Here is a 72089-nt window from a genome sequence, read left to right as displayed (position 1 = left end):
TGTCCTTTACTGTTTTACTTTTATTGATTGAATATACCGAGAACCATTTTCCCCATCGGTTCTATAATTTTCAAATTTAGTAGCACGTGTATACCACAAAATACGTATATCCATTTACCCCCTTAATTTGAAGGGATTTTTACGTAGAAAAATGTCCGATAAAGCTAGCGTCAATTTATACCGCGTTGGTACCGCGTCATCTATTTAATCCCAGGGTTTAAATATTACCAGGATATTTGGAAGGAAACGGAAAACAAGAAAGACGGAAATACGAACAGACAGACAGACAGACAGACATATAGAAATAAAGGTAGAAAGAGATAGAGATAAACTGAAAGAAGAAGAGAAAGCATCCCCTTTAAGAGATAGACCTTAAAGTTCGAACGCGTGCACGTTTCCGGTTTTCGTGAGAGATTCGCCATCCGTGTGTCGGTGTAGGTTTCCGATCTACGCGAAAAACTTGGCGTAACGAGCGTGACGCGCGTGTGCAAGCGAGCAAACGAACGAACGAACGAACGAACGAACCAACCAACCCAACCAACGAATGAACGAATAAGAAAGAGCAAGAAAGCAAGCAAGCAAGCAAGCAAGAAGTGTGTACCGTCTCACAAATATATATACCTATCTCTTTCTATCCACTTATCTATCTCTCCCCCTTCTACTTTTCTTCTTTCCCACCCCCACCCAACCCAACCCAACCCCCCACTGATACTTTGTGCAATACGCACGTATAGGTAGTTCCTACGCATCGTCGTCAAATGCAACGCGCGAAACAAACTGTCCTGTCCTGTCCTGTCCTGTCCTGTCCTGTCCTATTCTTATTTTATGTCCTGTCATCTAATCCAATCCTGTTCCTTCATTTTCGTTATCCCTTCTCTTCAATTATCTTCCGTTAATTAAATTCCTATTGTCCTCTGATAAATATCGTCAAAATGTCTCTATTAATAAATATTTGATTGGTTGATAATACTTTTACGAAATGTACCAACAACCAACGACAACAACGACGACTACGACGACGACGACGACGACGACGACGGGGTTATCGAACTTGACCTCTTTTCCGCTTTCGCGAAAACGGTGTCGTGCCACGTGCAATGTGGAAAATTGCAGAGAAAGAGAAAGAGAGAGAGAGAGAGAGACATAAACTTGGTACGAAAAGTAATGCCGGAAGTTTATGCTTATCGTATTATAGTTCATTTCTATACATGTAATATATAGATATATTTATATGTGTGTGTGTGTGTGAATGTGTGCATATATCTATAGTCGATAGTCCAGCTTTTAAAAGTTCTATTAGCAAGTTGGAATATACATGTTAGCAATATGTGTGTGTATGTGTGTGTGTGTGTTTACAAGCGCACACGTCCACATTTTGCTGGAGGAAAACTATTGGATAGCTATGCACCGGCCGAGTTAAAATTACTGCTCATGTGTATACGTGTATATATGTATACATATATATATATATGTATATATGTGTATATGTGTATATGTCGTTTACTCGGACGGTGGCGTTGAATCGCGAAATCGATGCCAACGCGTCTCGTTGCATTAGAATTTCCCTGGTTTTCCTATATACGCGCACGAACTTTTCGTACACGCATTTTATTTTTTTTTCCTTTTTTCTATTCTTTTTTTTTTCCAGCGACATATGTTAAATTGTATAGGTATTCTGATGTAAAAAAAAAAAACAAATGAAAATAGTCGTACGTAACGTATCGATAGATTCGCAGAAATTTATTCGAGAATGAAATTATTCGTTGAGTTGCAGTAATCGTTGGAACGAATGTTGTTACACTGATAAAGAATGATATGTAACCGTAATAGTGTGTGTGTGTGTGTTGAATATTTCAATGTAATTTATTAGACTGATGTTAAAATGATCGATAGAAATCCTTGGACACCCCCTTCTCAACAATAAGGGATAACAGTATTAACGAATTAACGATCAATTGATACACCTGTTTCAGGATTAAGTGAAGTCAACATGGAGGCCTGTGAGAAGAAACCACTGGTGAAAGATTTGAACGAACATATCGTCTGTCCACTCTGCAGGGGTTACCTCGTTGATGCTACCACCCTCACGGAGTGTTTACATTCCTGTTAGTATATTATACATACACACACACACACACACAGAGACATACACGTATATAAAATATGAACAACTATATTCTCGCTAATCCCGCGAACGTGGAACGTTTCATTATCGAACGTTAATTAGTTATTCGAAAATCCATGCTTCCAAAGTTTTTTTTTATTCGACGCATCATCCTCCTCCTTTTCCAAGATTTTGTCGCGTTCTCGATCAATATTTCCCGTCTGCTCGACCTTTCAATTATTTAAACCGTCGAACTCGTCTCTCTTTCTTTCTTTCTTTCTTTCTTTATCTTTCTTTCTAAAAACATTTTTCTAGACGTATCTCGAATTAGAGGTTATTTCGTATATTCATTTCTGAATACTATAAGCTTTAGTATGTTTGTTCACAAGCACGCACGCACGCACGCACGTGTGGGCAGAGATTCGACTGGCCTATAGAAAATCGTATTTGCGGTTGGCTTTTGTGGGCGTTAACTGCTGTTCATCCTAAATACTTTCGTTTCGTTTATCGATTTGAAATCGTTTCTTATAGTATATAATATTTGCATTAGAAAACGTTTCCCCAAAAAATTCGTTTTATATTTTTAATACACTTTTTATTTGTGCATCTCGTTAGATAAATATATTTCGAAACGGTGTGTATATGAAAAATTATAGAATTAAAAAAAAATATATATATATAATATATAATATATCATTGATTTTGAGAAAAAAAAAAAACGAAGAAAAATGGTACCTAGAAATGGTACCTAGGAATATGAAATTTAGTTTGCAGAGGATGCATTGTCAGACGTTTGAGTAGCGGTGCCCGATTGTGTCCGGTGTGCAACGTATCAGCATCCCCACCACTTTTACCGGATGCACGACTGCAGAGATTGGTGTATCTGGTTGTTCCGGGTTTGTACCGTTCGGAACTCGAACGCAGACGACACTTCCGTTTGGTAAATCCACAATGTCCGCCATTACCGCAACCGTTCGGTGCATTGGAGCTAACATTGGACGATTTGGTTAGTTTGAGTCTTCGAGAGTTGACTGATACAAATAACGACGAGATAAGAGGAGAAAGATCGTCAAAAATGGGTTCGGAAGAGAATAAGGGTAACGAGGAATGTAATATCCGGGAACCTACTACGAGATATATGAAATGTTCGGCAGCCGTGACGGTCCGTCATTTGATTCGTTTGTTAACCTCAAAAAGAGGCTGGGAAGAAACTAATTCCGGAGTTAACGTTGCTAATAGGATTGAAATGACATGCGAGGATTACAACGGGGGTGGTGATCACAGGAAACCAAGTGTTTTGGAAATGTCTTGGACGTTGTTGGACTTGGCTTGTATCTTCGGATGGAAACAGGTGAGTAAAAGTTTGATTTTACAATAAATTTATCCAATTGCATTGTTGTAAATGTCTTTTGTTTCTTTTTTTCCTGTACGAAAGTAAGGGACGCGCACGAGAGAGAAAAAAAAAAGAAAGAAAATGGAAGGTCCTATTTTTGTTTTTGGATTACAGGAGGCGCCATTGAAGTTATTTTATCGTATCGTTCGGAAGGAAGAAACAACAACGGCATCGACCTCGAAATCTAATCCGTGCAACGAAGACACGAACAAGGACGGTCCTACGATAGAAAATATTCAAAGACCACCAACCCCGCCGCCGAGTCCGAAGCCAGTTCAAGAAAATGAAGTTGAATCGCGTCGTACGTTTGGAACCGGCACGGAAACAGCTCCTGCTCCTCCTCCTCCTCCTCCTCCTTCACGTGCATTGGAAAGTACGAAAGAACGAGACAAAGAGACGAAATCAAAGAAACCCCGTTGCGAGGTAACACCAGTGATGAGAGCGCCGGATCCCGTTGGCATCTCGTCGTCGGTCACGATGCAGCAGAGCAATAATAATCATGCTTCCGAGAGTTCAAGGACCAAGGAATTAGCGAGGTTGGAACATCGGAAGCGAAGGAAACGACGAAACAAACGAGTAATCGCGGAAATAACGACTACGCCGAGAGAGGATCTCCTTAAGTTGAAGGTCAGGTTAACTCCTTGTCCACCGAGAATTACGTCGAGCAGTAGCGGCGGTCAAGCTAAAGAGAAATTACTGCAAATGAGGGCCGTAAGACGAGAAAAGATCAAGGCCAGCGCATTGAGTCAACAACGTTCGGTTAATTTACCGAGAGATGAAAATAATATTGTCAAGGAAAATCTCATGGAATCGGAAGAAACGATAGAGGATATCATAGATTGCATACCGGACGAGGTGGTACGCGTAGCACAAAACATTCCCGTTCCGCCGCAGGATGAGAAGAAATCTCACGAGAAGAAGGATAATCCAAAATCGTCAGGGAAAGTATCGATTCGTCAGAAGGAAGACACTCCGATCGAGACGCGTAAATTGTCTATCGAAGAAGTTAAAGGAACGACGACAACAACGTTAACAACTACGACAACGACGACGACATCATCAACAGCAGCAGCAGCAGTAGCAGCAGCAGCAGCAGCAGCAGCAGCAGCAGCAGCAACAGCAACAACAACAATTCCAATAGAACGTCCAAAGAAAGACGAAGAAATCTTACGCAGGTTAGGTTTGGTCGCGATAAACGAGGCGAACGAATCCCTGCGCGAGAAAACGAAACAAAGGGGCCAAAATTATAACGACAAGCCTAACGACCTCGATCGGGAAAAATTGGAAAAACAATTGCGCGAGAGTAAAGCCAATCGGGTTAGGAGTTTATTAGCGGAAAAACAAATGCGCGACGCATTGAAAGGTATAATGTCGACGAAAACGAAAGAAGAAGTTAATAATACGTCGTCGAGTTCGATGCAATTAACAACAGCAGCAACAGGAGGAGCAACAGCAACAACAACAACAACAACAACCGGTAATACAGTTCCCTGCCCAAAAAAGAAGGGTCCACCTCCGTTGGCACCTTTACGAGCGGTCAAACCTTCTTCCTCCTCCTCTTCTGGATTCACCGTGACGAGTACAATGGTGGATTCGAACAACCCAAAGTACGAGACACCTTTAGACCTGAGCAGCGGCGGCGGTGGCGGTGGAGGTGGCAGTGGTGGGACTGTTAACGACAACGTACTCGATTTGTCATCGACGTTGCAGAGTTCCTCCGTAGGTTTTTCAGCGTCATCAGCATCCTCCTCGCCATCTTCTTCCTTTTCCTCCTCAAATTCATCATCTTCCTCCTCGTCCCTATCTTCCTCATCTTCTTCTTCTTCTTCGTCTTCTTCATCATCTCCTTCTTCTTCTTCATCTTCGTCTTCGTCCATCTGTACACCACCTTCTTTGCCTTTACTCAGACCCCAACAAACCAGCCTCAATATGGGAAGCTTCATTCGCAAAACTAAGGAAACGGAACAACGTAGAGGACAAGATACTAATCTACGAACACTATCGGACGCTGCTGTTTCACGTCTAAGCGGGTGCATCAACGACAAGAATTCAATGGTGGAACCACTTCTACTTGGCTCTAATAGTATCGCTGCGAGCAAGGTCGCGTTACGTATTCCACAACCACATCATCGGTTATCGTCTAATTATGGTATGAAAAATAAACCGAATCTTGGTATAAGACACATACCTAATCCGCAAGCTGTTGTTGCTTCTCAATACAGAAATCAAAGAGCCATTTATTTCAACAGCCTTTCCCAGCATCCGCCGTAACACCTATCGTCATTCGTGGATCATTTAGCCACGTAGGCTTTTTCCAAGCCGCACCTATCCTTCTTCCTCTTATTATTATTATTATATCATCCGCCTTCTTATCTTTCTTTCTTTCTTTTTTTCTTTTTTTTTTTCCTATCTAATATATATATACATACATATATATATATATAAAAAAACAAAAAATACCAAAAGAACATTCCTATAACATTTATCATGTCGCTCAAATATTATAATATTATCTCTATTATGCCTAAACACATCATAACCTATAATATTTAAATGTAAATGTCGCCGACTGGTGTTGTAATATCTGCAACTAAAAAATCCTAACTTCCCGATTATATTAAATATCAAAGATTTAACCTAACTATCTCGTATGCGATACAAACTGCCAATTAAGAAATGAAATAACGAACATTCTCATTCTTACGGTGATATCGCTTAGATTTTTTTTTTTTTTTTTCGTAACAATGTGTTTCCTATAACGCTGTATAGTATAGCATGCGTGCATGATGGTCTCTATTGTGATAAAACCGAATAGTAAACATAATAACGATCGAATTTAAATTCCAAAGCAACACGTTATTCAGTTATCCTATTTTTCTCTTTTTGTTTTTTTTTTTTTTTTTTTTTTTTTTTATTAAAAATCAACAAATACAATTTTGAAATAATAGACTTTTTTATTAACCCATTTTTAGACGAACAGGTAACATTCGATATGGGGGAAAATAATCAATTTGTACTTTTCCCCCCGATTTATTTTCTTTTCTTTTTTTCTTTTTTTTCGTATAACAAACATTTCGTTTAATTCTCATCGAATGAAGTTCGATTCGGATTCGAGAATGGGTTGAACGATCATTTAACTTACAAAATATTACAAAAATATATTTGTATAAGAATAATAATAATAATGAAACAAAGAAATAAAAAAAACCAAAAAAAAAAAAAATAAAACAGAACGAGAAAATACTTTCCTACGAAACGAACAAACCAAAAAAAAGTAAAAAATAAAATAAAATAAAATAAAATAAAATAATAAAAATAAAAGGTAACCGATATATGTTATTATATCGTTCGCGAAAGATCGACGAATTTTTCTCGTTCTATTTATTATTATTATCATCTCCCCACCCCTCAGCCCCGCCCCCCCGTTTTATGTGATATATTAATTAATTATTTTCGTTTGAAAAAAAAGAAAAGAAAAAAAACCAAAAAAAGAAGAAAAAAAGAAAAAACAATTTATATTATTATCATCGGCCCCCTCCCTCCCACCCCCACCGGTGTGCGTTATTATCGAAAAGCACACGGGGGTGCCGTGCATATCTCGCTTCGTTGAAAGAAACCGAAAACGCCATCGAGAAACCCGTATTATTACTGTATACCTAGATAATATATGTGTGCGCGTGTGTGTGTGTTGGGTGTTACGAAGATGACGAAAAATAAATGACAGAAAGGGGTACGGGGGGAAGGGAGTGGGGGTAGCTGGAGAAGAAAAATTGATAAGAAAATTTAAAGAAAAAAATAAAAAACAACGGGGAAGTGTTTAACGTGATCGACGGGATTAATTGCAATATTTTATGGCTGTTGCTTGAATTTTTTTACGACAGAATTTTAGTACACGTGCTATTACAAAAGAAACCCCCCCCCCAAACAAAAGATCCAACCGATTAACCCCGACCAATTTAAACGATAATTTATTAATGAGTTTATACTCGTCAGGAGAAAAAAAAATAAATTGAAGAATGTTTTATGTTTTAAGACGAGTATACTCGTCGTCAAGTTTATTTTCGTGAAATAATATTCAAAGAAAACCCACAACCACCATCGATGGTCTGTTAACTGGTTAAATATTACAAATGGATAGTAAAGATCAAAAAATAACGAAAATATTGTTATAATAATTATTATAATAAATATTTTTGTTCTCTACGACGAGTATACTTGATTAATCACAGATTAACAAATGAATCTAATTTAAATAAGTATGACAGAATGAACAATAAAATGTAGTATTGTTTGATGACAAAGATTTAATACGCCAAAAATTTGCTCCATTCATTCATTCATTCATTCATTCATTTTGTCACGGTTTTATCTCATTCGTTATAAAAAAAAAAAAAAATCAATCGACGAATGAAATGAAATAAAAATAAATAAAAATAAAAATACAACAAGAACAAATGTTTCGTTGGTAGAATTAAAAATCAATCGTTCTTCGTACTCGTGTGAAAGAGAAAGAAAAAAATAAAGAAAGAAAGAGAGAGAGAAAGTGAATGAATTTCTGACGGAGCAGATATTATATAAGAAAACACATATACATATACATATACATATACATATATATATATATACATATAAATATACGCCCACATAAATATACATACCGCATGTAAGTAGAAGACATTATAAAAAGAAGCAAACGGTGGTTGAACCAATGAACATAACCGAAGACAGCAGATGTCACGTATCACCATAACCACCCTTGCATCTTTCTCTTATCCTTTGTTTTTTCTATTTTGTGGTTTTTCTCTTTCGTCCCTTTATTTTGTCCCCCCCGTTTTATTCTTTTCCTGTTTTCCCGTTCCTCGTTAGTAAAACCCATGAAAATAAATAATTATAATAAAAAAAAAAAGGAAAAAAAAAAAGGGAAAAAATACTTAGAACTTTTTAGATTAACTTAGTGAAAAAACTTGTACTTCGTAGAGATGCCAAAGAACGAAAGTGGAATGTGTGCAATGATGTATTAGTGCAATTTAATTATTTAATATAATAATATATACATGAAACAAGAGAGAGAGAGTAAAACAACAATTTATATATATATATATATATATCACGATGTAACAGTGAATTAAGAAGAATAAAAAAGAAAAAATAAATAACTAGACATGGTAGTTGAAAATGAATAAAAAAAAAAAAAATTGCGAATAACGTGTCGTCGTTTATATATATATATATATAAAAGAAACAAACTCTCGAAAAATGAAAAATTTTTGTAAACGAAGATACGATCTTTTTTGCGAAACCTTATTATACTAGTTGTGAAACTATGAGAATGATAAATAATATCATATTAGTATGCGTGCCTGTCGGCGTGTTTGTGTGTGTGTGTGTGTGTTGTATGTCCGTGTCCAAGTTAGACAAAGTGACACTAAAGTATAGAAAAAAAAAAACAACTCGATATATTGGCTATAGAAAATTCTAAAAATAAAAACCTCCCCCAATGTCTATGTCAATATCGGTAATAAATGGGGCTCGTAGTTATAGTGTATAAGAAAAGTGAGAAGTTAACTACGATTGTACTGTATTATGCCGAGTAACTAAGTTTTTAGTATGACATGATAATGATAATGATAACAATGATGATAATGATGATGAGATTTTAGTGGGGGGCATTAAATGCTATATCAAAACTGTACGATCGTGTTTTCGTTGATCGAATAAATGAATAAAGGTTTAATCAATACAAAAAATATATCTTTGAAGTTTATGCAAAAACCGGCTTATACCAATTCCTATATAAAAAAAAAAGAAAGAATAAATAATATCGGATTGTCCGAACTGTTTGAAATTGATTATGGAATAAAAAGTGGAATGTGTTTTATAGTACGTGAGTATAAATCAAATTGATTAGATTAATTGTTTGTATGTTTAATATATCAATTGAATAATTTAGTTAATATGTATAGAAAAGTTTGATAAGATCAAAGTATTTAGAACGAGTATCAAAAAAGTATATAAGAGGTGAGCTAATATTTATTAATTATGCTTATTTTTGTTAGAATTATTATCAATATGAATATAATGAATTGAATTATTTTATGATGAATTGAATTAATTTAATTTAAATTAAATATATATAAAATGTTTTGTTTTTCTTTTTGATTCTCTCGTACACAATTTTTACGTTTTAATAAATAGAAAATCATTTTTTCTTATACAATTGAATAAATAGAACGTGATGAAATGAATAGAATACGTTTTAATAAATAGAAAATCATTTTTTTTATACAATTGAATAAATAGAACGTGATGAAATGAATAAAATACGTTTTTTAATAAATAGAAAATCATTTTTCTTATACAATTTATAATCGTATACTTTTGTCACACATTATATATACGTGAATAATACATCGATCCATAGGTAAGATGTTTTCTGAAAGGATTCGAACGATTCATTGTCTAAAGTCGGTTTAACCTACGCGAATTTATGTCAAAGTTACGTAGGATGCAATACTATGCACAATTTTATCCTTTCTTTATATCATCCGTTGTTAAAATAATCAAACGGTACGATTTCAAATAATAATATTTAAAAATCATTTGACGTATACAACAACAAAATATATACATTGAGAGAATTTGATTGTATAATTTCGACAAAAAAAAAAGAAAAATACGATTTAAATTGAATTTATTTAATACGATTCAATTTTTTTATTTAAATTCATTTTACGATATCAAACAAAAATAATATTGCGAACTTCGATCAATCATTATTTTGTTAGTTAGTTTATAAAAAAAAGAAAGAACAAACGTGAATAACGCGTTCGCATAGTTCGGGAAATTATGTTTGTAGAAAAAAACAAGAAAAAATATAAAAATGCATGTCAATTCGTATGATTAAAAAAAGAATCGTGTCGCATTTTCTTAGATATTTTCTTAGAAATACGAAATTGGAACTAAGCCAAATTGCCAAAAGGTTTGACTATTAATATAAAATGAAATTGAGGTCACGATCTCGTAAAGTGCATTACCGTATAATCCCGTGTGTCTATTAAAAAAAAAAAAAAAAAAAAAAAAAACAAAAAAAAAGGAAGAATATTATCTCCATTAAAATCACTATCTATGTAAATATATACAGTATATAAAATAATTTCAATCGAACTAGTTTTAATGTATTTTTTTTGTTGGTTTTGTTTGAATTTATAAATGACAAATCGAAATATCAAAGTTTCGATATACATTCGATACCTACAAATATAATACAATAATACTTCGAAGTGTCTTTCAGATTGAAAGAAAAATCAGATTAACTTAACGGGGGGCAAAAAGAAATGTTGGAAAAAGATTCGAACCTGTATACATAAACCGGTTGGACTTCTTACGGTAAAGGAAATCTTGACTTGGAAGCAACGTATCTATCAGTCCATCTTTTAAGACGTTTATAGATAATTAAAGGATTTAACGAAGAGATAAAAGGTTGTGAACGTGGAAAAAAAAGGAAGGAAACCCGACCATTCGATAATTTCAAACCGTTTCGTATGAAATTGTTTTAACGTCTAGTACGAATACGGTATACTATTTCAAACGGGATTGAAAAGTAAGATAAAATAAGAAGAAGAAAAAGAAAACACGCATACACACGCGATTTACACAAACACACGAACGAATAAATACTGATTAAATGGAAGGGTTTAAAAAAGAAAACACAAAGAAAAGAAAAAGTATTTCGATTAGCAGTCAAGTTGATTGATCATTTTTCAATGAATAATAGTTTATAAAAAAGAAACCAACAAATGTATGTACGTAACATGCCCACGCGAAAATGAGACGAAATAAATTAGAACGTTGTGTGGTTTTGGTGTACGAATAAAATGAATTTTCAATTAATTTCGTTTTTATAATACGCGATTGAACCTGACGTGAATTTTGTCAACGATCTAACGAAATCCTATCCTTCGTTACATTTGTCGTATGTTTTGGGGTTTCCTTTTTAATTGATTTTACCTCCTCGAACATTCTATTTTCCTTTAAATGGCGTATCAAAGATGAGGGAACGACCACCATTGTTACGGTCAAAGGAAGACCACCAAATTTATAAATCCGATCGAGGAAACTTTTCGTTCAATGAGTATACAAATCATATAATTGTTTGTCGTATTAATTAACAATAAATTATTCAACAAAACTGTATAAATTATTCACATAAGAATAATACAAATTGGTACAGAAACAAGAAATGACAATATTCGATTGTTTTCTGTCGATTAAACGTAGGAAAGATTGAATTTACATTTGCGATCGTACTCATCGTGTTTGTTTAATTACAAATTGAAACGTTTGTTTAAAGGAATAATTTATCTATTTGAAAAATGGGATATATATATTGTTTCCTATCGGAATGAAATAAGAACGCAAGATTCACATTTTCCGTCTAGGTTAGGTTCTCTTAACAACTAATAACTTTTATCTACTTATCTGAAACGTTTATTATTAAATAATAACATCTAACAGAATATATCTAAATGAAAGGATAGATTATTTTGCATCGATTAAGTATGAAACGAAAACATCGTATTTCTGATTGTAGTCACCATGTTCTTTTTACCATCAAATTACTTTGACTCTAACAGTTACATTTGCTATCAAAGTAAATCATATTTTTCTTACCAATTAATTACATTTAATTAACAATTTAAATATCAAACACAAAAGTCACCATGTTACTTTCCCATTACTCAATTAGATTTAACCAAAAACAACTTAAACACAGTAACATTTCTATATAAACCCCCATAAAAACTTCATTGATTATTGGCAAAAGATTGCTTAAGAAAAAAACAACAACAATACAAAATAAAACGTGAGTATTAATTTCAAAGGAAATGAATCAAACGCATTCTTAGGGTAACCCTAGACGATTAACGTCATTTGCAGAAAGAAAGGAAGGGTCGAGCACCATCATTAGAAGGACGGAGAAAGAAATCATGCTGAGGTTTCCTCTCCTGCTGTCTCATTTTCAAAAGATGACCTTCGTTAGGTTTATTACTCGTCAGCAGAGAAAACGAAGATAAAAAGAAGACAAAGAAAGAAGAACAAGAAGAAGAAGAATAAGAAGAAGAAGAGGAAGAAGAAGAAGAAGAAGAGGAAAAGGAAAAGGTACGAGGTACGAGAAAAGGCTCGCCTACCTTCAGGAAGGTACATTAGGTGCGGGAAACGAGGAGCGAGGCCTGCGGCAGCGGGCCACGGAAACTCGATCGCTGATTGGCTGCATCCTCCCCCGGGGAAGTGCGTCGAGTCCGTATCCGAAGTAAAGAGGGGTAAACTAGCCCGAAGGCAAGTTAAGGTCACACGATGCGAAGGGAACCTCTTTGCTGGTTCGTGGAATGTCCTGGCAGGCTCGCATCGTGTTCATCGTACTTTTATTAACCCGTGTAAACCATTCCTTCTTCTTCTTTCCTCCACCCTCGTACTCTAGAGTGAATCTTCCTTTTCCTCTGACCCTCTTCATCCCTCCCCCCTATCCTACCCCACCCTTTTTTCTTTCTTTCTTTCTTTCTTTCTTTCTCTCGTTGCTGCAGTGAGCACCCCTTGCTTGAATCCACCATACCGAGACTCCCTTCGTGTTTACGGGACGCGCTCGCGCGATTTTCCACCCACACTAAATCGGTAAAAGCACGCACACTGTACGCTCTGTTACTACTCGCACCCCTAGCGCGCCTACCGGACAATGAATAATGCACCTACGTACAGAGAGCTTCTCCCCCACTCCCCCACCACCGATATCTATACTATACCCAGTAGCTTGGTTTGTTTCTTTCCACCGTCGGCCGATTTTTCCCAAGAATCGGTTGAAGAGTAGCATTGTATTACCCACTGAGATGTTGATTAATCTTAACTCTAAATTGTTATACGGTTAGTTAGGAAAAATAATTATACTAGGTGTCTCGTAAGTGTGACACGATCTATAATTATTGGATCTTTTCCTTTTTGTTATTAAAAAAATGTTTCGTTTAATTTTTATCTTGTAGGTTAGATTGTTCACCAATGTATCTTGAAAATCAATACATTCGTACACAGGTATCCTGATGTAATAATCTTATTTTAAAATTCATAAAACACGTTAGATTAACGATACGAGACTTAGAAATTTGTTGATTATAGTTAGTTCAATCGGATCATGATATATTTGCATCTGATCAATTTAATTAATTAGAGTGGGGTGTGTACCTGAAGAAAAGGTTTATATAAAGAAATAAATGTATGATAGATAGAAGAGAGAAAAAATAATGCGAGTCGTATGAAGAGTATTAGTTTTGGCTGGATATAATACGCCCACGTTGTCGGCTGGTGGTAGAGTCCAGTGAACACGTGGAAGGTTTCTCAAAAGCGTCGTATATCGACCGATCTACCAGCGCAGGCCCACCACCGCGAGTATTCTCTCTGGTGCTGGTGCGGCTGGTAGGGCCGCCCACGCGTCACCTACAACTGCTGAGCTGCTTCCCTCAGCGACACGAGTGCCGCGAGCAAATAATACGAGAGAAAGAGAAAGAGAATGGGACATGGGACATGGGAATGGGAATGGGAATGGGAATGGGAATGAAAAAGGAACCCCGATGGAAAGAGAGAGACGGGGAGCACCAAAAGATGAGAGAGAATGAAAGAAAGCAGTTTGAAGTAGTAGAAGAAGAAGGAGAAGAAGGTTCGAGCTTAGGCCAAAGAGGAACAGAAAAAGAGAGAAAGAGAAATAAGAGGAGGATGATGATGAAGAAGAAGAAGAAGAAGAAGAAGAACTGCCGCCCTTCCTTCATTCGCTCGCCCTTTCGTTATGCGTGCCACGTCCTTTCGAGCCGATGGGTGCCGTATGGTGGGGATAGCCTTTCGAGGGTTTCCTCCGAACTATGCATGAGAGAGAAAGAGATAAAGTAACAGCTACAGTGGTGGCCCCACAGCGATCGTATTCTTTCCATGTGTGTATGTATGTATGTGTGTGTGTTTGTGATTTCGTGTCTGGATTTATTTGTGGTTATGAATGTTTGTATGTGTATGTGTCTACTAGGGCGGGAACGGTGTACGGGGGAAACTCCGGTACTTATCAGACACACACACACACATACGTGCAACGGGGAACAACACAATGAAAGAGAGTTAACAGCCGCCACACACACACATACATATACGCACAGACGTACACATATATAGCACAGCACACGCACGCAGGATATATTTTTCTTTGGGCACGCCAGCAAAAGGGGAAAGTCAGCGGGGAACGATGGAAGGGGGGCAGCTCTTAAAGTACACCCAGAGAGTGTCAGGATTGGAAGGTCGATTACCGTAGTGGGGAGAACCTTCTAGTCGGCATAACGGTTCGGTGTAATTAAACCGGCTGTACGGCCTTTTATTGGTAACCTTCTGAGTCCTTAGGCTCAACGTTTACTACTACTACCAACCTAAAAGAGATTTTTCTTGACCGTATACATATATATATACTTATAAACCTTCCATCAATTTTCTATTCGTCACGCGTACGTTTGTTAGAAACTCGGAGAGGATTATATCCGCATAGAATAGAATAATATACTAAATAGTAAAGGAATAGAAATGTGTGTGTGTATGTGTGCGTGTGTGGGTATGGATTTTTTGGTTATACTGCAACTAAATTCTTCTAGAATACTTTGATTCTTATTACTGATGAATGAACAAAAATGGATGCGTTTATTGGTAGTTCTTTTTTGTTTTTTTTTTACTAGCTAAGGTTGTTTTATTGATAACCCTTTCGACCATTTTACGATCTCGTTGAGTGAAAATAAATCTCACCGTGGATTGATAATCAACGATTAGGTTAATTACTCGAGATTATTTAAACAATGATTAATAATTATTAAACAGCTTGCTTTCGAACGAATTTATATCAACTAAATAATATTTCAAATATATTTATGTAGGAAGATATCTTTTACGATATTGTTTCATGGTGTAACACAATCTTTTATGTCGTTTCAAAGGTATATAAAGATTCCGTAGACGTAAAAAATAAGGTGAACGCGCCAGACGTAGATAAGCCATTTGATTTTCAAATCGTTCCACGAGACGTACTCTCTCACTTGAGATTCGTCACACCTAACGCGTATATGTTTTATATTCAAATGAATGAAATAAACTTTACGATGTAAAACTAGGCTAAAACGGTTTACCAGTTTGTTCTCTTACCCTTTTTCTACGCGCCGCCATTTTGGTTCTTTCAATTCGTTTTATTTCACTCCCTACGAGTGTCCCCCCTCCTACTCCCCCTCCACCACGGTTTAATGTTGATTCTCATTCGTTTACAAGTATTATAATATCCTTCTTTATAATTCGAGAATAAAATTGAGCAATTTTTAGCTCGTCACAATTCTCGCCGTACGTGCGATTCCTAAAATTCAATTAATTTCGAGACGAATTCGAATCTTTCTTTAAATTGTATGTCTAATCATTTTTTTTGTCTATATCGGAATTTGGTTTAGGAAAGATTTGAAAAGGAATATTGAGGAACCGGATATTGTGGATACAACACGTTCCGTATTTTTTATGAATTTTAAGTAATAATGGAAATTCCGTCAGAAGAAAAAGCAAAAAATTAAATGGCTTCGTGTATTATTCGTATACGAGAATAATAAAAAATTCCCAGAATGATTTCTAAACAAAATCCCAAAGGGTCGAGAAAGTTACTAAAGTAAGATTTGGATTCCCCATGGGACTTTATAATACACAGGTAAGGAAAAAGTGTCATTTGTCAGAGCTTGAAGAATGGTTGGTTTCCTTACTATGCGATTTATTTTAAATCGATTATTAAAATTAACGAACAGAAATTTAAATTATATCGGAACGCGTAACAGGGAGTTACGAGTACACACAGCTTAAAAAGTTTCTTTTATTTATTATTATTATTATTATTATTATTATTATTATTATTTTAAACGTCAATGTTATTAATATCATGCGGGGATTATAAGAAAATGAAACATTTCTAAACTCATAAAAATTTTATTTCCATGCAGGCCTCGCAAATTTATTTCCACGTTATTTCTCTTTACCGTGTTCTCGTATCGTAAAATATAAACAACTGTCTGTAAAAAAGAGAAAGAAAAAAAAATGAAAAAAAAAAGAAAAATGTACGTACGTCAGTCGTGAAGTGTCATCAACCGAAGGGTCTCTCTCTTTTTTTTTTAGAAGACCATGCTTTTCTTTCGTTTCCTTTAAATTTTTCTTCCGATTGTATTCCAGAACTTCGACAATATTTGAATGTCTCCGTTTTTTGAATGAGACATTGATTGCTCCTTTTATTCCTTCCTTAGATTTCAGCCGCGGTCAGAAAACTTTCTAAATGGCCCAAATATTCGGTGAACATAAGCCGACTTTAGATTTTTAACTTAGGATCTTGATAGTTGCTTTCTGTTCATTCGTAAAACTAAAATCCCAATGTTTGAGAATTGAGGTTAAACATTCCATTATAATTTATTTATTTATATGTTATCGCAAAAAACCGAAATTAGATAAAATGTCAAGGTTCACATGATCGTTTGGTATATGCCCGAAATATTAATGTATAAAAATAAAAATATTAATTAATAAATATTCGATCTTTCACCGCGACGTATTTGATATGCGTTGATAAGCGACCATGTGAATCTTAACATTCTCCAATTTCGGTCTTTCGCGGTAACACACACATATATAACTAAACTGATTATACATGTTACCTTGAAAGACCGAAATTGGATAACGTCAAGATTCACAAGAACGAACCCAAATATTCGATCCTTCACCGACGTATTTAGAATGGGTTTATAAGAATCTCGACATTCTCCAATTTCGATCTTTCACGGTAACACATACCATTACATTTGACAATCAACTAGGAGACCAATATTGTATTGATAAAAACAATACGCGTATCGATCAATTACCAGAATGAAATATTTCAAATCTCTGTTATTCGTTCGGAGTAAAACTTGCCGGTGTCGATGAGGATGCGAAAATAAGAAGAAACGGAAAATACCAGAACTGGCAGCAGGCGCCGACGGTTGGTGCGAAGAGAGTTGGCGTGTTAAGAGGAGGGAAAGAGAGGAAGACGAGAGAAGAAGAAGAAGAAGAAGAACAAGAAAAAAAGGAAGGATCAAAGAGAAAAAGAGAAGAAACGAACGGACATGGCGCGAGAGGGAACAAGGAGAAAGATAGTTGTTGGGTTCTTCTAACGGCGCAAGCGCGACGTACACGGAATTAGCGAGCGGCCGCACGTGACGGAGATCTCTACGATGTTACTTGCACACGAAGGCCTCGTCGTCGTCTCGTACTTCTTCGGATCCTAAGATACGCGAATGTTCTACTCGGGAGTTAATCTACGAGTTAAAGTTTATTCTTGGTAATCATTATACTATCACGGGAATATCTTTGATACTTACTTCAAATCATTCTTTTTCATTTATTTTTGATAAAACAAATGATGGAAACCCTATAACGAATCTTAACCTTATCTCTAATTCTTCGTTGGTTCTTCTTTCTACGTGGGTTTCGTAGAATCAATGATTTTTACTTCTTGAGGGGGAGACATCGTATCCATGGTTAATCAATTTTTTGATTCAAGTTAGGTCATTATTTTTGAGAAAACAAATGACGGAATTATAAATGTTCCTAACTTTAACTCTAATTCTTTGTTGGTTTCTTCTTTCTACGTGGGTTTCGTAGAATCGATGTTGTTTTACTTCTCGATAGGAAGACATCGTATCCATGGTTAATCAATTTTTTGGTTCAAGTTAGGTCATTATTTTTGAGAAAACAAATGACGGAATCATAAATGTTCCTAACCTTAACTCTAATTCTTTGTTGGTTCCTTCTTTCTACGTGGGTTTTGTAGAATCGATGTTGTTTTACTTTTCGATAGGAAGACATCGTATCTATAGTTAATCAATTTTTTGGTCATTATTTTTGAGAAAACAAATGACGGAATCATAAATGTTCCTAACCTTAACTCTAATTCTTTGTTGGTTCCTTCTTTCTACGTGGGTTTCGTAGAATCGATGTTGTTTTACTTCTCGATAGGAAGACATCGTATTCATGGTTAATCAATTTTTTGGTTCAAGTTAGGTCATTATTTTTGAGAAAGCAAATGACGGAACTCTAAAACGAACCTTAACCTTATCTCTAATTCTTCATTGTTCCTTCTTTCTACGTGGGTTTCGTAGAATCAATGTTGTTTTACTTCTCGATAGGAAGACATCGTATCCATGGTTAATCAATTTTTGTTGTTCAAATTAAGTAATTGTTTTTAAAAAAACAAATGACGGAACTCTAAAACGAACCTTAACCATATCTCGAATATTTCATTGTTCTTTTTTTCTAGAATCAATGTCGTTTTACTTCTTGATGGGAATACTTCGTATCCATTAATCAATCTTTTCCTTCAAATTAGGCAATATTTATATATTAGGTTATTGTAGATTGGTAGCAGCGCAAAGATACGAATTCAATTTTGATTGTTATATTTGAGGTTATGTAAAAATGTTTTTTTAATTATGATTTGATTGGTACAACGAAGTCACAGATCTCGTACTTTTCTTGACGTAGTTTTACGCAATGTTTCACATATATTAACTCATAGTTAAATTCTACTTACTATTTGCAAACTGCAGTAGTTCAGTAATAGCCATGACGTCAGTTTTGATTTCTGTATTTGAGGTTATATTATTGGTCGTGTAATTAAACACCATATGCGATGCAGGAAACAAACAAACATGACACTAAACCGAATTCTGACGGAATTCTGGCGCGTGGTTAATAAATATTGTAAATGCATTATTTATGAGATAAATATCGATATATACAAGAGGAAGGGGTCAATTGTTAAAAATTATTTGTCTTCTTGATCTGATTTTCGCAGATATTTTGAAGATATATTCGTTGTACCATCCAGAAAACGTGTTGTATTTTTTAAATCCAGCAATGGCGGCCATAATTTTGACTAGCCCTTTACGATTCTTTTGATCTTCGATTTTTTTCTCCCGAAGCTTTGTTAATTCGTTGAAGAAAGACGACGGGAAGGGGAAGGTTCTCACTTATTGTTAGAGCTTCCACTTTATAGTAGGAACCAAATCAAAATGGCGGCCTTTCGAGTTTCGGTAATGCTATGCCGCATGCTAACAAAACTCTAGGATAGAATTCACGCGCATGATGTAACTTCTAACGAATAGAATAATATATTGTATTAAATTGACGAATCACACACGCGTATCAAATACACGTAAATTCATCGATTCGCTAGAATATTCCTAACAAACATATTAAATTCATTGGAAATTCTCGTATTTGGTTTAACGTGTATACGATGTGTCGTCCATTTTTAATCTCCTATTCGATTTACAAATTTTATTTTCTTTCAATATAAATAAACCAATACATTGTGTTACTCGATGAAATAATATTACAAATTGAAATCATAGATATACGTTTGTGTTAGATTATCCTAATCGACGTATTTAATACGGTTTCGTATCTAATACAAAAAAAAATGCAATTAGCATTAGCATAGTAATCGTTATTCTAGGCGTCGCAGTTAGTTTTTTCTTAAGTTTTATCGTTATTCACGCGTTACAATATGACCGGATTAAATTTCTAGAGTGAAATTCCTAATTACAAATATGAGATACTAATCGTGATACTCAACCTCGTATTTACCGCATTCGACGCGTCACTGAATATACGATTATGGTAATATCATCTATTGCGTCACGCATCGGTAGAAACAGGTAGGGTGACTGTAGATTAATTCATTGGAATTATACAAGGTGTTTCAGGCTTAAATGTACCAACCTTAAAATATGAATTATAAGACATAGAAAAGTGATCATCAATTTTCTTCGGCGTGTGCTTATTGGAATATCATAAAGTTTAATGATTAGGAACGATTAATTTATTGGATGAGAACTGTTCGTATAAATTTCTTTCCGTAATTGTTAGGTCAATATTTTTATATTGATATAATAACAACATCGATACATATCACTTTTTAAATATCACTTGAGAAACTTTTTCGATTCGTTTAACATTTTCGTAGAACAAACATCATTAGACCGCTTATTTGTTCGTTCATATCAAACGTATCGACAAATATTGCTTATGTATTTGTATAATACCAATATTAATATATATAACAATTAGGAGAATAAATTAATATTAAATTATCATACAAATAAATTGATTTATCAAATAAATATTCCAAATATATAATACATAATTTAAGTTATTACATTTACTTTTGAGACACCTTGTATATTATCGTACCGTATGATGGTTGTGTCCAATTGTTTGCAATTGCACACATCTAACTTATTTATCCAGGCTGTTTCGCAAATGGAAAACATTAACTCAAGTCGAGCAATCCAACTTTACGAAATGAAAAGCAAACGTTCAGATAACAAACTTGTGGATCAGAATTTGATAATATTATTCGTAGAACATAGAGAATGGATGTATGTGTGTGTGTGTGTGTGTGTTTGTTTAGTACTTAAAACAATACTATTACAATGGCGTCCCTTGTCAACATTTTCCGATTGAAGAAGAAGACCTTTGAACTATCGATAAAATTCAGATAACCGTTAACGATCAGAACGCAGTAAAGTTAGAAACGAGTAAAAAAATGATTCATCAAACTTCTCACGGACTCTACCAAAAAAAGGTTTTACATTTTTTCTTCTGTTTATCTTAGAAGAAGAAGAAGAAGAATAAGAAGAAAAGAAATAAAAGTCAGAAGTATTTGTAAGAAAAATACAAAACGGAAAGGATATTGAATCCAATCCAGTCCATCAAAATAAAAAGAAAAACAAGTGGAATAAGAAGAAGAAGAAGGAGAAGAAGGAGAAGAAGGAGAAGAAGAAGAAGAAGAAGAAGAAGAGGTTATGAACCGAGTACTCTCGGCGTTTTCTACAAAATGGCGACCATCCGAGAAGAGAAAAGAAACCAAAGCTAGAACGAACGTTATTCAAAAAGTAAGATAGAAAGGGAAGGGAAAAAGGGAAAGAAAAAAAAACAGAGAGAGAGAGAGAGAGGAGAAAGAAATGAATTGAGTGTTCATTGTTGAGCCGAAAGAAAAAGAGAGAAGAAGATGTATAAACGAACCTTTCGAAAGGTTGCTTGTACCCTTAGGAATGAACTAGCTACGCCACGTTATTGTAGGATTTCCCTAATGCATTTGCAAAGAGGGAGCGAAAACTAGGGTCGAAGGAGGAAATGTAAGAGGAGAAGAAGAAGAAGAAGAAGAAGAAGGAGAAGAAGAAGAAAGGGAGGGGGAAGGGGAAAGGACACATTTATCCCACTTAACAGACCAAAGTGAAATCGGTTTCATCTTGCATCTTCGGAATTGACAATACAAGCCTGTGAGAAAACCAACCCAAAGAGAGAGAGAGAGAGAGATAGAGAGAGAGAGAGGAAAGAAAAAAAAGAATGAAGAAAAAAAATAGAGAGAGAGAGAGAAAGAGGGAGAAGAATGAGGATAGAGAAAAGGATCGTAGAAGGCAAAAGGGAGCCAGGACAGGACGTTGGCAGTGGCGAGTCTCGTTGCCGAGGGGTTTTTCTCGTATCATGGGACGAAGAGAGGGAAACGAAGAGAGAGAGAGAGAGAGAGAGAGAGAGAAACTGAGAGAAAGAGAGAGAAACTGGTGTCAGTGAAAGGAAGAGAAAGATATAGAAAGATAGAGAAAGATAGAAGAGAAGAGAAGAACCCGCTGATCGAGAGGGGTGGGGAGATGGAGAGAGGAGAGAGAGAGAGAGAAGCATGGAGGGGTGGTAAAAGAGCGGCGTTCACGAATAGAGGGGAGTTTGCGACTCGTAACCCGGCAGGAAGGCGACCCGCTCTCTCCGGTGGCTTGATAGAGAGAGAGGAAGGGAGGGAGGAGAGGGATAGAGTGAGAAAGAGAGAGACGGAAAGAGAGAGTGTTCATCGATGTGTTGGTACGTACGATGTGGCTTCTCGTTGTGTTACGTGCTACCTAACGAACTGAAAGAGAGAGAGAGAGAGAGAAGGGAGACTGGGGTGATATAAATTGGGGGGGGAGGGTTCGAGGAAGGGACAGGGGGGTTGTATGGAAGCAGGGGAGAAAAGCATGATATCCAAGAGTCCAGAATGAAGGGAACAAAAAAAGGAAGAAAGCGATGGAAGCGAAGTTCTTCTGGATAGGAAGAACAGCACAGTAAGCAGAGTATATCAGAGCATAGTACAGCAAGCAAGCAAGCAAGTAAGCAAGCAAGCAAGCAAGCAAGCAAGCAAGCAAGCAAGCAAGGAAGGAAGGAAGGCAGACGAGGCGAGCAGGCATGCCGGTCGAAGGTGCGCGCGGCGACGGGATAAGAGGAGTGGTGAGGAGAAGAGAGCGAGAGAGTGAGAGGAATGGTGGGGGGGAAAGAGAGAGTGTAAGAGAAGGGGCAGAGGGGAAGAGCAAGAAAAGAGCGAGAGAGAGAGAGAGTATTCGTGGACGGTGGGATAAAACGAACATTAGTTGAAAAGAGAAAGAGGAGTTGAGTGAGCGTTGGTGTGGGACAAAGAGGGGAACCTAGCGAAGGGATGACGGAAGGGACTGGTGGAGGGGAAGGGCATAGTCCAGTGGAGGAGCGCTCGGCTGGCGTTCGTTGGAGAGTTAGGTTCAGTTTGGCACGAGTTGCCGTGGTACTCGGTCGTTTGTAATACGTTAGCTTCTCTGCTGCTGCTGCGTGAGTTCTCACCACTGTCTCTCTTTCTCTCTTCTTTCTTTCCCTACCATATCCTACCCCAACCCCCCTCGCAACAACCCATCCCCTACCACTAGCATTACCACCACCACCACCATCACCACCATCATCACCACCCCACCACTACCACCACCACCACCACCACCACCACCACTACCCCACAATTCTCTGGCACCCGCCGAGCAAGTCTCGATGCCTTCCTCGTCCTCGTCGCCGTCTTCGTCGTCGTCGTCGTCATCGTCGTTGTCATCGTCGTTGTTGTCGTCGTCGTCCTCGTCGTCCTCGTCATTATTCCTATCGCTGTCGTCCATAACAGTAGTAGTAGTAGTAGTAGTAGTAGCCGTCATTGCAATAGTATTAGTGGACCCCCGTTGGCCATTAGTTGTGAAAACGGCCGCGCGGTAGTACTTGGCGCTTTTGTACGGCTCTACTTTTCGTCACCGTCTCTCCGCGCTCGTCGTAACCGAGAATATTCGAGTTTCGTTTCTCGTATCTCAAATGGACGAGTAGACTGGATTATTATTGGAACAGTGCATAACCAATGGAATAATTATGAATCTTCTGTACGCCTAAAAGGTACGTTAGTTTCTTATTTTTATTTTTTTTTTCCCCTATATTCATCGGTTGAGAGGAGGGATGTTGTGTTTCGAGAGCACACAGCTCTCTTCTACGAGAAGATTTACAGTAGTTTTGTATAAAAGTGTACGTCTGTGTGTATGTATGTGTATATCAGAGTGAGAGAGAAAAGTATAGATGTATTTTTTGACGTGTGTGTGTGATTGATTCTTTTTACATGTGCGCTGTCTCTCTGTGTATACGTGCATTACGAGAGAGAGACCCGCATAATGTAAGTAAGTAAGTAAGAAGAGTGTATATATGTGTGTATATATATATACATATATATGTGCAATATATGTAATACACACAGTTGCAAGAGTTGCACGCGATAACGCGCCTGCAGACGGCGGAGGCCACTCCGCGTACCGCACAAAGGAAAGTAGGAGGAGAAGGAGGAGAACATGGTAGCGATGGTGGTGGTGGTGGTGGTGATGGTGGTGGTAGTGATGATGGTAGTGGAGGTGGCGGTGGAGGTGGGACGGGACGGGACATGATTGACGCCGCGGCGGCGCAGAGGAGAGGGGGGGGTTGAATGGAAATGCAATTCTTTATTTTTTTTTTTTTTTCATTTTTTTTTATTTTGTGATATTTTTTATCCTCTTTTTTATCCTTTAATTTTTTTTCTTCTCTCTACACGACAAACGTACACATCGTTAGAAAAGAACGCAGGCAGACAGGACGAAGGAGGTGGAGAATAATGAGAAGGAGGAGAAGGAGGAGGAGGAGGAGGAGGGCATCGAAGAACGAACAGAGAACAGCACCGGTGGGGGGTTGCCCCTAACTGTGCATGTATGAAATCGTCGTAGTAGTAGTAGTAGTAATAATATATTATATATTTGTACGAGATCGAAAAAGATACATAGCCCTCTCTTGGCACTGTCGTATTCCTCCACCAACTTCTTCTCCTCCTCCTCTTCTTCGTAGTCGTCTTCGTTTTTGTTGTTGTCGTCTTCATCGTCTTCTTCTTCATTGCATCGTTTCTCATGCATGTATATACGTATTTATCTCTGTGTGTATGTATGTACGTGTGTGTGTGTGTGATCTGGCGGTCTTTTACGCACGCGCATAAACACTTATGCACATTTCTAACGATGATGCCAGAAGATTAGTGTAATGATAATGATGACAAGCTAGTAGCAATAGCAATAACAATAACAATACTAATTGTAATAATAGTAATAATAATAATAGTAATAATAATAATAGTAGAAGCAGAAGCAGTAGTAGTAGTAGTAGTAGTAGTAGTAGTAGTAGTAGAAGAGTAGTGACCGCGTATTGGAGAGTAGCATACAGCAAACTCGCCGGTTGAACACAAGCAACTTTGAGAGGGGAGAAGGACGGAGAGGGCGGTTCCTCCGTCTCTTTATATATCTCTCTCTTTCTCCCTTTTAAACCTGAACCCAAGAGAGAGAGAAAGTTGTGTGGGGCGCGCGCGCGCGCGCACACACATTACACTAACTCACGTTCATACTGCGAGCGCCCTCGTGCGATCTATCCGTCCATCCGTCTTTATCTTCCTCTCTCTCTCTCTTTCTCTTTTTCTCTTTCTCTCCTAATTCAGGGTTTTCCTCTTCCTCTCCCCCTTCTCTTCCCTTCCCTTCCCGAATCACCCCTCTTCCTCTCTCTCTCTCTCTTCCCCTTCTTCTTCCGCCTTTCTCGCGCACACGTAGTAGATACTTTTTGTATTTGCTGATTTTTTTTTTCCTTCAACATAAACTTCTCTCCTTCTTGGTTTTCTTCTTTCTCCGTTGTGTTCATGTGTTCCGTTCCGTTCCGTTCCCATTTCGTTCCCGTTCCGTTCCCGTTCTGTTCCGTTCTGTCCGAGGACAACACATATCGTGAGAGTAAGTAGGAAGGAATAATGGGAATAAGGGATAAGAGAGAGTAAACGAGATAGAGAAAATGATATTGAATGGTAAAATGAAAGTGGTAGGGGTAGAAGAAGGAGGAGGCAGAAGAGGAGGAGGAGGAGGAGGAGGTGATGGAAAAGGTGGTGAGGAGGAGATGAGGAGTTGAGAGGAACGCAAAAGTTGTTTTCTTCTTTGCGTTATCAACTCGTTGCATTTCCGATCCGTGCCGAAGACGATGATCCCCCCCCTCGATAATGATACATAGTATACCAAGTTGAATTTTAAATGCGTACATTTATAACTTTAAGCTCGGAGAAAAGATAAATAATAATAATAATAATAATGTGCGGATAGTAACGAGGACAAAGAGATATGAGGTATTCGTTATCATTCTTTTTCTTCTTTTCTTTTTTTTTTTTTTTGTAGAAGATTTAAACGCGATACATTCGATTTTCGGTTTTTTTCCAGAGAGTGTATAAGGTTTTTTTATTTTTTTTTGCTTTTTATATAAAATATAATCGCGATCGTTGTTTTGAGATGCAATTTGATAGACGATGGGAACAAATTTGAATGAATGTTATATTAGAGAATAGGATGAGAAATTGTTGTTTGAAATGTAATTTGTTTGGCTCCCCCATTAGTTGATGAGTAAAAAGAGAAAACAAAAAGATAAGAGAATATAAGTACATATACGTGAATAAACAAGAAAACAAAGTGAGAGACATAGAAGTCTGATAAATCGTATGTTTGATAGAAAATGATATATACAATTTGAAAATAGATGTACATTCTAGTTTTCATTATTATAAGTGTACTTGAGAAATGAAATCCAAAAGAAATAGTAAAATAAATCTCGCTTTTTTTCTTTTTTTAAATATATAAACATTATACATTTTTTACTAATATAAAAACGATATAAATTATGAATATATTATATATTACTATACAAAAAAAAAATATGTCTCAGAAATACAAAACTCTACGAATAGTCTTCTCTATTTTCTTTGACATGTGATTGGATAAAAAATTGAAAATTTCGAATGTTTTACGAGGGTGGGGGGAAAAAATAAAAATGGTGGAATAAAAATAAAAATGGTGGAATAGAAATCTAGGGAATAAAAAGAAAACTAGAAAAGATAGAGGAAGAAAGAGAGAGAGAGAGAGAGAGAAGGAAACGATCGAACGTTTTCTCAGCCAGGTCGCACATTTTTCTTGGTCCTTCGACTCGGTCGCTAGGTTACTTCGAAACTCTCGTTTTATATAGCATCATCCTCGTCCTTGTCGTCCTCGTCCTCGTCGTCCTCGTCGTCCTCGTCTTGGTCGTCTTCGTCAACGTATAGGGTCGTCTCGTTCCCATCTATCTTTCCTTTTCTTTCATTCTCTTTTCTTATGGGGAAGGGAGGGGTTTAACGCTCGCATGCGTATTGAAACTACGTTTATAAGGGGGGTAGGAGGTAGGGGGTAAGGGGGGAGAGAAAGAGAGATCAGGGAACAGCTGGGGGGGTCTAATCTGTAACTCGGAAAAAGGTACAAAGGGAAAAATAGAGAAAGACGAGTACACGATAAGAGTGGGAAAAATAGAACTAAATTCTCGCGAAAGGAATAATATTTCGGTTAAACGAAAATATACGAAAATATAGTTCGTACGAGTTCGAATCATTTTCAAAGAAAAATCTCGATGATCTGGAAAATAAATTACATCGTCTGCAGTTGTTTCTTAAAGGAATATTTTTTTAATTTCGTATTAGTTTTTTTTCTTCTTTTCTTTTTCTTGAGAAAATTTTGTACTTTTCTACTGAGAGGAGGGTTGAAAAGTTTCGAATTTATTACGATAGGAGGGTTGAAAAATCTTGAACCGAATACGAGTCCCCCCCCTTCTTCTATGATTGTGTAGAATTGAAAAAAAAACCATCGTTGTCCCGTCTATTTGGCGCATTCCCCTTTGTAAATCATTCCAATCAAAAAAAATCATCATGTTCTGGAAAATTATTGAAAAATAATAATAATGATGATATGGAATAATAATTACGTAGGGGGTTGTTAATGTTAAATTTATCCCATGGAATTCGCCGCAGATATTTTCGATATCTCATTCGGCAACGATAAACAATTCTATTACTTTAATTAAAATCATTTGCATCATGATTTTACTTAAGTTTCCATGTTGAGTATTGAGTGACGTTTAAACTGAGGGTTAGCCCGTATATCTCTCACCGCTCATTGTTAAATACTCACACAGATCGAAAAACAAACGTGTTTCATATGCGGATGCAAATAATAGCGAGGAAGGGTGGGAGGGAGGTAGGGGGGTTGTTAATTATGTAATTTGTTTAAGAGATACATAAATTGATGCGCATGTTTGTACGACTTTAACGCTAAATGCAAATATTTTTGTTTGTTGTTTTTGTTTTGCATTAATATAATATATTAGGATTACGAACGAAATGAATTATCGTTGCAGTAGTCATTGAATTATTACTTTCATGCTGTTTATATCTCTGAAAGTATTCTAAACCCCCCTAACTAACAGTTTACGTACACCATTTAAAATACTACGATCGATCAAACGTAACAAAGTAATGTTATTTAATGTCAAATTTTAAATTACAAATTTGAAACTTGTTTTACAACAAATTTCATACGATTTGAGTGAAAATATTTTATATACAAATAGATGTAAAAAAAAAAAACAAATTAAATTTTTATTCGTAATTTTTATTCCCCCCTTCTATTCTATTTTTTATATATTTCCTTTCGGGATAAGTTAAAATGAGTTGAAATGCTGCACAAGATATCCTCTTTCAATTCTAAACTTTGAAAAAAAGAAAAAATAAAAATACTTGTCGAGAGTTTTGTAATCGTTTGTGATCGAAGTCACGTCGATAGGTACCTACGGTTTCAGACTAAGAAAACAGCAGCCTACTGAATAACTTCTACGAGTAAATATAATCTAAACATCAAACGACAAACATTTGCAAAAGCCCATGACAAAATTTTAACTCCTCTCTTTAGGTTTTTTTTTTAAAACCTTTCCAGCGTGTCCACGTATTTATCTATACAAAAATTCGTATATCCGAGTGGAAAGATAAAAATTATTTTTGAACTCTTGAAACCAACTAAACGCGGAATTCAACGTTATCTTTTTAAATCATTTTTACCAAAGAAATATTTTGTTCCTTTTTAAATCGGAAACGTCATTCAAGTTTCTTATTTCATTATCACAAAACATCGAATTTAATTCCAATTAATACCAATCACTAATTTTATCTGATCAATTACTATAATGGGCTTAATAAAAAAAAACTAAAATTATTTATATTACAAAACAAATCATCAAATATGTTTGATATCATTTTTATTGATTCGTGCCACCGTTATACTTACCAGCACACTTTTTGACACACAATTGATCGACTAAAAAAAAGTAAAGAAATACAAATAACATATTTTGTTTAATTTGACATAAGTGCATAAACTTTAATCTAAACATTGTATAGTAATGCAATTATCTCGAATTTTGAAAGACAAAATAACATTCACTCGTACCCCTTTTCCTTTTCAACCACTTCATAAAAATTCCATCTCAACTGAAGTATTTCTCTCTTCATTTATCTCGTTAATAATAGTTAATTAATCTTTATCATCAAATTTCAAAGTATCCGAGTTTTCCAATTTTTCCTTTTACACCCCTCCCCCTATTTAATCCATTGAATTTATTTTTTATCTCTTTATCTCTTTGTCATTCTTGTTTTCCGTTTCTTTGGATCTTACGATGGCGCACGGGAGAATTTTGCTTCTTTCTTACACGAAGTATCCTCGATATAAATAGACGTTAGAGTGTCGAGAACGCGTCTCTAAACGTTCTTATATATATATATATAACTATTCAAAGACGTTTGCTCGAAGGTGTGGAGAGGAGTAGAAGGGTGAGGGATATGGGTGTGAAGAAAATGAAAGAATTTATATGACTAGATCATCCTTTATATCACACGTATATGCAAATACGTACTTTATTGAATTGTCGTCAAAATTCGTATCAATTGAAAAGACAAAATAAAAAAAATAAAAAAGATAAATCAAAAGTTTTAAGCTACACGTTCGTATCTCGATATAATACGTGCCGATTAATATTTTGAATAGAAAATATTTCTTTCTCGAATCGGTAGGAATTTTCTGAACTATCTAATCCAATATGGCGACCGTCTGGAGAATCACATGATCGAAACCAAAAAAGTTTCCTGTCGGGACTTTGTGATAAATGTTATTCGTTATTAAAAATATTATATTTTGTACGTATTTTCTAGATAAGTCAATATGTGTACCGTTAATATTTTGTATAATTAAAATAATGAATGTAATTAATGCATATAATTTGGCGCGCGAATTTTCGCGAACAACGCGATAAATAGGTTAACTTTTATCCGATATGGTATCCCGTAATATCTGTTTAATATTGGGTATCATAATTTTTAATTTCTCATTTTTTACGATAACTTCAACGCACATTAAATCGACTATTAGCATACGTAAATTAATTTATTATGTTATAATTTCCGGGCAACCAAGTAAACAAGTAAATTCTAACTAATATAAAATCTTGCGATATTGCATGCCATATTTTAAATTCTTCATTTTTCATTAGAAATTCAAGATGATTCTTAAATTTTGTACGAACTTAACTATTATTAATCAATTAACTTTTTTAATAGAAAAAAAAAGAATTTGATTTACAGTATAAGCAAATTTGTACAATCAAATATTTTAAAGTAAATTTATTTTTGTATGTTAATATTTAGTTGTATGTAATATCGAAAAGATGTAAATTGGCAACGTTTATATCTGACACGTGCATATCCAATGGAACTGATGCACACGAAATTGTGCAATCGACTGTTATATCTTATTCTCCTGTTATCAATTTTTATGCATAAATAGGTATTCGTGGGGAAACTGAACAAGGAGATTGGAAGTTCAATGGATAGAGCAGTTGCCTTAAAAGCGAAAGATCCTGAATTTCGAGTCCTTCCGGTCTCAAAAAGAAAATTTTGCAAGGGGGAGGGATAATATTACATAATATGCGAAAAGATGGCAAAAAAATATCTCCAAAATTCTTGAAAAAAAAACCTGATATCGTGCTGCCTCCTGTGACGTCATTTTCTTCTGTTACAAAATCAAATTTTCGACAAAAGTTCGAAAATTTTCTCGAAAATGAGAATTTGTAACAGAATCCTTTTTTTATGTTTTTTAAATATCTTCATTTAAAAACAAAAAAAGAAAAACATTTAGACAGAAGCATAAGTTATACCTCCAGGGGGTGTTCATTATTTCGTGGCCACCCTCTCTCCGTACATACGATATGCACAAATAATATCAGGGGGGGTGGTCATCACTCGTGGCCACCCTCACCGCCCATCACTACGTCATCATGACTTCATCTCCACACACAAAAATTAATTTATATTAATTTATATTTAATAATATTTATATTTAACAATTGGTAACAAGAAAACATACCTTTACATTGCACTATATATTCTTCATTTGTTTTTTTCTGTTCAATATGTTTGGATTTTTGGTTTATGTTTTGCATTTACATTATAGAAATAATTTTAATTAATTATTTGATTTAACTTAACTACATTTTATTAATTTCATTTTTCGTACCTAAGATTTTTATTATATTTCTTTAATATGTGTGTGTGTGTATAGACCTGTGATGTTTAAGATAGATTAACATTTAATTTATACAAAAAATACACTTAAAAAACGTATTACATCGTTATCAAGTCGCAGTTTTGTGTTGATAATCCATTGAATGTTTTATGATTATCCTCCTAGTTGTCAGGAAACTTTTGAAAGTACTCAGATATCATAGGATATTTATTCCAATAGTATGAGATGTGTACCTTTAACAGGAATAATGCATTCTTAACTCCAATCATTACACCTTTATTCATTCCTCCTGTAACAAGCAACCCCTCAATCCCCTTATCCTCACCTTTTTATTCCTCTTCTTCTCGACCTCTTGAACATTCTACTTCCTTATCGAACGTACAAAACTGATCGCCATTGGTTCGGTCGGTTCTTCTTCTCGTAACGATGCACTTGATGTTTTCTTCGATCGTAATCGTCGGGATGTATGTTATATCAAAAAGATGTAAATTGGCAACGTTTATATCTGACACGTGTGCATCCAATGCAACTGGTAGCACAGGTCGGTAACGAGTAACCGCGATAAAGAATCGTGAGATACGATCAGAGATCTGTGGGATTAATCGGTATTGAAGCATATATACATATATGTGAGGGTTGAAACATATATATGTTTCAATGTGTGTTTATATGTGTGAGGGTGAGGGTTCACGATGTATAGTAGGAGAAAAGCCGATAAAATAAGAGGAGGATCAGTAATAATGCAAGATAATTAGACATAGTTTTGACAGTGAAACGTAAAACGAATCGAAAGAAGAAATGACAAAATGTTTAAATTTTTAAACGAACGATCAACCGAGTGGGGAAATGAACATAACATGACACGACACATCGTCCACAATAGGGGTTATACAAATACGCACACATGCACACACACACTTACGTACATACATAAGCTTTAGCATCAGATCGATCAGATGGGGGTGGGGGGTGGGGGGAACGGGGGATGGGGTATTGGAGAAAGAAATAAAGGAAGAAAATGAAGAAGAAAAAACAATTCTTCGTGAAAATGTCACGAGCAACGATATTTATATATATACCGGTGGTGTCTTAAAACAATTGACATAAATTGATTGAAAATGAATCAACATTTACGAGGAATATAATATAATTAACGAGCAGTATAATTGTATATTTTATAACGAGTTAATAAAATCAAAGGAATACGAAACGAAGATAGCGAGAGTAACAATGAAGAATGTGAGAATAAAGAAAAAACAATACAAACCCCCCCAACTCCACTACCCCCAACCCCCGTATCATTCGAGTTAGGGGTAATTGGATAAGAATCACGTGTTTTGTGTTATTTCGAATTGAATAAAAAGAGGGTCCGCCGACTTATCGCGGCTTCGTAAAATAACGCGATATTCGATCAATAACAGGCAGGTAGTGTATTCGTCGGTATGCACGCTCATAAATACGCATACGAGAGGGACGTTCGATGGCCCTGCTGGCTGCCGGTGCTCGGAGCTGTGCTGTGCTGTGCTGTGTTGTGCTCTGTTCTGGTGTACTACTACTGTGTGCTATGGTGCTGCTACTCTGCTGCTGTTGCTTCTGCTGGTAGGGTGATTTGGGGTGGGGATACCAAGGGAACTACGAACGGTAGGATAAAAGTAGAAAAAAGAAAAAAAAACAGAAAAAAAGATGAAGGTATTTTCTGATCTTGCGGACTGTCATGGAGACAGGCCTTGGGAGAGGTTAGGGGGTAGGGGGAATGGATGGATGGATAGGTCATCGCACAAATCATCGAACAACCAACAAGTCGTCGAATAGAAGAAGCTTGTCGCATGTCCATTCATTTTTTTCTCTATCCTTTTTACCTTCTTCTCTTCTCTTTTCTTCTCTTCTCTTCTCTTTTACCCTTCTTCATTTTTCTTCTTCTTTTTCTTTCTTTCTTTCGCACTCTTTCTCTCTCACGGATTCTTTCAACACAAGAATGGCGGGTCTACCGCGACGAGCGGGACACAACCAACGGGATTCTAGCTACCTGAGAAACCTTCGGGAAAGTGGGTTAAGCGATTGTGTGTGTGTGTTTGTATGTGTCCCACACGGGACGACACAACCGGTGCACACCGTTCGCATGTATTGCGATTAGAAACCTCTTTGCGAATCGTATCAGCCGTGAATAAAACCGATCCCTAAACAAAATATGGAAGACGATCGTATTATTTCGAATTTGATTTATTCATTTTTCATTTTCTTTTACAATTGAATGATCTATCAATTTCCATTAATCTTATTATTGGAATATAATTATTATTGGAACTGTGTAACTTTGGATACGAGTGTTACTATTGTATTATATTTTGTCTGTTTCAGTTTCTTCCTAACGAACGGTCAACAAAAGGCCTCAGAAAGAAAAAAACAGAACATGGCAGGGGTCGGAAAGAGAGCTCTTTTGCGGGACGTGAATCCCTATCTCATCTGTCCTCTCTGCAGAGGATATTTGATAGATGCGACAACGGTCGTGGAGTGTTTGCATTCTTGTATGTAAAATTATTGCTAACGATATATTTATTTTTATTTTCTATTCTCTATAACCTTGCCCCCTAACGCCCACAACGCCCACAACCCCCTAAACCCCTCAATAATTACACGTTGTCGTGTTAAAATCAAATTGTTTTGAGATATGAAATAATATTTCCAAGTTACATGGTGTTATAGAGAATAATTAATCAATCGAAACAAACAGAAGCAAGTATTTATCATCCCATTCGATTTTTTACAGTTTGCAGAAGCTGTATTCTAAAACACTTGAACAAAGAGGCACGGTGTCCTACTTGCAATCATGCGTTGAACAAAGCTAAGCCAAACATCAAGTACGTTAACGATATATCCTATCGATTCAATTGCAAACTATTTTGATATAATTTCGTTAACTTATATAATAAATTAACGATATACTTTGTTTGTTTTTTTATCTCTTTAGAGCTGATAAAACATTGCAAGACATCGTGTACAAAATAGTTCCTGGAATTTATCACAAAGAGATGCGAAAAAGAAGAGAATTTTATCGAGGACATCCCCAATATGGTAAATAGTTTCATATTATTTTTCATTCGCGTTAATGTATATTGAAAAACACGAAAATTCCATGGGTTTAAATAAAAGTTCATGGAATGAAAAAAAAAAAGAAAATTAGAGAGAGATGGATGCGTAACAACAACAATGTCAATCTCGTCTCCTCTTCCTTTTCAAATTCAGCAGATGCCGCGACTCCGGAGCAACGAGGGGAAGATGTTAGCGGTCGATTAATCTTTGCGCCTGAAGACGCAATCAGCTGTAGTCTCGAGTACCTTCCACCTGGTGCTGATCCCTTGACGATTTTGTCGAGTACAAACGAACCGGACCATTCTTCTAACAATAATGTTAATAATAATAATAATAATAACAACAACAACAACAATAATAACACTATCAACAACATAACCAACAACAACAGCAACAACAATACCGTTAATACCAACACCAACAACAATAATAATAACCCTAGTAAAAACAATAGTAATAACAACAACAACAACAGTAATAATAACAATACCACGAAATACAGAAGGTATCTTCAATGTCCTGCTATGGTTACCATGGGACACCTTAAAAAATTCTTAGCCATGAAATATCTGATCGATATGACGAGACACACTATCGAAATATGTCATCGAAGGGCACCCTTACCGGAACATTGGACACTCATGGACATCGCTTATATCTACGCGTGGAAAAGGGTAAAGATTTTTTTGCTTTTTTTCGTTCAAGCCTTTCAATAATAACAAGGACAACAACAACAAAAAAAAGAAAGCTCCCTCATTATTCTCTGATATACTTTCTATGCGATATTTTTCGTTAGAATGAAAATGAAAAAGAAAAGGAACCGCTTAAATGCGGACTCTATCGTTGCTGATCCATCTTCCAGGTAAAACCCTTCAGGTCAAATTTTCAACCATCAACTCACCCTCTTACTCTTTCCTATACTTGGTAATCACTTTTGGCAGATGGGTGTAGTTTATTTGGAAGTTGAATCGACCGGTTTTAACAAGTTCTTCCTTGCCGGAAATTGAATGATTTATTGTGTACCGTACGATTTTGCATTTCGCCTGTTTTTCTTTTTTTTTACAGAACGCACCCATGAGATTCTTCTATCGAGTCGCACAAGAAGAACAAGCTTTGGAAGCACCCCAACACGAGAGGCCGTCGACCCCCGGATTGGGTGCAAGTCTACCACCGATTGATAATTTGGTCAACGCGCAGGACGACAACGAGAAGAAACAGAAGAATCCGAAGATCGAACATAAAATCGAGACCGAAGAGAAGAACCAAGATACCAAGAAGGATGACGATGACACCAAGGTGTTGAAAAATGAAAATGAATTATCGAAAAATAAATTAACAATGGCAACAACGGGAGTGACTACTTTCGATAGCTCGAAGAAACCTAAAATTATCAAAGAAGAACAGAAGCTAATGGATATATCATCTTCGGTTGTTGATAGAAATTTATCGACAACCTCGACATCTACTGTGATAACAGTGACGTCAACGATCGGTACTGTGTCATCTTCGACAACCAGCACAGTTATGAAAACGACTACGTCGTCTTCAACTACGAAACCTCTAACAAATGCTACTGATACAGCAGTTGTTAATTCGGTTGCATCTAAAACTGTGGTTCCGCTTACGTCTACGACTACTACGACTACGGCTACGGCTACGGCTACGGCTACGGCTACGGCTACGGTTACAGTTACGACAACAGCTTTAACTGTTGTTCCAACTACATCTACAACTGCATCTACAGGTACAGGTACGACTACGACTACGACTACGGCTACAACGATTCTGACATCGCCAACAGTGAATACAGTGTCCACGACGATGGCGACGAGTACGACCACAGCTTCAACTAACACGACGATAACCTCTACGGTTAACGAAGATGGGAATAAACTGATCAAAACGCCAATTAAAATATTGAAAAATTCCGATGGAAATTACGAGGTGTTGAGGGGTTCACCCACTCATTATCATTCCAGAGAACAGAATTCTAATTCTTGCGACGTCAAAGGCACGAGCCCTGAATTTAGTGTTGTAAGTATAGGGGATGGACAAAATTCCAACGGAGTGAAAATAACTCTTAAGCAATGCTCAGTTGCTAATAACAATTCGAAAAAACCAAAAGTAATTAGTAATGTTTTGTTACACTGTGGACAGGTTGACAGGGAACCATCTGGTGGATTGCTATTCCAACATCTTCAGAAAGATAAGGACAAACTTCAAACTATGGAGAAACAGGAAAAACACAAACGTAAAGTCACTTTCGTGGACAAACCAACTACGGTAAAGAGCATGCTTAATATGTCGAAAACTATTATTAAAAAGGCCGCCGAACAAAACGACAGGAAAAAACAATTCCTTCAAGGATTTCAATTGGCGGCTAAGGAACCGGCTATCGATAATTTACTTCTAGATAAAACATCGAAAATGATCAATGCGAACAATGCAAGTGTAGTTAGTGAAAATATCGCGCAAATTAATTCGATCGTTTGTAAGAAAGAACATAATAACGTTAAAAACAACGGTTTAGATAAAATCGAAGGAATTATTGAGAAAACCAATAATATCGAGAATGGTAACGTCGGATTCGGAAATTCGATGAACGATAAGAAATGTATTAATAATGCGATAATGAGTGTTTTTCCTAATATGAAATCATCTAATAATGTTAATAATAAATCGTTTATCGATGCCGAGACTCGCGTAATAGGTATGAATGCTAATAGAAATATAAATGTAAATGCTAACGTTAATAATATCAACAATTCCGCAAAAATGGACGTTTATGCATTCCCGAACGATCCACCCGTAGTCCCGGTAGGAGCCGTTAAAAGAAAATGTCCACCCGGTTTACCGATATCCGAGGTTAAACGAAAACGACAGCAAACGAGTCAAACGCAATCCGCGAAAAAATTGGCAAATATGCCAACGACGCCGCAAAATCTTCCGAAAACACCTAGAAAGTGTGCAACCGATCAACAGCAACAACAACAACAACAACAAATGATATCACCAAAGAAACCTATGAACGTTGTTAATGATTCCGGTCCTAGTCGTGCGATTAATGTTACGTCACCTAAAACCTCACCTCAATCTAATCAATTATTTTCTAACGACACGAGAAATTTATTGGACGGTTGTGGTTTAAATATACCTGCGAGTTTAAGTATAACGTTAACAGCACCTAAATCTCCCGGTAATAGCGGTAACATGAACGACATCAATGATACTAAGGACAATCGAAAGAACGTTTTAGGAAAGGTCAATCCAAGTATTACACTTAACGATAGATGCGTCAATCCTTGCGAATTGAAAGCATTAAAGACTGGACAAATGAGGATGCCTGTTGCTCCCCCGCCAAAGCCAAGACAAACGAAACAACAAGTAGATCGCGATAATAATCATCAACGTCAAACTACATCTTCCGGTAATAAAAGGAAACGAGGAGAAGAACCAAGAGATATATTGGATCTAAGCGGTGGTAAGAAGATGGATATACATCCTTTAAGAATACCACAACCGGTAAAAAAACTCAAAGCTAAATCTCCGATAAGAGAAAATATACCAGGGATGATAGATCAAGGTCAAGTGGTTACATTGATGAGCGGTCACAGATATTACAGAGCACCACCTGGTTCTTTAACACCTGCAGCTCATCGTGTCAGTGATTGTCCACTTCCTACACCTGGACGTACTCCAGTTTACGCTTCAACCGGATTATCCAGCTCGATTAATGGGAATCGTACAAATTCAAATCTGACCACCGCTTTTCCGAGCTTGAAAAGTCTTTTTGCTCTCAACCAAGCACCGAATCTTCAACAGTTTCAAATAGACACGATGTTGAGATTACCGCGGGCAGGAGTAGGAGGAGGAGGAGGAAATAGTGGTGTTAGTGTTGTAGGTGGAGTAAGAGATAATACAATTCCAAATAACTATCTAACTAATAATATAGCAAATTCCGAAAGTGCTAGTGTTGGTGGTAATGTACCTGGTAAGAGTCATTTAGCTGCACAGTGTGCTCCAGTGAAACCCGCTAGATCCTCAGTTGCACCTTTAGCAGTTCCTATATCGAAACATCAATCCAATGAACGGACTGTGTCTAATTGTTTAAACAGAAATGATACCAACAAAAATGTGACACTTCGAAATAACGATACTTCATCAATAAATTCCGGAGATCTTGCTGAGAGACTTTCCATTCAGCCAAGATACTCGCCAGCTCCTGAAAATAACGACAAATTCTCAGGTAGAAAAGATAACGGGAAATCTAGCAACATTGATGAGAAAACCGCGACGTCTCCTACAACCGCGACTGATCTTAGCTTAGAATCGATTCCAGATAATTCAAACGAACGTAACAATTCTCCGAGTCAACAACAGCAACAACAGCCACAACAACAGCAGCAACAGCAACAACAACAGCAACAATACAATCGCGAAGCTGCCAGTCCAAGAGTATCGTCAACAGCTTCACCATCTCCACCACCTAGTGAAAGTAACAGCAACGTTTGCAGCGATGAAAATAGAAATAGACAACACGAGGAGGACGGTACTGTTAATCGTTCGGATGAAAACAACCGAAATTCCGATTTATCAGCAACACCAATGAACGTTTTAAAAAATATCTCCAACACCGAGACCTGGAGTTCAAAGTCTCCGGCAAGTCCAGATTCGAGTTCCGTCGCTCCTGAAAATAATCATCTTCCTAAGAACAGTCCCAACAACTCTGATCAAATACAAACTTCGTCGTCTACCCAAGAAACTGAACGTAATATTAAAGTTACCGATTCGCCAACGACCAAATTGGAATCTAGCATAAACGAAAAATCATCCGTAGACTCGGATAAAGGTAAAATAAATTGTGGCAAATTATTGGACAACAACAAACAAATGACCTCGGAAATGTTGCAGAAAAAATTTTTGGCAGTTTTCCCATCCAAAGAATGGGCCAACAATCCGATTGCTGCAGAACATTTGGGTAATTTCTTAAAAAGTTTGAACGAATCTATTAAAACGGAAAATAATACGACGGACCAAACTAACGATAAGAAGACAAACGAAAGTGATAATAAAGATTGTGCTAAAGTTACGTTTTCAACGAACAATGAAGTGTCCTCGAATCAACAAAAGGAAATATTACAATCGGAACGATCATCGTAATCGTCGATTTGTTGGAATTATTTTCTTTTAACTATTTAACAATAACGAAGTTATCATGAGGGGTCCATCTCTCAGTTTATGATTCTCAAGAACTCTTTACGAGTCAGACACTGCCATTTATTAACTTATCGTATGTATCTAAAAACGTATATTAATATACATAATAACTTGATTACCTGCTTTCATTGCCCAAATGCAATGTGCATTAGGGGTATAAATATATAATATTAAACAAACAACAAAAAGTAAAGGAAAATATAAAAAAAAAAGAAGAAGAATATTTTGAAAAGTGCGTAAAAACACAAAGGTCGTGTCGAGAATAATGAACTCGGAGAAACTTTATTTTTTTATATGTGAAAACGTCTCTCACCGTTGCTATTACACATGTGGTATTGTATATGTAACTACTACACGTATACTTTAGCAATTTACACCTTTAAACTAAACTGTTTTCTCTGTCACCTTCTACAAAATATTGATGATTTACGAATTGTATGATATAACGTATACTTTTTAAATTTATTATTATTATTATTATTATTATTATTATTATTATTATTATTATTTTATTTTTTATTTTTGTTTCTTTTTTAAATTATTAACTACAAATTAATATATGTATGTATATGTATATTCGATTAACTTGCATATAGTAAGAAAAATATCTCTTATCAAATAGTATAAATATATATCTATAATTTAATTTAAGCAATTAAGTATTATATAATTAAGTTGTTATAGAGGGGGGGGAAATAAAACTACTACTACGTTTATATGTAAGATATTCTCGCGTGTGTGTATGTATCGTTCGTCTAGCTTCGAAGAATTATACTTTATAAATGAATTGCTCGATATTTACGTATTTTATTATATTGTAAAATGAATTGAAAAAAAAAGGAAGAAAGAAAGAAAGAAAGGAGAAGAAAAGAATAACCGTAATTAGTAAAAATTTGGCAACTTGGATCAAATGATCAATTATTATAATCCTTGAGGATTCTTAAACGATATTGAATTATGCAATTAATATCGATTAATTTTATAATTAACGATTTAGTTTGAATGAATTTGAATGAGCACCGCTGCTGCTCAACATTTTGTTTTACAATTAGCACATTCATATCCAAGATAAAAAAATGCGAGAAGAAAAATATTCTACAGGTGCGAAACTAACGTTCGATGTTCCAGGCACTTTTCAATATTTTACTCCTCTAAAATATAACAATATTTTTACCGAGAAATTTCATCCGACAAAAAATTAACCCGACTTTTTGGAGTTGGGTATATTTTTCTTTTTTCTTTTTTTTATCAAATCATTTAATCGTTCATTTGTAAACTCCTTGACTTTTACACAATCAAAAAAAAGAATTGTTTAACAAAAATTGACACGAAATAATATCTTTATGATAATATTTTTAAAATGAATGTAATTTATTTAATTTATTTAATTGCCTATTAATTAGGCAAATATAAATTGGTTTCTATTAGCTATTGGTTTTTTTTTTTCATATCGTGCACACATCATCTGATTAAAATGATCGAGAAAATTATTCGAACATCAAAATTTACGATCAAGGACGTAAAAAAAAAAGATTAGGGTAAGCTCAACGAAAAAAATTCGTACGCGTGAAATTTTATTCATCAATTTGAAACAACTACGAAATATTGTATAAAAATATACGATAGTTTTGGGGGTACGATAATTGAACAAAATTATCTAAAAATTGCTAATAAATTCTAAAATAAAAAAAAAAAAACATTAACAAAATACGTAATAATATTAAAAAAAAAAAAAAAATCCTAATTATTTCGTTGTGAAATGGAAATAAATATCTAAAGCCTCACATAGTTGGAAAGAAACCTTAAAGTATAATATATATATATATATATATTTCAAAATGCAATAAATATTTTTCAACCGGTAAAATAATAATCACGAATAAACAAATGATCTAATAAGTCGTCAGCATTAGGCACGCGTCAATGAACATTTAAAACTAAAATATTTAATATAAATATATAATAATAATAATAAAATAGTAATAATAATAATAATAATAATAATAATAATAATATTAATATTAATAATAATAATAATAGTAATAATAATAATATAAAATAGAAAATATCATTTGAAGTTTTAATAACAAAAGGAGAAAAAAAAAGTAGAAAAGAAATATCAAAAGAAACAAAAAAAATCATCACTATGTGTGGCCATAGATTGGAATAATCTTTTTACAAAAACTTTTTATATTGACGATCATTATGGTATTGTTAGCGTTTAATTTTTTTTTTTTTGAGTTATTTACGTAGGTTATTACTACTACATATGTATGTATACGTTGTAAAATAATTGTTATGTTATGTAAATGCAATACGATTATATATATATATATATATATACATATACATATATATATATATAAAATTATGCATCTTTTTTTAATATGTATATATTTATAACTAATACTATAATAACCTGTTGTCCGAATCAGGTGTAATACATAATGTCCTACTACTTGATAAGAAAGATAAAAACATCGATTTTGAAAAAAAAAAATAACAAAAAAATGGAATCATTCGAAACACGACTATGTTGCATAAATCAGTTAGTGTATCTTCCATATATTAAAAATACTTTAAGAAAGTGGCATGTGTGTAACAAGTGAAAATATTACTTGCATATATATATATATATATATACATATATATAAATACGTATATGTATATGTGTGTATATATATACGTGTACCATTATATGTGTATATATATGTACCATTATATGTATATATATATATATATGTGTACCATTATATGTATATGTATATATATATATGTACCATTAAAACATGGAATCCGTTAATTCATGAAATAACCAACTAAACCATGAAATGATTACACTGATCTATTAAAATATGAAAGAAAGCAAAATTACATACTTCAATTAGGTAATATAAGAATTCCATAAAACAGCACACGACTAACAGAACATTGGTTTTCAAAGTAAATACAAAAATATAAAACGGATAATTATAAACATTGTTGTAAAAAAAAAAAGAAGAAAAAGCAGATTTTCAAGATGAATCAAATTTCAATTTCATACTTTCTTTACAAGCTTCTAAAACGCTTAATTATTTTGAAAGGCTTAAGTTTTTCATGAATTAACTTATTGTTAATTATATACTTTGAAGAAGGTAACATATATGTGTATATATATATTTATGAACATACTCATATATACGTGTCAAATTATTTATTTCATTGAATTCTTCGATTCTCTGCTCGTATAAACCAATTGTTACATTAAAATTACATTAAAAAGAAAATGAAAACAACGTACACGTGGGTGGGTTGAAAAGTTTTGTGCTTGACGTAGAAAAAATTTGCTTTTGGTCAATGATTTTTATTAAAAAAAGAGAAATAATAATAATAAACGTTTTGTTCTTTTCTATTGAAGCCCGAAACTTTTCGATTCGCCCTCGCATTTTGTATCAAAGTGCAAACACGAGCACAGAATCATTCCCAAATTTTCAATTGTTCCTATTTATCCTTACTCTTTCAATTGTTTTTCCTCTTTTTATGAACATACTACTCATATTATACATATATATATATTATGTGATACGTGTAAAATAATTTATTTATTTCAACTTATTCTCGATTCTCTGCTCGTATGGAAATTAATTGTTATAATAAATTACATTAAAATATGAAAATTAAAACGACACGTATACACGTGGATGGGTGGGAGGGTTGAAAAGTTTTAAGCCTAACATAAAAACAATTTGTTTTCTTTCGGTCGAGGAGTTTTATTAAAAAAAAAAATAAACCCTTTTTGTTGTTTGTTGGTGCTCAAAACATTTCAACTCACCCTCGTATTTTTCTTTCCATTTATTTATCGTTGTTCGTAACTTCCTGCAACTTAAGCAATAAAAGTTAGAGTCGTACTTTTGCGTTGGATTATACATTTGCCATTGTATAATAGCGAATATAATTTATATTAAAATGCAAACACACGAGCACAGAATCATTCCAATTATTTCAATTGTTCCTATTTTTTATTCTTATTTTTTTCAATTTTTTTTTTCCCTATTTATTTATCGTTATGTATTTTTTGATTGTTGTTCGTTTCCTGCACTTTTAGCAGTAAAAATTAGGGTTCGCGTTGTACGTTTGGTATTGTACAATAGCGGAGTTTTATGCAGGTGAGGATAATTAGATGTCACAACAATAACAGACTACTGTCAAAATGTGTATGAGAATCGTTCGTGCTTAAAACTCGCGTGATCTGATGGTTTATATATATATATGTGAGAGACACGAGAACGACAAAGAGGAGGAAGTAGAAAAAGAAAAGGAGGGAAAAGGTTCATCCGGTCGGAAGAATTTAAAAGAATGTTTCATATTTTACCGAATTTACCGAACATTCTTAAGAAAATGTAAAATAGAATTATTATCATCTAATTCTACGACAACGCCTCTTTTTATCATGGTAAAAATATTGTATGTTTATAGTTATTTAACAAATATATGATTGCATTATTACAACAAAAAATTAATTGTTTCTAAATTTAAAAAATAAAATTACCTTATATATAACCTTTTTTAAATAAGTTAATTATCTCTTTAGAATATTTTTTTGTATTATTATAAATATTCTAATTTAATACTAAATCTATCAGGTGTATCTATATATATTTATGCAAAAGTTATATTTTTGACTATTTAATTTAGATTATGGTTAATTTGGTATTGGCTTAAATAATTCATTAAATAATATAATTTTGATATATATTGATAGAACAATATTTATAGTTATTGTTCTTAAATCGAATAAAGAAAAGCAATAGTATTGAATATGCAGAATTTAAAGTATGAATTTAAAACAGATCATTTTTGTAACAATCTGTATATTAACTCTTTCACTGCCAAAACCGTTACAATGCGTTTTTCAAATACCTTTCTACCATATTGAATCCGTTAATTTACAGATAATTACTATCATGTATATGTGCATTCAGCAGTGAAAGAGTTAACAAATCTCAAAAATTAATAAAATAAAATGTTTAAACATACATACGTATCGTTTACGTTAGATAATAGAACAAAGTTCAAGTTACTCAACTTGTTGTTAAATCACACTTACTATGCACTACCTATAATCAGAAAATTATGTAAATATATTATATACATTTTCTCGGATTCCTATAATTATATTAATTAATGTTAAATAAACAACGATTCTTTTACGAGTATCAAATTTTAAATTCGAAATCAATTACTTATCTTTCTATGAAAATAAAATCAACTAACGTTTATCTCTTAATGACTGCTAATTATTACTAATCTTCTGTAATTCTCCCGCGTATTTTAAAATTAATTATGCCTCGTTAATCTATTTGATTTCTTATGAAAAAATATAACCAATCAACGCACGATATGAGAATTCTTATGATTAGTCACGAGATTTTCACAACAACCAATCAGAAATAAAGGAAGTGAAGAGATAGATAGCGCTTTATACAAATCTAGTAAAAATATGTTAGAATTATCTAAATTAAGTACCATAATTAAAAGACATTATTTAATAGACGATAATGAATTTGAACAGTAATTTAAATCCAAAAAAATAATAAAATATATGTCTTCTTCTTCTTCTTCATTCTTTAATTTAGGCAAGTTGCCTGTTTCGTAACGACGTTTTTCTGCCTATTGCACTGTTAAATTGTCGCACCATCGTTTTCGTGGGCGCCCCGTACTTCTGCGGCCAATCGGTGATTTATCCCGTGCAATTCTGCCGATTCTTGTTGTCCATTCTGCTAATAGGCAGAGTGTCGTTTCTATGAGCCGCAAATTTTTTTACGTTGGGTAGGGAGCTAACCTGATCCAACAACCTTCCTCCTTTTCCCGAGCTTAGGACCGGCAACATGATCGCTGACCTTGATCCGTCCAGCGATCATGCAGGCGGAGTTTAAAATATATGTAACATTTATAATTCGAAAAACAAGGTAAGAAAGATAATAAGAAAAAAAATATCCCAACGTGATGGCATTTTCCGGAAACTATAGCGAACCTGATCTAGGGACTTTTGTATTAACATTGTCGCCATTTCCAATATAGTATACGAGTTGGTTAGTTAAGTAAATTTCAAAGAGATTGAATATTACTTGTTTTTGTTCGTTTTGTGTACAAAATAAAAAATGAGTGGAAAAGAAAATTCAACGACGGTAGTTAAACCTACGACGGGGACTAATATTAAATCTTATGGAAAAATCGTATTGACTCTACAAAATTGTCTTTTACCTGAAGAAAAACTTGCTTCTACACCATCGCATTTAGACGGTTTAGATGCTGAAACTGAAACAGACCTACGGATATTAGGATGCGAATTAATACAAACGGCCGGAATTCTCTTGAAATTACCACAGGTTAATATTATTATTATTATTTTAATTATATTCTTCTTTTAGGAATTTTCTAACCTCTAACTAGATTGTTATGTATATATACAAACCTTTCGTACGATTCAAAAATGGTGGTTATACAATAAATTATGTTTATAGTTAAGCACAGTACAAAAATTGTAAGTAAATTCCTCTATTGCGAAGTTGAACTGCGCGAGAATTGTATATCTAATAAAAATCTAACGTACAAATTAAAGAAGAGGAAGGAACATGATACACGTCACGTTTTCTTCACGTATCTTTCATGATCTCTGCAACACACGTTATAAATGGTATAATTACATTTGAATTATATACATTATATATTGTACGTATTTGAATCTTTTTCTTATTATTAGCATGGCAAATAAGATTAAGTTTGGTACGACCCGTTCTTTATGAAAGTAAGTGTAATATTATAAGTAAAAACCAAAAAAAAAAAAGAATTATATATTTTCCTCCTAACAATAGAAGTTTCCTCAGTATAACGCAGTTATACTATTTATTTAAATCATTTAAAAATCTTTATTTCAGTGTTTTTCAACTGGTGGTCAATGTAAAAAAATTTTAGTTATCCACAAAAAGAAGAAGTCAATTTTAAATTAAAATACAAACTGATTGATCCCAAGAAGGAATCATTTATTAATAAATCCAATTTTGCACTTAGTGTGGTCGTATTTGATTTTTTAATTATAGTTAATTTACTTTCGTATAATTTTGAAGATTACTTTGATTACTTTATGTTTCTTTTCTATAATTCTTTGAAAAAATATATATAGTATATTAAATTTGTTACATGCTATAATAATTATATTTTACTATAGAAACAGTCGCTCATTCATTTTGTTTGTTCGATGTGTAATAACAAAATATAAAAATTTATTGATTCATAGTACGTAATCAGTTGGGAAACACTACTTTAATTCATATATCGATCTCATTTTCATAATAATACTCAATATCAAAATAAGAATAAACTTTTGTCCCTAAAATTATATTTTATAGGTTGCAATGGCTACCGGACAGGTGATATTTCAACGGTTTTATTATAGTAAATCGTTAGTGAGACATAACATGGAAACAACAGCTATGGGTTGTATCTGTTTAGCTTGTAAAATAGAAGAATCACCAAGAAGAATTAGAGATGTTATTAACGTCTTTAATCACATTAAGCAAGTTACTTGTCAAAAGTAAATTTGATTTACTCATTAAATTAAAATTTATTTAAAATAAAAATATGTAATAAATGTATTATATATTTCTTTTTTTTAAATTTAATTTCATCTTTTTCAGGCCGATATTACCAGTGATACTTGATCAAAATTATGTAGCATTAAAAAATCAAGTTATTAAGTCAGAGAGAAGAGTATTGAAGGAATTAGGTTTTTGTGTACACGTCAAACATCCGCACAAAATTATAGTAATGTACTTGCAAGTTTTGGGTTACGAAAAGAATCGTGCTCTAATGCAACAATGTTGGAATTACATGAACGACTCGTTACGCTCGGACGTATTTTTGAGGCATCAACCAGAAACTGTGGCATGTGCATGTGTTTATTTGGGTGCTCGTCAGCTTCAACTTCCTCTGCCAACTTCACCATCCTGGTTCTGTCTTTTCAAAGTCAGCGAGTCTGCAATAAAAGATGTATGCCGTCGTATTTTAAAGTTATACTCTAGACCACGAGTAAAGCCAGAACAATTGGAAAAGAAAGTAGAAGAGTTACGTCGCCAATATGAAGAAGCAAGAACTAAAGCTCGGGGTGGTGATGTCGACAGTCATACACCGAGTCCACCATTGCCGAAACATCACAACGCTTGGGGTGGTTTTATTAGTCGCAGTGGTACACATGCTGTACCTGAAAGAACTAAGTCGCCTAGGTAAGAATATAAAACTTTTATAATTGTTTTATAGTTTCGCAATAAATACTTCTTTTTTGATTGTTTTTTTTTTCACAGACGTTCTAAGTCAACTAGTACTTCCCCGTCCAAAGGAGAAGGAGCAAAACATAATAAAAGAAAGAAACATGTTAGTAGAAGTAGATCTCGCAGTCATAGTCATGGGAGATCTCGTAAACCCAAAAAAGCACAACGAAGAAGATCAGGTAGTCACAAATCTTCACATAGTCGTTATAGATCCCATAGTCGTTCTCGGGAAAGAGATTCTGAAAAATCTAGTAAGCATCGCAGTAAACGTAGAAGACATTAAATAATAATTAACTTTAAATACTAAATTAATATAGATATCTAATTGAACAAAAGAATATGTATAATTCCGTGATAAAATTTTAACTTTAAAGAGGAATAAGAACTTTTGCTTTAAAAAGTTGTAACGTTTGTAATTTGTAATCTTTGTAAATAAAACATCATTTTGAAATATGCTATTTAATTATTATAGCTGAACGAAAAATTTATAAATATATATTCTTTTATTTTATTTTATTTTATTTTATTATTTAATAAAAATTATCGATCCTAATTTTATATCAGGTTGTATCATTTATTATACCTATTATTTATTTAAAATAAATCACTTGTTAGATATACGTGAGAAGTTAAAAGACTGAAATCAAAAAATTAAATTGATAAATTACATTTGTGACTTAACCTTTAACGCTTCGCATTGTACCACTGCCTACCAGCAACTCTGAAACGTAGTATTTGTAGCGTAATTTGAAGCGTTAAAAGTTAATTGCCTTAAACCGGATACGTGACGTAACGTAATAGCTGCTAACCTACAAAAATTTGAAATTAGAAAATATCTATATGTAAAATAACACATTTATAATTGATTTCCTTAATATTATAATATAAATGAAAAAATATCAAATAGATATAAGCAATGAAAAGTAAGATAAATAGAAATAAATAAAAACGGAAGAACAATTCATAAGGAAGTGGCTATCTCAACGAATAACATATTAAGCATTTTAGATAAAAATAAAGATAAATTAAGTACTTAAAAGTTCGTTTGTTTCATTTATATTTTAATATTACAACTTTACAGATAATATTAAAGTGCCTACAGATATTATAAATAATAATTCCTAAACGCATTTAAAATTGTAAGAAAAGTAAATGTAGATGGCGCCAATGTAAATGTTCACAAGTATTCGATTGGATAAAGTTGCGATACATTGTGATGTCACATCCCAGTTTATTCATTAAATCGAGTTATTTGAATTAATCTACCGTTATCCTATCTATGTAATATTTAGTAAGCTTTATCAATTTCTCTCTAGTAGAAGTTCCGGTGATTCAGTGAGTGTGCTTTTTTTCAAACATGGGGAGGTTACTTTTTTGAAATAATATGTTGGAACTTGAAAGCCGGGTTGTCGTAGTGTCGTTAAGTTTGCTGAGTGGGTGTATATTATTATACAACGCCTGGGGTCCAGTCCTCGCAGTAGTCATATCCTTATTTCTAGTGGTTTATGTTTGCTATTCCTTGATCACTAACGATAGCTTGCTATCGCCGCATGCATTTTTTTTTCTTAATTATTTCAAAGAAACCGCTTTAGAATTGAAGATTATTATAGAGAAATTTATAGTTTATCTATTAAGATATTTTAATCTTATCTGGAGTCAAATTAAATACGTCTTCAAAGTTAGTTTATCAACAGTTAAAATGAAGAGTCGAAGATCAAGTGGATATCAATTAAGTAGTGATACTACTTTTAATAGTAGAAACACGTCAAGATTTGGTATTATTCCACAATTAAGTCCAATCTCTCGAACTTCCCATAAACAACACATTTCTGATATATCCAATGTATCTGAGAATAAATTCAATCAGGATAACGAATACCAATCACATGGTTCAAGCACTAGATACAACAAATGTACTTCTACGCCGTTATCTGTATTTAAAAAAAATGAATTACATAGATTAGAACCGGATACGTTAAAGACTAGTTTACCAACACCGAGGAAAACTTCTCCCATATTCAATCAGAATCATACTCTAACACGTGGTGAAAATAACACATCGTTCTCACCTGAGGGATCGCCATGGGGAACTAGCATTAGTCCCAAGATGAGATCTAAAGCTGGCGGAGTTAAAACTGTGCAGACAGTTGCTGGACCATTGTTGGCTTCTACGAGATATAACATTGATCCTAAGTAACTAATTTATTATAATTATTATTATAATTTGACAATTCATTCGCATTGATATTTTCTTTATATGATAGGACATATACTGATATAACATCACCAGGATTAACATTGAGGTTAACTAAATACGCCGCTGAAGCTAATAATAAATTGACTCACCAGTCGCAGTACAGTGCCGGCCAGTTTCCAAAAGTTAATCTCCATGCCAGTCCTATTCCTTTGATCAATACAAAATTTACTAAGATAAGAGGACCTGTTACAGTTAGGGTCGCACCACCAGAAACTACCAAGTATTCACCTCAAGAAAGGCAGAAAATTTTGTCTGATATATGCCAATCAGAAAATAAATCACCATCGAGTGTCGTACAAGTTCTAAAAGAAATATCATTGAAAAGACACGCGTCCAGAGAAGATGTTACAACTGATATAGTGAAAAAGCAAAGAACTGATAATATGTTAATAAATGAAGTTGACAATTTTGAAGAAACTAAACAAAAAAGAGGTAGAGAGGAATCACCTAAATCCGACGATGATAATTCATCAAAAAATCTTAGACCTACTAAACGTAGTAAAACACCATCCTGCTATGATATTCTACGTTCGCTAAGCTCAAGTATTCATGTTGCTACTGGTATTAAAAGAAAAGCTGGTATGTACAATACTTTTTTTGTCTATATATAATTAATGTATATAATTATTAATAAATGCTACTTCATTTATCAAATCGTATATTCTAATATGATTTTAGTTGACTGTTCCCGCTGTGGAACTCCTGAATTTGAAAAACATTTTAAGTCTTTGAAAGATTCGCAACATGAAGATTCACATTCTCATATTGAACTACAAATCATAAATAAAGAAGATATAGATGCTCTGAATGAGAATAAGAAGCGATGCACAAGTTCACATTCATATATATCTCTAAATAACACGCAAAAACAACCTTGTGTTAAAGGAATTCTTAAGCCTTTTAATAATACGAAGAATTATAGTGAATCTAAAGTACTTCCTACTAATGAAGAAGACATCAAACCTTATGAGGACGAGGAAGAAGATAATAATAGTTCTTTAACCGCAACTAAATACACAGATAAACTTTTTATGAAAGAAGAACCAAAAAGAAATGACAAGTTAAAGTCGTTCGAAGAAGAACAAAAGCACTTAATTGATGCTGGTTTTACCACAAATGATATAGAAGAAATTAAAAAGATAGATATAGTAAAAATGAGGCAAACTAGTATGCGAGCAAGATTACAAAGTATGTTTGATGCAATATCTGGTAAAGGTAAGTATTTATAGTTTTCGTGATTATTTTATTTAAACAACGCGATTTAATTTCTAATATACTATTTGATCATATTTTCAGCAGCTAGTGGAATTAATCCTGATGTTGTAATTCAGGCGGAAGAAATTAGTGAAGTAGCACCTGCAATTTCTTCTTCTACAGATTGTGCTACTCTCAATTCTATAACAACGACAACTAACGTTAATACAACACCTATTACTACATCTGCTTTAGCACCAGCACTTACTCCATCTAAAATATTATCTAATACTAAGCCAGTCAAACATATAACATTTAACTTACCAAATACAGAAAATATATCTGGTACTAAGGAACAGAGTACAAGTAATTTAGTATCAGATGACAAAAATAAATCAATAATTACTTCTGAAACACCAACTTGTAAAACGGATGCTACACCAACATCACTGGAATTAACTAATGTGACGACAATTACAAATTCGTCTGCTGTTACGACAATTTCATTCACAATACCTAAAAAAACGGTAACAGATACATTATCAGTTACAACATCGGTTATTCCAGTAATTGTATTACCAGTAGCCTCAAAAGGGATATTAAAATCTAGTACTTCCATTATAAATTCTTCTACAAGTTCTACAAATGTACCATCAACAACAGTTATACTGTCAATACCTTCTACTTCTACTAGTCTCTTTACAAATAAGAGTACTATCGCTAATACTGCAACAACATCATCATTTTCTGATACAACCAATATCAAAACTAGCATTGGCAAATCTTTCTTACCTAATGTAACTAATACAGGATTTACAATGAGTACAGATTTCCCTAAATTTAATTTTGGCGGTATTGCTAAAACTACTGAGTCATCACAAATAAATACTGTCTCTGTTCAAAATACGACCAGTGGCTTAAGCTTTACCACTGAAATAAAAAGTATGTTTACTGCTCCAGCTAATGTTGGTTCGATAACTGCTGGTAGTAGTGGTGGTGGTGGTGGTGGTGTTGCTTCAGTTTTTCAAAATATTGCAGATAATTCTACAAGTAGCACCTTTAAAAATTTCTCAACTACTACAGCAAGTTCAGTACCATTCATATTTGGAAGTAATACTGCATCGACGCCTAAAACTGAAGTTTCTTTATTTAATACAACAACAAGTAATGTTCCTAGAACATTTGGGATTTCTGGAATTACCCAAACTATTCCAATATCTAGTAACACATCTATAATTCCAAATAATCCACCTACGACAAGCAATACAATGTTAAATTTGACAAGTAGTACATTTAGTGGAAATGCATCTAGCGGATCTACGACGTTTACGTTTAGTACCACAAAGCCTATATTTTCATTTGGGACATCAAATGCATCAACGGCGGAAAATAAATCAGCATTTTCCTATAACACCAATACATTAGAAAACTCCACTGGATTGCTAGGAACAACTAATACACCAGTTACATCTACTACAAGTAATAATACAACTTCTGGATTTAACATACCAGGTGTTACTTCATCTACGCAATTTTCTACAACAACTGTTTCTATGTTTAATACACCATCAACTACAACTGCATCTATATTTAATACACCATCAACTACAACTGTATCTATATTTAGTACACCAGCAACTACAACTGCATCTATGTTTAATACACCAGCAGCTACAACTGCATCTATGTTTAATATACCATCAACTACAACTGCATCTATGTTTAATACACCATCAACTACAACTGCATCTATGTTTAATACACCATCAACTACAGCTGTATCTATATTTAGTACACCATCAACTACAGCTGCATCTATGTTTAATACACCATCAACTACAGCTGCATCTATGTTTAATACACCAGCAACGACGACTGCATCTATATTTAATACACCAGCAACTACAACGATGTTTAGAACAACAACTAGCGAGCCAGTATTTGGTCAATCAATTGCTGCTCCTATTTTTGGTAACACAACAAAATCTCCTTTTGTACCAATTCAACCAACAAAATCAACCATTGAATTTGGTACAGGCAATAATAATTTCAAAGAAGATAAACCTCCTGCTTTTGGATCTAATACAACAGTCTTTGGAAGTTCTAGTACACCATTATTTGGATCACAGACTACAGCACCACCAACATTTGGTTCTCCTAGTGTTTCAACTAGTACTCTCAATTTTGATAGTACAAATACAACCACTGCTGTATTTGGAGCACCAAATTTAAGTGCACCAGGAAATACGCAACCATCAACAACGCATAATTTTGTTATTCTTACAACACCAAGTCCAATATTTGGAAATCAAAATAATTCAGTACCTTCCTTTGGATCGACAACTACTACTCCAGTTGGAACCTTTAATACTCCGATGCAAAGTACCTTTGAAACTCAACAATCAACTCCTCTGCCGTTTGGTGCTGCTAGTAATTCTAATGCATTTGGTGACAATAAAGCATCACCATTTGGAATTCAAACAACAGTAACACCCGCTTTTCCAACAAACGAGAACAATACAAGTAGTATCTTCACATTTGGTGGAAATCAGGGAGGACAACAGCAGCAATCTAATACGTTTTCATTTGGTAATAACAATGCATCTAATAACAACGTATCAACAACTGGGCCTGTCCCATTCCAATTTGGTGCGAACACTTCTAAACCAGGTAACCATAAATATTATTTCTTAATCTTATTTACTATATCATCTCTTATTATTAATAAGAAAAATAAAAAATAAAAACTATGTACCTATAGTTACAGGATTTAATTTTACTGCACCATCGACAACGCCATCCCTTAACTTTGGAACTTCTGGTTCCACACCGACGTTTAATGCTCCAACTCCTGGAATGTTTAGTATTGGTAGTGGTTCTACTGCACCACGATCAAGAGCCACCAGAGGCAGAAAACCAAGATGATGCAGAATGTAAAAATCATATTAACATCTTTAAGTAAATTTTTATCAAGATACATCGACGAAATTTAATTCATTTAAACATTAAAATGACTGTTTGAGTGGACGCATATACATATTACTGTTATTATTACCATTATTATTATTATTATTATTATTATTATTATTATTATTATTATTATTATTATTATTATTATTATTTTATTATTCATTATTTCTTTAAAATAAAAAGGACAGAGTCCAATGCTTCTGTGGAAATAATAAGTATATTACGTAATAAGTATATTGTCATTATCATTTCAAAATGTTATTAACCATTTTCAAATGTATTTGTCATTTGTACATATACGAGTATATATAGAATAATATAACAAAATGTTAGAGAAAAAGAGAAATGGAGAAAAAAAGCCAGGAGAGAAAGATATAAATAGGCATTGAAGAAAAAATTTGCATAAATTACAAGGCAAATAATCTTTTTCTTTTTTACATATGAGATCATTACCGTGCTGAATTTATTTATATATAATATATATACATATATATATACGTATAGTTCATATGACAAACAAATACTTAAATATAATCGGAAAATATATCTAAGTTAATTTTTTTTCTCTACGGAGATATTCCAATCATGAAATTTTTCTATTACTTTTTGATTGTTTTTTATTTCATGGCACATAAAATATACTTTCTTCGTTCTTTTATATTATTTTTTTATTTATAAAAGTTTGAATGATTGTGAAGATGGAATATGACTTTTAAATGCTAATTAGCTAGGTGATAACATTTAAATGAATTTATTAGATACTAATTATACTTGTTATTAAACATAACAGAGTGTTCGGTTATCTTTAACAATACGAATAATGAATGTATTACTACGATTTTTAAATTATTATATTTTTAGTGCGTTACTATAAAGGTAATAAGATCTATGCGATAAGGGTCTGCTTCTATAGTTGTAGAACTGTTACAAAAAAAGAAAAAAGAGAAAGAATAAATAAGAACAGAAAATAAGGAAAGAAAATAAATAAAACAAGCTTTTCTATAAATTCGCTTAATCATATGATGCTTGAAGCGACACTTGAGTGTAATTTTAAGATAACGCATACTTGTATATAGTTGTCAATTAAATTTGATTTTTAGGAAGTAAAAATGTTCTTGCCGTGATAATATGATAATTTTAAAAGATCCATGTATCGTTTGAAAGAATTAAAAAAACAAAAAAGTATAACAGGTATATGTATACATATTTGCAGAACATTGTAGAAAAAGAAAAAATTTAAAATAAGACAAGTAATAATATGTGCTATTAAATAAAAAAATTATAAAATATAAATGAAATATAACATTATATTAAATTATCCTACCACACTTTACATACACACACAGAAACTTTATTCATTCTATCAATATACATATATATGTATATTCATGTATATATATATATGTAATATGTGTTGTTTTTATTACAGTGTTTCATCATTTTGTTAAATTAAACGATATTATTTAGATTATCTAATAGATTATATCTTAATAAAAAAATGAATCTTGATCAATATCGATCGTTTGAGAAATAGATCCTATTGTCTGTATGTATTACGGTATGAATAAAAATTGTTAAATATAATGTCGAAAGTATAATGAAAGAAAAAGAAATAGTAATTGTAGTAAACAATACTTATGATATTTCTTACGAAGACAATCCAAAGTAGAGTTATTAGAGGATAATATGGTAGTTGCGGCCGATGCATATCGCCGCGCTGCAGTTCAACGCTTTATTGCATGCTAGTAGGCGGTGCTTTAGCGGCGCATACCGTATGCTCTGTAAAACTCAAGCTTTGATTGGTCGACGGTAGGAAATACTAGGAAGAATAGCCAATAGGGAAGATTGTTAGGAGGGATTTTTAGAATAGCGACGCTGCTTGTTAGTCGGTTGTTAGTTGCTTGGCAGCGCAGTAATGTTAGAACAGTCAAAGTGAAACGTCGAGAAGTGTTACTATTTCGTTCCCGATTGTCAGCGCGTTTATTAACACCTTACGCAAACATCATGGCTGACTCAGAAAAACAGCCCGAACAACCTAAGGCTGTTCAGCTTAAATTAGTCATCGGTAAGTTAAATACTTTCATAATATTAATATCTTGTCATATATATTACGGGAATATAATATATTGAATATTAAATAAAAAATAAGGCATAGCACGTTGCCTGCAAAGGCGGCCGACTCGTTTCCCGTAATGGCGTCCATCCACGATCGTGGACGCATAGCCATGTGGCTTTTTACCCGGCGTGCCGGCCTCTTACATAAGTGTTATCGCATTGAATTTATTGAAATTATCATTTAAGAATATAATGCGAGTATATATCGAGTTATTCGTTTTACTTTAATATCGTTCGATTGTATTCTGCATCTTCCTCTCGTACGAAAAACGACGAATACGAGTAGTCCTTCTGTGTTACTATGAATTATCCGTTCTTTCCTGTTCGCTCGTTGGGATGAGAAAAAAAAAGATGGAGATAGATAATAAAGAGAGGGTGAGTTTAAGCTATTCAGAAATTCACCATCGATTTTCTCTTACCATCGAACTGTCGAGAAACATACGGATATTCGTTGCATGAGCACATACAAAAACGTTTCCTTTCCGTTTTCAATATACTCGTAATTTTTCCATCCACCGATCATAACCTTAAAGTAGCACGATACTTTTTCTACATTTTTTTTCTTAACTTTCGAAATTAAGTATATATACATATATATATTTTGTGTGTATATATATATATCTTAGCTAAATGTTTCATTTGCTGGTCGAATATTCTCGATTAAAATCGTTCAAATTCTAAGCAAATAGAAAATGTGGGGGAGGAAACGAAGGAATGGAATGGGGGAGAGGTAGAGGAAATTTTCGATCGAAAGACACACTACTTCCGGTTTTTCTATTTTGTACCGCGCTTTCGTTATATAAGATATTTCTAAGAAAATCTTTCTTCTATCATATAATTTGTTTAATAAATTAGTAAAATTAAATTAAAAATAAAAAAAATAATAATAAAATAATTATTTTTTTTGGTTTTATATCGGAATTTACATACACGTGTAACAAAAAATAGGAATTCGTTCTGAACAATGTTCAATACTTCCTTTGACCTTTCCATTAAACGTTAGCTCATTTTATTTGACATAAATTTAAACATATATTTATACATATAGATTTTAAATCTTTATGAACGTTAGAACCGTAACCTATTTGCTGATTGGTTTACGTATTTACACGTGCCTTTTTTGAATGTTTACATTGTGTATAGAGGTTAAGGCAATACATATACATATACACATACAAATAAAAATATATTATAATCATGTTTCTTAATCGTTTATCACAAATTTACGAAATATATTTTCAAAGTATAGTATGTATCTATATATATAAAAAATAGATAAGTACATAATGCAGAGTATGACTATACTGGCTCGATGAACCGGAACCACGTTTTTTACTAATATATAGAAGTATTATGGCGAAACGAATGAGTCACGTGCACAACTTCCAACTTCTATAATAGTTTATACGCTTTTATTTTTACGCGTACATATATATATATATATTTATAAAAAAAAGTTTATACCAATTTATATTTTTTTTCTTTTTTTTTTTTTTTTATTAAATTTACAAGAATTTCCGGTCAACCTAATAATGGTACAACCATTGGATTGCTTGTATGTTCTTGTCGAATTTGAGATAAATTTATTTATATTACAAATTTAAATTTAATATGTATATTTAGAAATGAATTTGAACTTTCGAAAAGTAAATTAATATATTATTTATATATTTATATGTATGATGTGTTTATTATATTTATATATATTTTGTGTGTGTATGTGTAATGATAATAGGTCATCGATAACAATTTGAATAACGAATATCAGAATGGATCACGTTGTTTTAGCGTGATAAATATTAAATTTATTTCGTGTAATGAGATATCTTTCACATATTTATGTAATGAGATATTTCTAGAATAATATTGAATATATTTAATTTATCTTGTATATTAGAGATAAATATGAAAACTTGATTGAATACTGATTATATTTCTATAGATAGTTAAATGTAAACATTCGATTCGACCTATTGATTTGTCCGTATAATTTATAAATTTTATTTTGATTGAACGACATTATGAAAGTCTAAAGTTCGTTTACTTATAAATCGAAAGACAGTTGATATCAGATTTAAAGAAATATTTAACATATAATAGATATTTCTTTTTATAAGATTATCTGATTTTATAGATTATTTTCTCATAATTTTGTGTTTGAGTTTTATATATTTAAATTTAATAATAAATTTAATGGAGTATTTCATTGGAAAACATATATTTATATATAGTAATATTAAATACGTAATATAACAAGATATTTATTTATATATATTTTCTTCCATTTGACTTATAAATAATATATATATTATTGTTATTATTATTATATTACAAATATATATATATATATAGTACATCTGTACTATATGTAGTATATATATATATATGTATATGTATAGTCCATCTTATTCTAAAAAAAATGTTCATTATTTCCAATTATAACAATTTTTATGCTTGTATTTTTCAGCAAATAAGGTTATGGGAACAGTGAAGTGGTTTAATGTCAAAAGTGGATACGGTTTTATCAACAGGTTAGTATTTTGCATAAATTCATTTACTACTTCTTTCTTGTATTTGAATTATTCGCATTGTATTTAACAATTGTATTGCATTATTTGATCGTTGAATTATTCTAGATCGATAGAATAAAATAGATTAGTGTTTTCCAACATTTTTATTCCACGCTCTAATAATACATTTATTTGTCTAATGGTAACATTGAACAAATGTTTATAATATAACATTTTTAAGAATCTGTTAGACTCTATTCGTTGTATATTATTTTTAAAATACGACTGTTACTCTCAAGTATTCTTGTAAATTTCCAAGAATATTTTTCTAGAATTATTCGCAAATTTCTTGCTTAGTCATTGTTTAAATAATTATGATTGGTAGTAATTATCATTTGATAAACTGTTAAGAATGTAAAGTATGTTTAACTTTTAAACCATTTCGTTTGTAGTTTGAAAAAAACATTGATAAAATTAATTAGAAATAAATATAAGATTATAATAATCTAGGAAGATTATTTTGTTGGATAAGATTATAATAATGCGCGGTGTGTGTAGGACGATTATATTAATTATAAAATAAGAATAAACATTTTTCAATAATACAGTATAATTAAAAATAAATTTATAGGATACATTTGAGTAATAATATAGGGTAATAATTAAAAAAGAAAAAAAAAGGAAAAAAAAATATAACACGATATATAGCATATTAGTTATAATAATTAGTAATATAATAAAATAGGATTGATAATTAATAAGAAATAAATTCAAATCTAGGATATATTATTTGATAATATAATTAATTGGTATACAATAGAAGAAAAAAAAAAATGATGCGCAATTTCGAGACAAACCTCCTATTCAACATGAAATAGAAGTTCCTTTACGACACAAGCTCTCGTAGATGCCTAAATCGCATCGAGCTGATGGTCCTCCGCTATTTCTAGGTCTCTTTCTCTATCTATTTGGCTTAACGCCAAGAAATTCGTCGTTTACCGCGAGAAATTCAGCTTCGCCGATATTATTCCTATTCCTCGGGATCATCGTCATCACAGGAGCGCAAAGTATAATAGTAACGAGAAACACACACACACATACATCATCCTTTAAAAGAAAAGCTTTGTATTGTTCATTTTCTTTTTGAACTCAATATTAGAAAAAATTTGATGTAGTTGAACGATTACGGTGGTGTTAACTGAAACCTTATATTAAGTTACAAATTAGATGAGCTAAGGGAGAAGCCATTTTGCTATACGTTCTTGACAATTAAGAGCGTCATGGTTGTGTGTGCGACCTTGCATAAGTGTGACTCACGTGTCTTGAATATTATTATCTTAAGAAGAAACGCAACTTGTTTCTTAATGGAAACGCATACACACGTGTTTTACTGCGCGCATATTTTTGTTTGGAATATTATTTTTCTTTTTTCTAAGTTCATATATTCAAAATTTATAATTTATCATCCTATATGATATCCTATATATTAAATTTGAAGTTAAATATTTAAATTTATTCATATTATAATTAACCAAAAAAAAAATAATAATTTTATATATATATATGTATGTATAAAATTACAAATTTGTTAAAAGAAATTCGAGCAGCGATTCACCCACCCACCACCCAATAAAATCATTCGATAATTTAACTGAAAATATATAAATGCAGTAGTAACAGGATTGCATATACTTTGCATATAGCAATTGTAGTAGAGTACATTAACTAAATTAACATGAAAACAAGGATTATGCGGAAATGCACGTAGTATACGCATAGAGATCGTGTACCGGTGATATCCGAAAGAGAGAGAGAAGGGATTCCTATCAGGGGAAGGGCAAGCTAGCCTTCCGTACACGAGACGAACGTTACCCTCCCCTCTTCTCTTCAGCTGAGCTCTAGGGTTCGATGACCTTTCAGGTCCGTGCTTTACTCTGCAGCTTCACGGGCTTCGATTATCTCTCTCTTCTCTTCTCTTCTCTTCTCTCTTTCTCTGGGTTTACCAATGGATCAGCGTATGTTTGTATAACATACGTTTCACGTCTATACCCATCTTGATGAGCTCACAATACTAGCATGTAACAACACACCGTTGATTTATATTATTAAGATCCTATACCTTCCACAATTACTGCACACGCTAATTTCTTTACAACACTTCAAATCATTTTCTTATACGAGATCCGTTTACATTTATCCTTCGTTCCTTAGATTATTCTTTTTAAATGTAATCCCTCCCCCCTCTCCCCAATCTTAATTATTATTCATCAATTTCGTAACTTGAATCTAAATGAATTATCGTAGGAAAGTTTTTAAAATAATTTGCGTTTAATTTTGTTACAGAAATGACACCAAGGAAGATGTTTTTGTCCACCAAGTAAGTATTTTTTTTTTTTTGGACACTATTTAAATTTTTTGTAGTCCATTAATGATATTTAAATAATTGATGTTATATATTACAGTCGGCTATTATTAAAAACAACCCAAGAAAGGCCGTGCGCAGTGTTGGCGATGGTGAGGTTGTCGAATTTGACGTAGTCATTGGAGAAAAGGGCCACGAAGCCGCCAATGTGACAGGACCATCTGGTGAAGCAGTAAAGGGCTCACCCTACGCTGCTGATAAACGTAGAGGTTATCGCGGATGTCATTGGATATATCCACGACGTGGAAACGTTCGATCACAGCGTCGACCACCACGCGAAGGACAAGAAGGATATGAATCCGGTTAGAAGCTAACTAACTACTATAAATGCATGCTCTTCTCAATTTCATGTTCTAATTTTATCGTTTGAAAGAGAATGATCCTTTAAATAGAACAAAAAAAGAACAGAAGGGGTATATTTTAATATAACTGTAAAACAAATGCCTTCAATAATGATAATAATAATACATTTTATATGTAGCTGATGGAAAAACGGGTGAAGAAGGCAATACCAACGAGAGTGGTGGCCAGCAACGTCGTTATAGACCACGACGTAGTTATGATTATTATTATGCTCCGGCTAATCGGCATTCCGGATCTAACCAGCAGCAACAAGGTGAAAATGCTGGTGAGGGTGGTGAGCAAGGAGGAAAAGGTACCGGCGAGGGAGGTGCTCCACGTGGTGGTGGACGCGGTCGTGGAGGACCACCACGACGTTTCTTCCGCCGAAACTTCCGCGGAGGAAGAGGTGGTGGACCACCTAGACGTCCACGCAACCAGGATGGTCAGGTAATTTATCATCTAATTTGATTTTAATGTCTATTCATACAGCAGATGCACATAACTCTCCTCCCATACGATCACAGTTTACACGACCAAATATCTTTAAATGTGTCAGTTCACGAATGAGAAGCACCAATCACCTGATTTTATGTTTAGATATTAGTAATAGATTAATGAACATATTAGTCTTTATTCTACTTACTTTTTCTTTTACTTACAACTTGCTCAAAACGGCACAGAATGTAAAATGTCCTCTTAATTCTATACTTCTTTATTTTCGTTCTTTCTTTCTTTCTTTCGTTTTGTTTTCTTTCCTTTTTTATATTTCATGTATATAATCGTTAATTTATATTAGGGTAACCAATTGGGACGATGATATGGTTTATGTAGATTTATCATTTACTATCTATTCTCAATTATTTCTTATTCTATCTATTAACTATTTCTCTCTATGATCATTAATCACATCTGGAAAAAACTAGATCAGCATAGATGAAATTATTACGGTACGGTAGATCAATTGTCAACTTGTTAGGTGACCGATGACGAAGTTGGTGCCGGCGAGGGTGGACAAACAGATGGTGTACAAAGAATTCCACGACCTCGATACAGACGACGAGTACCAACATCTCGACTAAATAATAGCCAGCAGACGGCAAATAAAGAAAATCTACGACCTTCTGCTGCTAACAAAATTCATCCTGCCACTCCTATTTCCCAGACACAGAATACCATCACCACCGTCACCACCAAGACACTTCCTGAAGTTTCCGATAAGCACATCAAAGTATCTGTCTCGAGTGTCATTGCATTTGATAGATATATTAATAGTTATTTACCATCAATTTGGTAACACATTATTATATTATGTTTTTCATATTAGATTGTTCATTATCTACTACAATATAAAAATAATGGGCTTTGTGTTTAATAGATTCTTGTTTAATAGAATTTAATTAGATTATATATTTGTTACCAAATTGATCCTAATATAGTTGAAACATTTGAAATAATATTTAATGAAAATTCATTAGGTTGATATACTACTTCTTCTACTGTTGCTATGAAAGAACGAACCGTATTGTTAGACCATATCTATAGTATACATATTATAAATAGCTTTCGTTCACTCAGAAAGCTAGCCTGGGGTTTTTTTGCATTTATCACTCTATTCAATTGCTAGTTCTCTCTGTATCTTATATACGCAACTACACAAATGTTATATTATCGACGAATTTCACTTACTAGTCAATTAGCAAATAAAGTAATACACATATATGCCAGTAATTATCTCAACAAACCAAGTATAAAAATAATTCATCTTATAATTTATCTTATAAGTATATATTATTCTTTCGATCCTTATTATTAACTTTTAGTTTATCAATTACTGGCACATATTCTTTTGTTTGTAATAAATTATTGTAGAAAATAGTTGTTTATTGTATCGTGGTAGACTAGTAAGTGTAGGGTTCATCGATGAATTTTTTGTGAAAGGGCGTAGCGCTTCGCACACCACTATTGCACGTATCTTGTTTATACTCTTTTCAGTCGGAGCAGAAGTCGGATGCACCTAAAGATAAGGATGCACCTGCCGCTGCCCCTGCTCCACAGGTAATGTGGCTTTCCTTTTTTCTGCTGAGTGTGTTGCAACTTATCTGTTATTTCAATATATCGACATATTATTCATTTAGAATTCCTTTGTAGAAAACATCTTGCATCTTGTAATATTTAGATATTGCTTCTTTTCCTCCTCCTCTTCCTCCGCAAACCTTCCGCATAAAATCTCCATCCTATCACCCTTCGATGTTCTTTCTTTGTACTTAAATTATTACCTTTGCTTACAATTTTTTCAGATTAACGGCCATCTCGTTTTCATTCGTGCTTTGCTGTCGTGATTCTATTAATAATTATATTATTATTATTATTATTATTATTATTATTATTATTATTATTACTATTTTTATTATTGCTATTATTATTATTATTATTATAATGATAATGATTATATCATTGTGCTTTGTTTTTAGTTGTTACGCCATGTGTACGTGTGTGCATATAGGCACATAGATAATAAACATTCTATTGATTATAAATAGTTTTTTTCTATTGCAGGAAAGTCAACAGGTGCAAAATACCACCACTGAAAGTACTGCTTAAAGAAGAAGTAAAAATTGCTACCAACACTACTGATATCAATCCTTTTAATAAATAACACCAACGACACCCGTTATACGCCGAAGCAAACAGCAACAGCAGCATAATAACATCAGCAAAATGCAGTAAAGCAACAGCAAACAGCAAACAGCAAGCAGCAAGCAGCAAGCAGCAAGCAGCAATACAAGCAAAAGCAGCAATAAAAAGCAACAGGAATAAAAAGTAAAATAACATAACAAAATGTCAAAGAAGCATTCAAAAAGAGAAGAAAAGAAAAAATATTTCACAACAACAACAAGAACAAAAAATCACAAATAAGAAATTAGAAAAACAACAAAAAAAACACGACTCCACACTCTCCCCACGAAAATTAAAAACTTTGAGGTATGTAACGGCTAATAAGAACGCTCTCTCCCCCCACCCGACCCCCGCTAAAGAGGTAATAGAAAAAAAAAATAAGATTTTTTGACGAGAGACCGGATTGAAGAAAACACATGGGTATTTTTCAAATGATAAAAAACATTAAAAAATTTATCCCACTTTAAGTAACCAAATTTTAATTTTGTTTTCTCAATATTATATATTTATAACTTGTTTACTATAACAACACGCAGTTAATAATACGTATGCACTATGTGTTGCATCATTATTAAAGAAGACTCAACTCAAAGGTTTCAGATTGAAAAAAAAAAAAAAAAAAACTCTCAGGTCAAAGAATTTATATTTAACGTTTGAGTTGTATCAATAAATAGACAATTCAAATTGTTCCTAACATCTTTCTCAACAATTTGAAATGTTTAATTGAACTCTCGCGAGTTGATTTAATAGTAATTAATAACTATGAAAAATAATAACGTTATATATCCACTTCGTGGTGTGGACAAAAAACATAACAAAACAAAACAAAACAAAAAAAAACAAAACCAAAAAATGAAAGCAAAAATATCTGTGCTCTGGTGTTAATTGTTTTAAGGTATACCGAATAATAAATAAATAATAGGGACGACGATACCGAGAAGATGAACGAATTCTCGTGTGTGTATGTGTGCGCACGCGTGCGTGCGTGCGTGCTTTAAAATCTAATTGATTTTTTAAGATGTAATAATGAATTTTTAATTGAAAATTGTCTCGAAGCATTAAAAAAAAAAAGCATATGTCATTGAAACGATAATCGCTAATGAAAATTCTTTTCAGATAAAATAGAATTTTTACCGAACTCTTACTTAGGAAAAATAAAAAAAGAAAAATATGAAATGAGGAAAAAAATACCGATGCGTTTGTACGAAGCAATAATTAAACAAAAAAAAACAAAAAAGCGACTGTTTTGTCTGCAGTAATAAAAAAGATTAAGTTTTGTTCACGTTTTATCGTATTCATTAGTGCATACACACGCGCACTTACATATTTATATATAACGTATATATATATATGATATTGTATATATAAATGTGTGTGTGCGCGCGCGCGTATTCTTTTTTTTTAATTTTCTTTTTCGGTTTTTCTCACAAAACTCATTGAAACGTTACTTGTACAATATCTTTTTTTTTTTTTTTTATTTTTTTTAAATTTTTCAAGTTTTTTTTTTTTTTTTTTTAATTTTTTTAATTTTTTCTCGAGTATAAATATAATGCAAAAATGTTAAGAAAACAAAAAAAACTGATAGGAATATTCAAAGCGAGCTATAATAAAACTTTCAAATCGTTCGTCTTTTCGTACCGTGGATCTCAATCCAATGATTTGTTTTAACTAATAGTTTTTTAAAGGAAAACTATTAGTTAATACAAGTCATTTGTATTAGAAAAGAAATCAATTATAATCATTTAAAAACCTTTTTTCTCCTTCAATTTTAATAAAAATTCTTTTCTTTTTTTTAATTATAAAATATTTTCTTATTAATAAATCTTATACCAACAATCCAAAAATAAATCATGTATGCCCAATCAATGTAAAAAATTGTTGGTATGAAAAAAAACGTAAAAAATAAAAAAAAAACAATCATAATAATAATAATGATGTACAATTATGTGACAACACAATTTCGACGCGCTGTAGCGTTGGCAGATGAATATAAAAATTCTAAATTTTTTTTACCAATACTCAAAGTAAAAAAATAGCGTTTTAATCATTATTATCACAACATCGTCATTATTATAAAAATAAAAACGAAAAAAAAATAACATATATATGATTTCTCTTGTAATATGCCGCTTTGTTTCAAAAAAAGGGGAGAAAAAAAGAAGCAGGTTTTTTTTACAATTGATAAGTAGCAATATACAATAATTAACGTCTTTATTATTATTGCCCCTGGTGGGTTCTCGACTATTCGTAGATTAATAATCTTGTACTCATTATTGATAACTATAAGTTAAACATTAACGTGTTAATTAATTCTAATGATTGGACAATTCCGATATATATATATATATATGTGTACGGTATTGTCGACGTTCAAATTGATCGATGTTGTTGCAACTAATGCAAAAAAAAGTGTCCTCTTTTTCTATTTAAAATTTACCAATCCTATTTCGTTTAATTCGATTCGATTAATATGAACGCCGAAAGAAAAAGAAAAAAAAAGAAAACGCGTCAATTTTTCTTAAATCAAACTCTATTGACAATGCAAATACAAATTTTATTTGTAATTGGTTTTCAATGGAGTGAGAATGAGAATGAGAGAGTGAGAGAGAGAGAAAGAGAGAGAAAGAGAGAGAGAGAGTGTGTGTGTGTGATAAAACAAAACAAAAGAAAATAAAATAATCGTTTTGCATGTTGAGAGGATATTTTAGAAATTTTAGTTTGTAGTTATCAATATCCCAAATAAAAAAAAATATTTTTTTCAAAATGGCTCCGAGGTGTCTCCCTGCGGCTGGGCCAACCAAAAAAACTAGAAATGTGTCCACTCGAACGCTTTTTTTCATTATTCAATCATGATCTATTTTTTATTAAACGTATTCTTAACCAATCTATTAGGATTTTATTATTATTATTAAATTATTAAATTAATTATTGATAATTGAAAATGAAATTATTGATAATTAGAAAATCAGTGGTATAGAAGTATAATAATCACAATTCTGTTTGTGCGTGTTCATCAGCCAACGGAAGATCCAACGATTAATCGTCTTTTGAGTGTTTCATTTATTAATATATATCACCGTGTATGTGTTATACTTGTAATGTATATACATTTATGAATAACCACATTACATACATAAACACATTACACACACAAATGCACACTCAGAGACAGACACTACCATCACTCACCACTACCACCACGAGAGCGGGTATGTATTGCGTATCATTCCTAGCATTTTTGATTTGATTCCGATTAATAATTGTGTATTTGCGAAACCAACAAATTAAGGAAAAGAAAACTACCATTACTACACTACCACCACCACGACCACGACCACGACCACACCCGTGTGTTGAGTCCTTGTGTAGCGTGTATTATAACGAAATATGTTTGATTTGTATAACATTGTTAGTCACTCGTGATTGGAGTCTATAATAACTTGCAGTAGTAGCGATTAATATTGAGAACGAAAGAAAGATAATAAGTTAAATGCTGGTTTTGAAAATATTATTGCGAAAGAGAGATAGAGAGAGAGAGAGAGAGAGAGAGTGTGTTGTGCGCACGCGAGAGTAAATGCGGTGCTAAAAAACAAAAAAATAACAAAGAGTTAGAGGGAAAAAATAGAATTTATTCAACGTGCGGTTACGTTAACACGTTATTATGTTATTATACTTATTATTTTCTAATGCAGAAACTTTCTCTCAACTGTTGGTGTGTCTCTGATGCAATTTAAATATTAGATCATCAAGGAATTCTTTTTCTTTTTCTTTTTTTGGTTAAAATCTTTTAACGAAGTTGGCATAGATAAATAATATGAATTAATTATAATCGTATTGGATCTTGGAATAATTTCTCGTTGGATTCCTGTTTGTTTTTCTTTTTTTTTCTTTTATTCATTTTAATTTCATTCATTTTAATTTCATAAGTTTTTTTCTTTTTTATTTATATATTATATATTATATATATATTATATATATTTTAAATGATTATAATACACCAACCAATAAGCAGAGCAATATGACACAGCTGGTGGAGCTTGTAATAATATTCGTTGTGTGTTTCTTGGTTTTTTAAATTACGCATTTTTGCATTCGAGTAAACGTAACCGCTCGTTTCACATACAACAAAAAGTAACAATAGAAAAAAAAGGATTTAAATAAAATAAAAAAAAAGAAAATAAACATAAAAAATGCTGAGTAGAAGAAGAAAATGCAAAAATTAAAAAAAATATATTAATAATAATAATAATAATAATAATAATAATAATTATAATAATAATTATAATAATAATAATAATACAACAACAACAAAATGATAAAGAGGATCCAACCGAACCCTCGTGCTTGCGAAAACGTGATGTAAAAATTGACGAAGAAGAAGAAGACACAAAAGAAAAAATAATTAAAAAAGAAAAAAAAAGGAGAAAAATGAAAAAGCCACCCAAAAAAAAGATAACATAATAAATAAAAATAACAAAGCAAAGCGCTGAACAAAAAGGTTAAAAAAAATTGTTCTAATAATTGATTGCGAAAAAGAACTAAATGCATGTGTTAACAGTGAATATCGAAGTTAAGATGAAAAAAGAAGAAAAAAAAAAGAAAAAAGGACAAAAAAAAAGAAATAACAAACAAACAACAGAACAAACAAACAAACTATAAGCATAATACAATGTGTGTGCATAATAATAATAATAATAATGTAAAAAGATGGTGTCGTCTACCTTGTTCTAACGAGTCGAATTCTGACTAATTATAAATCGTGGGCAGGTTAAATGAAAAACAAAAATAGGCAGGAGGAGGTAGTCATCGAAAAAAATTGAAGTATGCGTTAGCCAGAAAGAAAGAGGAAACAACAACAAGTATCGAGTTACGATGATGTTGCGTGAGTGCGTTTAAAAAGATCGGTTAAAGGGGTTTATCATGAAATCGATTAAAATAAGCAAAAAAGAAAAAAAAACAGCAGCGTACATTTGTAAAACCAGATTTGTTTTAATGTTCGCAAAAAAGAAGAAGGGGTGTTGTTAAATTAATACGAATGGTTCAAATTAATAACACAGCTAGAAAATTACGCGATAATTATTTCGCGTATTCGATCTATAATAGAAATAAAAAAAAAAAAGAAAAGAAAACAAAAAAGTAACAACTATATTAATTATTAATATATATTATGAACATCTATAAATTACGGCAAAGAATTGATGTTAATAATGCGAGGTTGGTTATTTTTTTCTTTTTATTCTGAAATGCGAATGAGTAATAATAATAGTAATAATAATAATAATAATAATAATAATAATAATAATAATAATCTTTGTACCACCACCACCAGATGTTTCAATCTTTGTCGTATTTTATTCTGAAAAAAAAAAAAAGAAAAAAAAACCAAGATAAAAACAACAACTCAACAACCAATCGCCGTATGGGTGAATTAAAAGCAAAATAATGTAATAATAACAATTCAAAAGAAGAAGAAGAAGAAAAAAAAGAAAAAGAAGATGGTAAAGAAGAAGGTAAAAAGAAGAGAAGAAAATACAAAAAAAAAAATGAAAAAGGGGTATAACGACGTGACTGGTCAATTAAGTTCAAGTTCAGTTTTTTCGCGAGATGAAATAAAAGAAGAAACAAAATAAGAAAAAGAAAAATAATATAACAATTAATAATAAAGAAAAAGATGATAATTACGATAAAATGAAAAATTAAAGTAAGGAAGAACAAATGGGGAAAAAAAATAATATGTTAACTGGTTATAAACGTGTGTTATATACAGGAAAAGGGGGTGAGTCGATAAGAGTGGTCAAAGTAATAATAATAATAATAATAATACTAATAAATAAATAAATAAATAAAAAAAGAATTCGTGATACCGATTACAAAGAGAGAGGAGGCGTTCATCTTTCGAATACAAAAAAAAAACAAATACTGTTGAAATGTGTGTTAACTTAAAAAAAGAAAAAAAAAATATGAAAAATAAAAAAGAGAATATTTTCGACGGGTGCGAGGTGGGCGTCGCTTTTAAACAACAATAACAACAACAACAACAATTAACTACAAAAACAACAACAACAATAACAACAACAGCAACAACAACGTCTCCTTTTAAAAAAACGTCCGTCGACTGCCCTAAAATGAATTTTGTACCGAAACGCGATACTCTAAATACTAATTTCATATACGGAATTTAATTTTTTCACGGAAACATGTGCATTATAAAAAATAAATCTACCAAAAAAATCGTAAAATTATCAATCGTACAAAAAAAAGAAAAAAAAAGAAAAAAAAAAAGAAAACTTGTTACACGGCCTATTATTATTTCATTTCATATCATTTCCTTTGGTGGAGAATAAATATTATTTTTCTCTGCATCCGTGTCCCCCCTTTACGATCCCGAATATTTATTTACAATATATTTATAGATTATGCGATATATAATATATTTTATATCTTTTAGATTTTTTTTTTTTCTTGTAATTATTACAGGGACGGGGAGGTTTTTTTTTGTTTTATTTTTATTTCAATTCGCAGTTTTGTGTAGTAACGAAATATAATAATACATAAATGGGTTAAAACCATGTTAATTTTTATTTCAGATATTGTTTGCGATAATTAAAACGTTAATTACACGTGAACATAATATTATACAAATATGAATAATTAAAATATCAATGTTCTTTTTTTCTTTTCTACATATTATATATAACGTCTGTTAAAATATGAAATATACTTTTTCCTATAAACAATTTATAAAATACGAATTAACATTTTTCAATTATTGTGCATGAAATGAAGAACTCGATACGTGATACCAAAAAAAAAAAAAGAAAAAGTAATTTTTTAATAATCGTATAAATAAAGAGAACAAAAATATCGTTTTGGAAATGTTTAATGGAAATTAAATTATCTGAACGAGTTTGAGAAACGAAACCATATAAAAATAAGAACAAATTGTCGAAATCATAACGAAAACATATACGGCGTTAAAAGTATAACAATTTGTTCGGAAATATTTAAAATAAAATAAAATTACATAGTAATATAAAAAAAATATAACAAAAAAAAAGTCACGTATAAAGAGTAATTTTTCCATGCACCCTCCTGACACCAAAATAAAATTTTGTCTTCCGCCACTACGCGTGTGTTTAATATTTGATTTCTTTCAAAAAAAAAAAATTTCTTTGGCGTTTTCATCAGTTCTGTCAAATACACGCTCGTGATATATATCTTTTTTTATATACTTTTTTTTATCAAACTATAAAATATATAACAGTGAGTATCAATTAATAATTAAAATATCGTAAAGAATAATACACACCACGGTCATGATTTTGCCAGGAATGTTAAAATAAATGTATATTTTTAATTAAAACGATCCTGAATATTAATAAATTGCATAAAATTATTCAAATAATTATTAATTGGTCGAAGAAAATATATATTGTTGTATAAAAGCACGGAGTATATGTTCGGTGCATCTTCCTTTTCGCAATCAAACGATAAACTAACACGTTGTCCTCTTTGAAAGTTCTTTTGTTAATTAAATGTTTATATTACTTATCGAAATAATAACAAAATAATAGCCCGAGGACACATTTATGTACTTTCA

General features: G+C 32.9%; 5 protein-coding genes and 3 long non-coding RNA genes across 19 annotated transcripts in view; 5 read left to right on the top strand and 3 right to left on the bottom strand.

Moving 5' to 3' along the window:
* The window catches only part of LOC122521866 (polycomb group protein Psc-like), a 10862-nt gene extending 4451 nt beyond the window's left edge, over positions 1-6411 (top strand). For all 4 annotated transcript variants that reach the window (XM_043642578.1, XM_043642577.1, XM_043642576.1 and 1 more), the window contains 3 exons: positions 1974-2105; positions 2872-3455; positions 3612-6411. In XM_043642578.1, coding sequence (XP_043498513.1) covers positions 1991-2105; positions 2872-3455; positions 3612-5768 — 2856 coding nt within the window. In that variant the 5' untranslated portion in view covers positions 1974-1990 and the 3' untranslated portion in view covers positions 5769-6411. The remainder of the gene's footprint in view (positions 1-1973; positions 2106-2871; positions 3456-3611) is intronic.
* Positions 6412-23167: 16756 nt separating this feature from the next.
* LOC122521864 (probable serine/threonine-protein kinase DDB_G0282963) lies at positions 23168-39885 on the top strand. 3 transcript variants are annotated; one of them, XM_043642574.1, is made up of 7 exons: positions 26042-26094; positions 33749-33915; positions 34158-34248; positions 34359-34462; positions 34634-35154; positions 35546-36514; positions 36638-39885. In XM_043642574.1, the coding sequence occupies exons 1-7, from the start codon at positions 26090-26092 to the stop codon at positions 39638-39640; spliced, it is 4860 nt and encodes a 1619-aa protein (XP_043498509.1). In that variant the 5' UTR covers positions 26042-26089; the 3' UTR covers positions 39641-39885. The 3 variants fall into 3 exon arrangements, with proteins under 3 accessions (XP_043498508.1, XP_043498507.1, XP_043498509.1); XM_043642573.1 differs by lacking the exon at positions 26042-26094 and adding an exon at positions 23168-23231 and having other exon boundaries at positions 35546-39885; XM_043642572.1 differs by lacking the exon at positions 26042-26094 and adding an exon at positions 23239-23825 and having other exon boundaries at positions 35546-39885.
* LOC122521865 lies at positions 31437-31975 on the bottom strand. The gene is made up of 2 exons (XR_006304941.1): positions 31716-31975; positions 31437-31623 (listed from the first exon to the last, which is right to left on the bottom strand). It is a non-coding gene; the product is annotated as an uncharacterized LOC122521865 (long non-coding RNA).
* A 5716-nt stretch (positions 39886-45601) lies between the features above and the next one.
* Positions 45602-48456, top strand: LOC122521903 (cyclin-L1). Of its 4 annotated transcripts, XM_043642650.1 has the most exons (6): positions 45976-46065; positions 46201-46373; positions 46440-46484; positions 47086-47270; positions 47374-47958; positions 48037-48456. In XM_043642650.1, the coding sequence occupies exons 3-6, from the start codon at positions 46479-46481 to the stop codon at positions 48284-48286; spliced, it is 1026 nt and encodes a 341-aa protein (XP_043498585.1). In that variant the 5' UTR covers positions 45976-46065; positions 46201-46373; positions 46440-46478; the 3' UTR covers positions 48287-48456. The 4 variants fall into 4 exon arrangements, with proteins under 4 accessions (XP_043498583.1, XP_043498585.1, XP_043498586.1 ...); XM_043642651.1 differs by lacking the exon at positions 46440-46484; XM_043642649.1 differs by having other exon boundaries at positions 46201-46484.
* Positions 47558-48793, bottom strand: LOC122521904. Of its 2 annotated transcripts, none has more exons than XR_006304950.1 (3): positions 48672-48793; positions 47805-48251; positions 47558-47711 (listed from the first exon to the last, which is right to left on the bottom strand). It is a non-coding gene; the product is annotated as an uncharacterized LOC122521904 (long non-coding RNA). The 2 variants fall into 2 exon arrangements; XR_006304949.1 differs by having other exon boundaries at positions 47805-48242; positions 48672-48789.
* A 929-nt stretch (positions 48794-49722) lies between these two features.
* Positions 49723-50441, bottom strand: LOC122521905. The gene is made up of 3 exons (XR_006304951.1): positions 50350-50441; positions 50073-50171; positions 49723-49934 (listed from the first exon to the last, which is right to left on the bottom strand). It is a non-coding gene; the product is annotated as an uncharacterized LOC122521905 (long non-coding RNA).
* LOC122521902 (nuclear pore complex protein DDB_G0274915-like) lies at positions 50019-54433 on the top strand. The gene is made up of 5 exons (XM_043642646.1): positions 50019-50196; positions 50268-50839; positions 50939-51475; positions 51560-54124; positions 54216-54433. Exons 1-5 carry the CDS (start codon positions 50111-50113, stop codon positions 54377-54379), a joined length of 3924 nt encoding a protein of 1307 aa, XP_043498581.1. The 5' UTR covers positions 50019-50110; the 3' UTR covers positions 54380-54433.
* Positions 54434-56305: 1872 nt separating this feature from the next.
* Positions 56306-65092, top strand: LOC122522623 (Y-box-binding protein 1). Of its 3 annotated transcripts, XM_043643851.1 has the most exons (8): positions 56306-56489; positions 59007-59070; positions 61393-61426; positions 61512-61773; positions 61953-62260; positions 62790-63041; positions 63806-63868; positions 64370-65092. In XM_043643851.1, exons 1-8 carry the CDS (start codon positions 56429-56431, stop codon positions 64412-64414), a joined length of 1089 nt encoding a protein of 362 aa, XP_043499786.1. In that variant the 5' UTR covers positions 56306-56428; the 3' UTR covers positions 64415-65092. The 3 variants fall into 3 exon arrangements, with proteins under 3 accessions (XP_043499786.1, XP_043499787.1, XP_043499788.1); XM_043643852.1 differs by lacking the exon at positions 63806-63868 and having other exon boundaries at positions 56307-56489; XM_043643853.1 differs by lacking the exon at positions 62790-63041 and having other exon boundaries at positions 56308-56489.
* Positions 65093-72089: the final 6997 nt, after the last annotated feature.

Source organism: Polistes fuscatus, unplaced genomic scaffold (genome assembly GCF_010416935.1).
Source record: "Polistes fuscatus isolate 324 unplaced genomic scaffold, CU_Pfus_HIC Scaffold5, whole genome shotgun sequence".
Lineage (NCBI taxonomy): Eukaryota > Metazoa > Arthropoda > Insecta > Hymenoptera > Vespidae > Polistes > Polistes fuscatus.
The sequence above is the reverse complement of the archived record's forward strand: the minus strand, read 5'-3'. Positions and strand labels throughout refer to the sequence as shown.

Bases quoted from the DNA above. Each gene is read 5' to 3' on its own strand.
- LOC122522623 (XM_043643851.1), top strand. From the start codon at position 56,429: ATGGCTGACTCAGAAAAACAGCCCGAACAACCTAAGGCTGTTCAGCTT. The intron at 61,774-61,952 runs GTTAGAAGCTAA...TTTTATATGTAG, and splicing joins ACAAGAAGGATATGAATCCG to CTGATGGAAAAACGGGTGAA. The intron at 63,042-63,805 runs GTATCTGTCTCG...TACTCTTTTCAG, and splicing joins TTTCCGATAAGCACATCAAA to TCGGAGCAGAAGTCGGATGC.
- LOC122521864 (XM_043642573.1), top strand. From the start codon at position 33,801: ATGGCAGGGGTCGGAAAGAGAGCTCTTTTGCGGGACGTGAATCCCTAT. The intron at 33,916-34,157 runs GTATGTAAAATT...GATTTTTTACAG, and splicing joins CGTGGAGTGTTTGCATTCTT to TTTGCAGAAGCTGTATTCTA. The intron at 34,249-34,358 runs GTACGTTAACGA...TTATCTCTTTAG, and splicing joins AAAGCTAAGCCAAACATCAA to AGCTGATAAAACATTGCAAG.
- LOC122521902 (XM_043642646.1), top strand. From the start codon at position 50,111: ATGAGATCTAAAGCTGGCGGAGTTAAAACTGTGCAGACAGTTGCTGGA. The intron at 50,197-50,267 runs GTAACTAATTTA...TTTATATGATAG, and splicing joins AGATATAACATTGATCCTAA to GACATATACTGATATAACAT. The intron at 50,840-50,938 runs GTATGTACAATA...ATATGATTTTAG, and splicing joins TGGTATTAAAAGAAAAGCTG to TTGACTGTTCCCGCTGTGGA.
- LOC122521903 (XM_043642648.1), top strand. From the start codon at position 45,838: ATGAGTGGAAAAGAAAATTCAACGACGGTAGTTAAACCTACGACGGGG. The intron at 46,066-47,085 runs GTTAATATTATT...TATATTTTATAG, and splicing joins TTCTCTTGAAATTACCACAG to GTTGCAATGGCTACCGGACA. The intron at 47,959-48,036 runs GTAAGAATATAA...TTTTTTTCACAG, and splicing joins GAAAGAACTAAGTCGCCTAG to ACGTTCTAAGTCAACTAGTA.